This window comes from Balearica regulorum, chromosome 4, assembly GCF_011004875.1.
Source record: "Balearica regulorum gibbericeps isolate bBalReg1 chromosome 4, bBalReg1.pri, whole genome shotgun sequence".
Taxonomy (NCBI): domain Eukaryota; kingdom Metazoa; phylum Chordata; class Aves; order Gruiformes; family Gruidae; genus Balearica; species Balearica regulorum.
Window position 1 is genome coordinate 12,365,737 of NC_046187.1, and position 72,089 is coordinate 12,437,825.

Consider the following 72,089-nt stretch of genomic DNA (forward strand, 5'->3'; position numbering starts at 1 on the left):
ACTAAAACCACGTCATGACAGTGACTTAGAAGCACCCTTTGTTTTATGTGGACTTTGTGCACTGCTTATGCCCTCATCCCTCCTGCCTTCCCATAATGCTAAAAATTACAGGGTTTGGCTCTTCATCTCTTGTACCACAGGTTTCACTTTTGGTTTGGGTACTCAGGAGAACACTTTGGATTTTTATTTTGCAGGGACATATGGTACAGATGTTCCATGGATCCTTCTAAACTAAATGTCTATTTACATCAGTTGTCTGTTATGCTAAACGAGTAGACTAAATGACTACTTGTCCTTATTAATCTGTGTTCTTTAGGAAAAACCTTTAGCTTTAAATGCTCCACCCTGTTGGTTTCTACTCTGCACATTCCAATTTCTTTCTTCTCACCAGAACGGGTTGTTTCAGGACAAAAAAACACCAACAAAAGCAAATGCACTTCTCCAAAAACGATTGAAACAAAACTTCATGAAGTTAAACTTACCCACACCAGAAGATATCGCAGTGTCAACTCCCTTAGATCTCTAAGTGATATGCTTGTACTCTTGACTGACAGAAGCTCCGGCTCTGCCCATGTGCTGAGTACACATAGCAAGCTGGCAGAAGGTTTCCAGATCAGTCAGCCAACCGCTGGATTTTGAAAAAAAATCAGTGCAAACCAGAGATGTTGTACCTTGAACTCTTGTAGGTAGTAAAAGAGCAATTTCTCCATAGAAGGTCTGAGCTATTTCTGTATCTGCTTTATTGGTTTATTTAGTCAACCAGTTATTTCCATTGTATTAAAAGCATCAAACATCTAGAGCAGAACAATGACCTTCTTTGCAACACAGAACTTCTGTGTTTCCTTTTTTGCCACTCCCATTTTGCTGTCTTGTTCATGACTGTGTCTTCTGCCACATGAAAAAACACCGTAACGGAAAGCTTACTGGCTAATTTCAGTCAGCTTCTTTGTAAAGTATTTATATTCTATATCATGTTCCTTCCCCTGATTCCGTCCAGCAAGCCACAGATGACCAATTACTCATTTTCTCAACTGTTAATTCTAGATCAGGCCTTAAATCTCTTTGAGAACTCACCAAACCCTTGAAATTTCAAAGTTTGACAGCCTGAGCTTCCCAAGTCAAATGGTTATGAGCACACTTCTGTGTCTCCATGGATTTTACAACACCACTGCTGTGCATTCTTAATCTGAAATCACTTTCTGCCTGAGGCTGGAATGCAAACCTAGCTTCCAAACAGATGCAGAACCTAGTAGTCATCTAACATTAAATGCCATTGAAGTTATTACGTTTGTATGTCTCTGGAAATTAGCTGATAGATAAGAAAAAAAAAGTAGTATACTTGGTCTATTTGGTTTAGTCAGAAAAATGGCCAGAAAACAGGGATAAAAGCCAGCAGAATCTCTCAGCTGCTAATTGCTTAGGCTGCTAACAGACTACAGTCTTGTATGATAATAATCACCCAATACACTCCCAAACTGTCCAAACAAAAAAGATAATCTGTCATGGATCAAGGAGAATATTTTATGCATTTCAGAGCTGTAAGGATGACACATAATTGAAGTAAGGCTCTAATGAATTTGAATTAAACTAAATGGGAGGACATTTGTGGATGTAGGAAGAGAATTTTAGTGCAACTGTGACAATGTTTGATGTGCAGAAGTTCCTGCAAATATGCCTGGCTATCTCTTCAAACCCCACATTAATTATTTGCCGGTGTGAGCAAACACTTTGGGAGATTCAAGACTGAGCCAAAACACATAGCAGTGGCTGGAAGAGACAACACTGAAGCTGTTACAGTTATTCTTTACTCCACATTTGAGGACTGGTGTGTTTGCTGTCATTCACGATCTTTCTTTTACCAGTAGCAAGAATCATTTTTAAAAGAGATCATAAATTGCATTTCCATTACCCACTTCTACAGACAGACTTGAGTTCCTCCTGATTGTATGTAGTCACTCCACACAGGTAAGCAGTATCTGCTACATACAACCATAGAAAAGTAAGTCTGAAAAGGAACTCAAAGCCCCTGTCACTCATCTCTAACATGCCTCTTAGTAGATTGAATTAATCCTGATATGTCAGAAATTATATTTGTTAAGCCTATCCAAAAGATAGCCAATAAAAAAAAGAAAAGATTGTTTTGGTTTATGTGGGGGTTTTTTGTTGAGTTTTGGTTGGTTGGTAGTTGGTATTTAACCAGATCCTTTCAGCTGATCAGATCCCTAACTGATACTCAGGGCTGGCAGAGGTTCTAGCGACTCACCTAAAGACAACTGCAATTACCTTCCTTTCCCTAGCCCAAGTGAAGCTACTTCAACACTGCAGCAGGGTATTCTTGCTCCCCTTCTCCAAACTTTTAGAACATAATCTAGCCAAGTTGAACAAAGTATTAATCCACACTCAAAGTGGACAACCATGCTCCAGTACTGAAGGGATAATGAGATTCCGCCACAAGTGATAACATTCTATCCAGAGCCAGGTGGGCTGATTGTCTTGGCACAGCAACATAGCATCGCATGTTTTGCCTCTAACCTATTACAAACCTGACTTAAGGAAAACAAACAAAACCCAAACCCACAAGTATTGCCTGTTCTGAGGTCATGTTGGCTTCTGTCTAGATCTAGACAAGTGCTTTTGTCCTTGTTCAACTGCATCCCTTATCACTTGAATTTGTCAAGTTCAATCTAATTCCTTCCTCAATAGTATTTGCCGCCCTTCTCATCTTCCCATCACCTGCCACCACGTTAGGAAAGTAATACTTTCCAACAAATGCCAGCATAGCTATTTCAGCTCATTGTAGAATGTTTGTTACAGCTAGTATCTTTAACTAGAATAATGACAGTTCATAGGCAGTGCGATATAGCGAAGATTTCAATCCTGGCATAAAACTGCCACTGGGATGTCAATGGATGCCTCTGTGACACTGAAGAGACCACCAAATTCTGTATCACATTAGATTTATGAAGTACTAGATCACAGTCAGGCTATTGGTCAGATAAAAGCAAAAGAGGCATTATTTAAACCACTTCAGTTCCTTGGACTTTGGTCTGTGGCTGACTGTACATTAGGGTATTATCAAAGAGGAAGCTGTTATTGGAAGAATATATCTCAATTTTCCAAAACTTATCTTTAGGAAGAGAGGGGAGAGCAAGGAACAGTTTCCACATGATCCATTTCTTTGGCTTGGCAGAGGAGTTGACAGCTGAATTCAAGCTCTCCTCTCTTCAATGCTCAATGCCTTCACACAAACCTCACTCTCATGAGCTTACCCTGTGACATTCTGGCTACATAATAAAATTATGTTATATATATGTAAGGGATCACAAAGCAGGGGTAGGAAGCTGCTACTTGGAGTACTGCACACAGGTACAATGCCCTTTAAAAGTAGTACTTGTTGTGGGAAACCTTTGAAAGTCACTGTCTCACACTTGTGACAGCAACAAGAGTCCATCACACTCCCAGGTCTAGACTTTCACACTCTAGCCCCAGTGGAAATCTTCACTACTAGTCTTGTTTCACTTTCTTCAGCTCTTTACTTTCAAAGTTATAAAATCCAATTGCAATAACCTATTGAGCCACTTGTCTACTTGAGGGCCAGTCCTTCATCTGTCTTGTGATGTGCTCTTCCACTTCTCTATAACCTTGCTAAAGTCTGAAACTGAGAATCCATGCGATGACTGGACTCCAAGGATTTATCAGCACTTCCTTCCTACAAATTGCTTCCCTTTTGGCAGTATAAGTAAAAATATGAAAAGTACAAAGCCAAATCAGAATAGGGAGCTTAGCTCAGAGTATAGGAGGACAGTAACTGGTATTTTATACTGTATGGGCTCCCTAGTGATTCACTCACATGGAGTATACCTTGGGATTCAGCAGTATGCGAGAGCATTCACTATTTATCTTAATGACAGTAGAAAATCTCAGCTTCCCAGCACCTCATCAAGGTGCTGTGGAGTGAGCTGCCTAGATTTCAAGAGTATTCTAACAAGTATTCAAATATTTATGCAGTCTTTTACTTTAAGTTTTCCAAACTACTTAGCAAAACAATATTGTATATAAGAATTTAAGTATTATTATTATTAAAAATAGAATGCATTTTATTGGTTTGATTTTTGCCAGAAAAGCAATTGTGATACATTACCATTCCTGGCACTCTTACAGGAATTGCAAATGGAAAATATGCCAGAGTTATTTGCTTTCTGCATTAGGCAGAGACACATTCTCAGTGCCAAATGACTTCTGACGTTTAATTTGAAACCCAAGATACCTTAAAGTTAACTATCCAGGAGTAATAATGATAGAGCACCACAGCAATTCCATTTCTAGCAATGGTTTTAAGTAAATTAAAATACATCTTATGGTCAATACCTCATACTTAGAAACTGTCTTTTCTTCAAACTATTCAGTCTGTTCAAGGACCGACTTTGGGTTGAGTCCTCTGTGCATTCTGTTTTGGACTGGGGTTTTGTTTTGTTTAATGGAGAGCTAGCTAAAATATTAAGAGATTTAGATACACACTCCAGTTACCTTAGCATTTTTCTTTAGCAGCGGACAAAGTCTTCCAAACAAAACTTTTCAAAGTATGTTTCAAGCCATAACAATTTGTGAACTCGTGCAGATCTGACTTGTTTCAGGGAAAACTCTAATAAAAAAATATCACACTCAAGTTATATTTCATGCCTTAGCCCATCATACTGGGGGTACATAGTGCAAAATTTTTGCTGCTTTCCTTGAAAGTTACATGTCAAACAGCTGAAGTTATTTAATTCCTTTAAATTCAGATATCCCATATACATTTGTATTTTATCCTAGCCTGAACCCTACAATATTTGTGGTTAACTTAAATGAAACAATTGGCAAAAAATCAACAAGATTTGAAGCAGGACCACAGACTGATTCATACTGTATTTGCCAGTCAAGATTGTGAGACCCCTAACTAAGGTGGTGAAGCACTAGAGAGCTACTTTCAAAGCAAGGTACTGCTTGAGGTATTAAGAGTGGCAGAAAACAGTGCCAATTATGTGAAGGCAGTGGTAATATTTGTACAGAGATATGACATTATGTATGCACACCCACTGCAGCAGCTCTTAAAGAATTAATTTTATATCAGTGTTAAAACTTCCTTAATGACACATTAGGCAATAAATTAGTGTCTCAAAAAAATGTCATCATTTGAGCTACATTAGTACTGAGATCAGTTGTGTACACAAGAAAGTTTGTCTAGGAGAGGTCAAACTAAGAAGCTGACCACTTAGAATAAGAGACATGTAAATTAACTATAAAACATTTACGTGCAAGGCTCTTCATCAGTAAAGGCAATATGTACTATTTTAAAAGAAATTAATAACTATCCCCTTTTAAAAGGAATTTTAACAACAATCCTCTTTGAATATTTCTTCCATCAGTGTTTACTGATGCCACAAAACAGATTAGATTAATTTCATGTTTTAGCAGCATAAGCACAATAAATTACAGGATGATATCTGTTTGCTATATCTCACAAATTAGCAGTTCTCATCGACACTTATAATGCACGGTTATTTCACATGAAATTTGTTCCTCAAGCAAATTACCCAGCTTAGAATTTCACCGGGGCTGTGCAAGAACATCGATCCAACAACTTGCATAGGTTTGCAAATAGAAACTTGGGTTATCTCTTCTGTGAGCAATAATCCATTTCTGACCCAGTCTGTGTTGCTTTCTCAGTCAGTTGTTTTAATTAGCCATTGCTTTTTCAGAGTTTTAGTCTGTTTTCTGGTTTGCTCTTTATAAATCCGAGATGGCATATAGTGTAACTAAACAAACCACAGAAGCATAGGCAGAAGGATGCAAGTATATGTGTTTATGTTAATCTCTTTAGAGACCAGGATTATTTGGATTAAAAGGAGCAGCCGTTCAAATACAGTCTTTTCCTCACCGAGAGACAACTAATAACCTGACTAGAAATCCTAGAGCATTAAAAAGAAAGCCAAAACAACTCTCTACTAACAAAGAAAGTGTTTCAACTGCATAAAATCCTTTCCCATGTGGAAAACAAATAATTTTATCAGTTTAGAGCAAGATTTAAAGTGTGAATAACAAATTAACACATGGCAAATTAGGTCAAATTTTAAATATACTTCATCTATCCAATAAAAATTCTCCCTGCAAATGAAATTGAGTAAGACAAATGAAAGATGATGAAAAAAGTGTCCGCTAGAATGAGATATGTCAAAACTGCAGTAAAATAATTTAAAAGCTATCTGTAAAAATGATGTATCTATGTCCAAGTACTCACAATTTAAAGTCATAGGTATTAAACAAAAGTGCTTTGCTTCTTATTGAGTAGCCAGCTAAGTTTAAAAGTCTTAAGTCCAAGAGAAACTAAAGCAATATAAACAGCTCCTAAATGGGCACGTTACAATTATATTCCCACTTCAAGGCCTGCTAATAGAGAGAGCTGACTTTACAAAAAATTTCGTCCTCCAAGTCAAAGTAATTCAGCTAATGTATTTATTTAATTTAAAAGTGGGTATGGTACCCTAGTGACTCGCTGCAGCTTTTGACTCTCCCATTTTTTCCCACTCCCTCTTGGGTGCAAGTCCCCAGCCAGAGGAGCACATTGATCCAGGGCTCCCACCTTTTGCTCAGCCTAACCATAAACATAGCCTGGGTGGAGAACCTACAGTCCACTATGAATTAGCAGTGAATGTAGAAAAAGGCAGAAAGTCAATAGTCCCCCATCAAATACCCTGAAGATTTTTTCACAGATATCTAAGTATAAAATCAAAACATCTAAGCAAAGGGTGTTTGGTTTCTTGACAAGTCCATATTTATCACAGAAGGATTTTTTCAACTGAACAAATAGCTAAAGCTCTATTTGCATTTCAAAACCAGATCTGATGAGCATTTATTATTACTACTAGTATTGGTACTATTTCTGTCCTTAGTACAGTTACCAGAGTAAAAGCAGGTTCTGGGTTTATTCCATGGCTTAGCCACCTACATACTTCCTAACTACAACTTTCAGCACCTAATTCCAAAATTTGGATCCAAAAGTGAAGTGTCGGATGAAATTAGAAAGTAGGAATCAAGCTAAGATTTTGCTGGTTCTGACGGCTTCTTTGTCATAACCCCTGAATTAACAAAAAGAAAATGGAAAATCATAGAATATCCTGAGTTGGAAGGGCCCCATGAGGAATAAAATAAAACCAATAATCTTCCTTTTCACATGCCATGTTCCTAAGAGATACTTAAGCACTTTTATTGCTACACACTTCCAAGGCTGAGTAAATGCAAGTTGCATACAAAACTGGCCAAAATACTGTTTCATTCAAACACACTTCAGCTTTTTGTATTTTAGAACTCTAAATTCCAAGTCTGGAGGTTTCTAGAGATTTATATTGTTTTCTTTAGGATTCAAGTATATAAAGTTACATATATATATACACATATATTCATGTATTTACCTAGTTAAAGCAGAAGATAACTATTCAGTAGTTTCCTTTCATACTAAACAATTTAATTTCTAACTGTATTGTCAAAATTATGATCAAGCTAGATTTAATTGTACCAAAAAGCATTCAAACTAAAGAATGGGAACAGGTTTAGGCACAAATTTGAAGCAGAAAAAAACCTAAGTCTAATAATAGGGTTCACTTGAAACGGAATTTCATGTTATGCACAGAACGAACTCTAGCAAAGCAGTCTTGTATCTGACAATTCAACATTTCATACTACGATTTCCCAATTTCTCCGTTCTGAAAAAATCCCATTCTCATAATACCAATTGCAATTTCAAAATTAAAGTAAACACTAGGACGGCAACTGTGACACTTGTTTTCAGGATCAGATTATGCATTTCCATAGTTTAAGTTTCCAGTTATTCTTAGATGCTCTCTTACATATGAAATACCACACTTCTCTATTAAACTGATGAAAGGCTGAGAAGCATGAGTTTGCTTCCTGCCCGATGCATTTTATAACTGGTTCAGAACTATTCAGGCATAGAAAGATCTTTAACTAGGGTTTGGAGGGGAAAAACAGCTAGATGAGCTGAAGAAATGACTTCTTGTTGGGGGCAGGGGGTGAGACGAGCTGCCTCTGTGCACATTTTGAAGACAGCAGAGAGCATGCATGTAGATAAGGGCAATTCCACTGACAAAATAAAAGTACTATTTGTTGTGGATACAAATCATATTAGTGAGAAATACCAATAGCACTATCAGAAGCCATCAGAATTAGAAATGTAGATGTTGAAGTATGCTAACAAATATTAATATATTCAAGCATTAAATATATGTATATACACACACAAGCCAGGGTTCCATTCAAATTAATCGCTATAACACCCAGAGCACCTATCCAGCTAGGGTAATATCCTGTCACTGACACAAGAAAACAAGAAAAAATTACACAAGACACCCAACCAATCATGCAGAACTGTCCCTTGGGTAAGTGTCTACAAAATAAACCTCTCCAACACCGTGGAAAACATCAGCACACCCTAAGACTATGGCATTTATTGTTGTTTAGATGAAAAAGAATAGTAACAGTAAAACAGAGAAAAACTTAGAAATATTATTTTCTTCCCTCTAAGTCCATTTAGAAGAACAACAAATTACAAATGCATTGAAGTATAATTGTTAGCAGATATAAATATGTTTTTCTAGGAACAGTTTTCCCTTTCTAAAGGACAGTTTTCCCTTTCTAAGGACCTAACTGTACTCTTCTACAAGCGTCTGAAATCCTAACAAGGAACTAACCTGAAGTATTTATATCAACTATAGCTGATATACAGTTCAAACAGTTCACACTCTTCTCGTAGATGTGCAGTGAAAGGACAAGGGGCAAGAGCTGCAAGATGCAAAATGGGAAATTCCCTTTGGGCACAAGGAAAAAAAATCTTCACTGGAGCGGTCCAAACACTCGAACAGGTTGCTCAGGGGAGGTGGGGAGATCCCAACCTTTGACATTTTTAAATCTTAACTGGGCTAGGCTCTGAGCAACCTGACCCAATTCAAAGTTGCCCTGTTTTGAGCAGAACATTGGACTACAAAGTTCCTTCCAACAGCAACCTTTCTCCAATTCTAACATAACTTTGGTATTCATGTAAAACACAAATAGCAGCACATAGCACATTCCATCAGTTACCAAGCAGCTCTGAGAAAAGAGGGAATGACTTTTCAAAGGTAAAAAAAACCCAACAAAAATCCCAAAATCTCCTTCTCCAGCTGATCTGACTTATTTTACCCTGGAGAACTTAACTTTCTAGTATGAGAGGCCCATCTTTTGCTTGACTACTTATAGGAACTGCTGCAGCAGAACATCATCTTTCAACCTTTTCCCTTCCCATGACCCACATATTCCTTACAAGGAGCAGCTTCAGACTCCGGTTTGCTGGGGAGGGAAGGGAGAATTGCTGGAGAAGACACAGACATGTAGCAGAGGTACACAACTCCACAGCAGGTCAGCCATGAGGCTACTGTCAAAGTGTTTGGTTGTCACATGTGTTTGCAATCACAACAGTAATATGGTACCCCAGTACTACTGCAGCATTAACCCATCACAACATCTGAACATCACATGGCGTGATTCAGATTTCTCTATAATTACTTCTCTCCATTGTTTGCTACCTCACAGACCTTTCAGTCATCTGAAAATTTCACCAGTAAGGATTTTACATCAATGTCTGGATCAATGATAAAAATATAAAGTAGCCCCAGCCCCCAGGAGACCATTGCAAAAATGGCCTCTCTCATTGATCCCTCCCCATTAGCAACTTCATTTTGATACCTGTCAGTGAGCCAGTTTCTAATCCATCTGCTGTGTAGCCTGTTAATGCTACGTAATGCAGTGTTTTTAAATTGAAATGTTATGTGGTACTAAATTAAATGCCTCTGAGAAATCAAAGTATCTAATATTGACACAGCTGTCTTTATCAACCAGACCTCGAACTCTACTGAAAACAAAACAAAAGCAGATTTGTCTGAGTAGGGGTGCCATACTGACAAGCTTAATTATATTTTTAGTTTCTAATTCTTACTTAAGAGTCACAGAGTAGCCGTTTCATTATTCTACCTTGGGTTAGCATCTGGCTAATGGTGTGCAGTTCCACTGACTCATTCTTTTCAACCAGCAAAACTATCTTGCCTGTCCCTTACATCTTTTGTCAGCTTTCCAAGGAGCACAGATAAATACCAGGGCAAGACTGGGTTCCTCAATTCCTTACTGTCCCACATGATATATTGCTAATGTTCATAACATGCTTTCCCAAGCATGCTCTTCTCCTCCTGGAAGTTATGGGACACGGTCACAGCTATGTAAAAAGTCACATTTAATAGGGAAGGGGAGGTTACCCATAGGACTAAAAAAAAGCAATCAGTTGCCAATTCACACAAACTGGGTAGAGCTAATTCTTCTAGCCAGGAACTACTTTCAAAGCCATGGACTGATTTCTTCTCATGACTTGTCATCTGGGCTGCAGTAACAGCTCAAGTATGGAAAACTCTTCCCTGTAATCTGTGAAAGGATCCTTTCACACTCCTGACATACATGCTTTGGCTCTGCTGCCAAAACTAGTGCCAGACTTGATGTGTGGGTCTCTGAGAAGCATTGGGGTTGGGGTTTGGGTTTTTCCCCTGCATTTTGTTCCAAGAGAACTAAGGTGTTCATTCCATTTTTTCTAAAAGAAGAATGTCAAAATTTTAAAGTCCTGTACAAAGTGAAAATTACTATTCTCCTTACACTTCCTAGAATCATTTCCAGCTTCTTTCTCACTTAGTTCCCTGCTAATGTTTTAAAGACATTAAAGGTCTGCTCCCAGCTTGTAAGTTATTTTGAAATTCAAATCTTGTGACTTTTGCAGTAGAATTGTTCCACAGCTGTCAGGAAATACAGGGAGGTAGAGTTATTTTTCCCAAGTCACACAATGGCTTAGTATCTTACCAAGAATAAATATTTATTTACAGGTCAGATCATGAACTATTTATTCTCTTTCATACAGTAACAAACATGTAAATAGTCATGTTTAATAGAAAGGATGTTTAACCTGAAGAACTACATAAAAATGGAATAAGAGCTTCCAAATCTGACGAAAAATAGCATTGTTCATATAACGCAGCTTCATAGAGACCAGTGCAGTATTCATGCTTAAAGCTGCTATTAGACTAAAAATATCCTGATGTTTTCTTTGAATCCTTTATGCATTTAAGATGCAGAAAAAGAGAAACTCAAGACAACGACAACAGAATTTAGACATTTATGTAAAAGGAAGAATTAGCTTTCAGTGTTCACTTTGTCTCAGGTATACTTCAGGGAAACGTGTGACATAAATATGCATGTATTTGTGCAAATAGGCATAAACCCCATGCACCATTTTACACTGCAGCTTTCATTTTAAAAGGTGGAGAAGCAAGACAAACATCTCCTCACCATTCCCTTTTTCCGCAACACCACATATGGGATTTGCTTTTAAAAGTTTTTTGACTCTCAAGGAACTGCAATGTCCTAATTCAACTGTGCCATTGGGAGCCATCAAAAAACTAATTTTGTCAGCCAGCTTGGTAGCTTTACACACCCTGCCTCTTAGTGGCAAGAAGTTCAGGTCTCCACTGACTGTCTGTGACAGCTCTCAGCACTGCAGCTCCAGACACCTGTTTCCAAGTCCACCATGTCAAGAAACAAGGTCTGAGGTGAGAGCTCCCTCCTAATATAAAAAAGGATACTCTGTAGTTCGAAATGAAACTGCTTTATATAGAGCTGGAACCACACAGAGCAAGACAGAACAGCATACAGTCAGGTGGACACTTCCATTGTACAAACCGTGGTCAATTAGTCAAAGGAAAGTTGCAACAGAGGAAGAGCCAGGCAGCACACGTCCCTGTATCACAACACTGCTCCAGCATAGCTTTACAGTTGCTTTTCCCCGTCAGGAAGTTAGGCACCAAACTAGGTTCTGAAATCAGCCTTGCTCACCTCACCTCTCCTTTACTGCACATGGGAACACAGACACTGAGGACATCTGTTCAGGACACCTAGGTGTGCTAAGCACTAAGTCTGACAGTGGAAGGCTTTGGTCTAAACTTCACCCTGCTTAAGTGGGTCAAAGAGTGAGACAACTCAGGCAAGTGTTAGAAAACTGGATTACAGATACTTTCTTGTACATGAAATACATTTATACATACAAGTTTCAGGTTTTGAGAATCTGGTTCTATGTCACTGTTCAGGCTTACAAATTACTGTATACTGCTGAATAGGAATTTTTAAAAAAATCTTGCCAAATATTGTAATATTTCAACTGTTCTATTTTGTCCCCAAAAAAGTGATGGCCTTTAAATTTTTCTCCTCTTCCATCGATAAAGATCCAGCACAGAAATGCATATACCTCTAACAGTCACCTCTAAACACGGGATACTAAAAGCTACACATCCAGCATCCCAATTTTGAGTCAAGGACCAGACTTTTGTCTGCTCTAAATGCCTACACATTATCTCAATTCTCCTTCTTTGTGTGTGTGTTTTGATCCAAAATTCAATCTTTGAACTGAGTAACCTCTCCTCCTGAAAGTTTAATTGAGCTTTAACTGGCACCTGTTGGGAGAATAGCAGGTTCTGATTGCAGCTTTATTTAAAAGCTCTGCTGAGCACAGCCCACAGAAGTCAATATCTTACAGCAACTGCTGAGCAACTTGTAGTATCAATATGTGATAAAATTAAACATGACAGACACTAAACTAATTTTCTGCACTTTTCAACAAAACCACTGTTATTCTCTGCCGTGGGTATAACAACATCCTGAAGTTCAAAGCATACATAGACTTGCCAGACATTCCCCATGCCCCTTTCTCACCACTCTGTGCAAGATCAGATCATGAAATGTACAGGACCATATGAAATGAGCAAATAAAGATACTTTTCTTTTGACACTTGAATTGAATCTCCCCAGTTTCTTCTGTTTATTCAATTAAAAGCTGTATTATTAAAAAATTTTTAAAAAAATCTTTCTTACCTCTAGATTGAGTTGGTTTTATATATAGGTCATTTCTGAAAACTTTAAAAATTTATATACCTGCAGTTGAAATATTAGCTCTTGAATGTTTGAAAGCTAGTCTAAAAATCTACTAGCCTTGGAATGAATACTATCAGAATTTTAAAATAGTTTTCCATTATGTTCAGATCACACTTCATATAAGAAAAGGAAATAACATTTCTAGAAAGTTTTATGACTTGTTTTGTCTGATGTGTGCACAAAGTTCAAGAAAAGCCAGTTAGGCAGTTTCTGAAAATTACTGCTGTGTCCAACACATCAGAACAATTCTGAGGCAAGAATTCAATGTGTGTCGTGGTTTAACCCAGCAGGCGGCTAAAACAATCACACAGCCATTTCACTCACACCCTCCCACTCTCTCCAGTGGAATGGGGGGGAGAGAATTGAAAAAAAAAAAAGGTAAAACTCATGAAATAAAGACAGCTTAATATGACAGAAAATGAATGGAATAATAACAATGATAAAAGAAGATACCAGACAATAGATGCAGAGCACAATTGCTCACCACCCGGAGCCAATGCTCAGCTAGTTCCTGAGCTGCGCCACCTCCCAGCCCACCCCCCCAGTTATATGCTGAGCATGATGTCATACGGTATGGAATATCCCTTTAGCCAGTTGGGGTCAGCTGTCCCAGCTGCGTCCCCTCCCAACACCTTGGGCACCCCCTGCCTTCTCATTGGCCATATGAGAAGCTGAGAAGTCCTTCACTGCTTCGCAACAACTAAAAGATCAGTGTATTATTAACATTATTCTTATCCTAAATCCAAAACACAGCACTATTCCAGCTGCTATGAAGAAAATTAACTCTATCCCAGCCAAAGCCAGAACAATGTGTTAGTTATACGTAACTTTTATGAACATTTTCACTAAAATTCAACTTTACTGGTAGGAACATACAGGTAAGAAAAAACCTAACTCTTCCAACGTGCTTTTACCCCTGAAAATGCTAGGGTTTTGGCACAGAGCTACAGCTGCATTTTGAGGCTAAAGCTACTCAGTGTTTCCTGAAGGTATCATTTAATAGAGCACCCCTCTGCAGTATCTGTTATCTCCTGAAACAAACAGGAACTAGAAACACAGTTCACTAGGGATATGAAGAGCCACCGGAAATGAAGCAGTACATTTTGACTGTGAATTTAGGTTATACAAGTCAGTTCATCTCTTGTATCATGACACTTACTTTTTTGGAGTTATGCTGTGAATAAGTTTAATTTTTCAGTCTCTGCTGTACATGTACTAAACTTTCTTTTTACTTTCAAACAAATACTTTGTATACACTGGCTTGCAATCACATCTTAAAACTTGTTATTCATAAGAGAAAGGACAGCATTCCAAATGTCACCGTTGTATATGCTCTAGTTCATTTCCTTACCAAGTTATAAAGCTCTGGTTTCCGAATATCTCATTACACATCAGCGTACAGTTTTTAACAAGCCTCTCCAACCATTAAGTCCAGTTCCCTGCCGCAACCATGTACTTCAAAAAGCACAAAATCCACCAGCTCTGCAACTGATCTAATTTATTAACTTGATCATATCCCTCCCAGATTCCACCAATGGATCCACATGTATCTGAGTCAGAGCTTCACATAGAGAAATTTTTCGCATAGAAAAATTTCCATCCAGACACAGATGGAATAGAATACTATCTACTGATGACTTGGGATCCAGCTCTCAGGCTGCTTCATCCATCCGTAGGGCTGCACAAAGTTTCCCCACACTCTCCAAGGCAGGACACTGTGAGAGAACACAGGGCATTCTGATTTCAAGCAGTTGCATTTGCAGTCAGGCACTACTAAAAAATAGTATGCTAATAGCAGGTCATCCTTTACCAACTCATTCCCCACTACACATCCATTTACTTGTAATTTCAGCAAAGATACATCTTATTTAGGAGTATAACTGTATTTCAGGTATTTCATACCTGAAAAAGTTCTACAAAAAACCCATCACTAGTCCAAATAAAATTCACATCAGCTTCATGCTGGAATTAAGACATTCCCTCAAAACATGTTAAGTTAGTAGAGAATTCTGCATTTCCAGAGCCCAACATTGTTGCAAGATACTGTACTTCAAGATCAATTTGAACAGGAAAAATGTACAGTCTTAAAACCTTTCTGTAATGGTAGAGTGGTCCCACTGCCCCCTTCTCCCCTGGCCTTAAATACACACGTGATTTTTTTTTTTTCTGATTTTAGCTGATTAAGAGCTTTTTACTTTTGTCTAAGTCTCATCTGGAAAAGTGATGCAAGTTCTATTATGATTTATGAAGCTTTTAAAAGATTTCAACCTTAAGTGAAAAGAACTGATTTGATATCACTGGACTAATCCTAAAGTAATCTAATCATTCAGAAATTATGACACAGGAATTTTGTTAAACTCCCCAGACTTCCTTCGGTAACTTAGTTAACTATCATAATTTTAGATAGCATTCTTTCTAAACTCCAGCTCTCTTCCAAAAGCTCTAGAATTCAGTTTTTCAGACACCGGGATTTCCCTCCTTCTTCAAATCGAAGTTTCTTCATACATTATTTTAATCATTGAAAAGCAAATATTATACTTAGTGTGCATCTCTGCTTCATTTTTGCTACCATTCACAAAGACAACATTTGCAAATCGTACTTAGTCGATATTAAATGTTAAGAAACTTGTTCTGAGCCCTCTTCTACTGCCCATAGAATCTGTTCTTATTCACACATATACATGTCTACATAACTTTTAAAACTTTTTCTCCAAAGAATCCTTAACTAACTCCGCATTCTAAACATATAGCTTGTCAAATACAATAGATAAGAGCAGTGGTACAGCTTTTCTCCAAATGTCAGAACTACTATAAGGAGATCAAGTGTTCATGCATGATGGTCAGAAAGTTTATTTTTAAATTCTGTAAAAAAGACAAAAAATATTTGATATGACTGTTTTGTTTCTTTCTCTGAAGAGAGCTGATTTCTTCTGAAGTCATTGCACATCAGTCCTACCGATGATTATTAGATTTAATACTTCTACACAGAGCCACAGAAAGTTGCATTTATTTGGACAGTGGATGTTTCTTTGGATCAGGGAGACCATGCACCTCAAAAGCAGATCTGGCAGTAGAGACAAGAGGTAAAACTAATATTCAGGTCCACAGAGTTGGCAAAATTGATGCCATTAGATCCAATTAAAAAATATTTAGATCAGTTGCTGGATGACCAGCAAGTCATTACTATAGTAACTGAAATAAGTATTTAGAGAACTGAAGAAATAAATGCAGTGTGAATGCAAAATGTTTCTAGGTAAAATTATTACTTACTTCTTCCCTGCAATTCTCTGTTATCTTTCCTGTTGCATTACATACCATTCACTCCTCTTTTAGAGCATATCAACTGCTTTTTTTTTTTAATTGTGTCTAATTTATTGCTAGCATGACAGAGTAGCATTGCTCCTTCTCACGACACCAACACAAGACAAGGTTAACTCAAGACCTAGGCTTACATACCTCTCCAGTCACATTCAAGCTTTTGTGGGAAGAAATCTGGTTATGAAGACTGAATAAAGAGCTGCTGATCACTCCAGCAGAATAACTGGATGACTGAGAAAAGACATAGTGAGACAAATCTGTCATACATTTGATACACACGTGTATACACACACCACTTCCCCACCAAGAAACAGCAAGAATACAGCACAACACTGTAATTTTTATAGAAGTATTTTACAGAGAAGAAATCACTGATACAGCATTTGTTAACTCCAATTAGATCGCAATAGGTAAGACATGTCAGTGCAGAGGCATGTGTATTGGAATATTATGAGATCTGGACACAACCACAGTATAATTGCCAAAACTATGCGCCACAGTAAAATTCTCCCTGGATGGTTAAGCATTTACAGGAATGTTGCAGATTCCTTCTTACTCTGGTTAATCCCAATCTTATAACTTGGTTTGTGCTAGCTATCTACTGACTTTTACTAATTTATCTAAATATAATAGGTACAAACTCAAAGATTTCCTCAAGTTTCCCCCAACCCCAACACAAAACTTTAATTGTCCAAAGCAAACTATTTTATTACAGAACAAAAGAATTATGCTCCTAATAATGTTTTTAACTTTTTTTCACTAACCACAATTTTTGCCTGTGAAGATCTATTCGCTTTTCATTCAGACTGATACTTTGGGTTAAACTTTGGCAATCAGCAAGCTCTGGAAAACTATACATGCTGAAGAGTTTTAGAGACCTTGTGGCACAGTAGCATTTATCAACATTTCTCAGCTGAATATTTATTCTCCTTTCATAGATCAATAAGGGTGGATAAAGCCACTGCAGACCTGGTAGTAATTTATCAGATAAGGAACTGGGTGCTATTGCACCTTACATGCCACTGGAGTCTCTTATCGTACTTGCTATGGATGCACATTTCAACTCTGCAGTTTTATTTCCATTATGCCACACTGTCATGGTTTTACCCCAGCCAGCAGCTCAGCACCACGCAGCCGCTCGTTCACTCCCCCCCATCGGGATGGGGAAGAGAATTGGAAAAGTTAAAGTGAGAAAACTCATGGGTTGAGATAAAGACAGTTTAATAGGTAAAGCAAAAGCCGCGCACACAAGCAAAGCAAAGCAAGGAATTCATTCCCCACTTCCCATGGGCAGGCAGGTGTTCAGCCATCCCCAGGAAAGCAGGGCTCCGTCACGCGTAACGGTTACTTGGGAAGACAAATGCCATTGCTCCGAATGCCGCCGCCCCCGCCCCTCTCTTCCCCCAAGCTCCTTATAAACTGAGCATGACATCATATGGTATGGAATATCCCTTTGGTCATTTTGGGTCACCTGTCCTGTCTGTGTCTCCTCCCAACTCCTTGTGCACCCCCAGCCATCCCGCTGGCAGGGCAGTGCAAGAAGCAGAAAAGGCCTTGGCCCCGTGTAAACACTGCTCAACAATAGGTCCATAGAACAAAAACATCTCTATTATCAATGCTGTCTCCAGCACAAATCCAAAACATATCCCCACACTAGCTACTATGAAGAAAAATCAATCCTCTCAGCTGAAACCAGGACACACACTGTATGTGTTAAAGGCATGTGGAACTCAAATATATATTGCACAATCACAGGCTTTCCTACAAAGGCCATAACCTTACGGATGCTGAAATTAATAGGCATTTTCATATTTACTTCAGTCAGCTTTGTATTCAGAAGATGGTGAAGCATTTCCTATACCTTTAGTCAGTGTTTCCCAGCAGACAATCCTCTTCTCCTGGGGAATTTCCCACTGAGAAATTAGAAGGAAAAAATAAAAGGACTCTCAGAGTAAAGTAATATCTACTTTTCAGGATTGTTTATATTTTTGTCCCTAACTGTGTAATGTTTTCATTATTTCTGTAAAAAGCTTCTGATCTACAAATCCTATAGACACCATCTGAAACAGTTTTGAGCTTTTTGCATCTGTATTGAAGACAGACAAGGCAAAATGAACATTTCTGAAGACCTTAATGAAATCTACCTTCCTCCTATCAGTTTTGTGCAAGTTGCTAAGAGAAGGAAGAAGCTGGGTCTTTCTGGTTTTGGTTTCAAAACAACTGCCTTATCTTTTACCTATCAAATTTCCTAACTTGCATCTGATCTCTGCAACATTTGTAGAAATGCAGATACATCCATACATTCTTTTTACTGACCCAAACTACAACTTAGTGGACCTTAATTAAGAGTAAGCCAAGACATTTTCTGATAAGGCTAAAGCATTCTTTTTGCTCACCCCATAACTCTCAGGAATGGTTGTCTGCCCTCACAGAAACAAATCAGAAGCCATACAAATATACATGTAATATATGAGTCAATGTAGAAGTATCATATGTGTATAGTAAATTACCTTCACAAAAATTCCATAAGGAACTGAGTACAGTATTTTTTATTTTTTTTCAAACATGAAATGCTTTTTATTATCTTGCATCAAGGAAAAGAAAAGCACTCCTAGGAAGGAGGGTTTTGGGGTTTTTTGCTACAGACAAGAGAAAACAGGAAGGTGTTTTATGACTAATGACTTCCATTTCATTTTGAAATACATTCACATTTTTATATAGCAAGTGCAAGTAATCCTTTCTAAAAAAGATGCACCCAAACAACAAAACTTCTATGGGTTAGTAAAACAATATACAGTCTTTTTTTAAGGACTAAGACTAAAAGGTACAGAAATTCCGAATCCTAAGTTACTGTAACTGCCACCTCCTAGTCACTGCTATCTGGATCTCTGCAGCTACATGCCTCTGTAGCAATGGTAATTCTAAACCTTTTCCCAAAGCACATCTGAAGGATTTTCCCCAAAGGCAAGGTGCTCCAAAACTTACACATCTGTACCAAAGAATCACAACTTTCACAGCTGCTCATTAATTACCAGTTTTCTGAGAGCAGAATTACTAAATACCAAGTTGAAATGATCCTATAAAGTTACACTGGACCAAGCTCAAAATATTGTTGTCACATAAAAGAGCAAGTAATAACATTCCGAAAATTACTATAGCCTTTGTCCTACAACCAATGCCACTTGTATTTCCCCACAGAGCCTCTATGCAAGTGTACATGAACTCAGCTTGAAGCTACCATTAAACTTTGGTATGGCAAGATGCTTCCTGCTAACCTATCCTACAAGGAAATCTGCAGACTGGCTTTAAACATGCCAGGTCCAACACATTTAAACATACTTGTTTTACTGAAGGTTATTTTTCCCTCCTATAAATATTATATAAGATAGGTTACAAAAAGCTGTGAAAATTAAGCCACATATGGTTGTTAGAGATACAGTGTTTAAATTGCTGTGTAGATTGGATATTCTCTAGTGATAGCTGAAGTTTTTTTGCCCGCTGAAGTCCTTAAAAATAGAATCTAGTCCTTTAAACTAGTAATGATTTTCAAATGCCCAAATTGCTTTTTTGATTAATGACTAATTCGAATACTCAGGGGTAAACTCCCCAAGCTCTTTGTGTTAAAAAACCTGTATTCTCCATACAGTTTTTCTTTAATGAAGTAGTTTAGAAATTTACCCCCTAGCATTCAGGGATATTCAGAACTTGGCTCAGAACAGACATGGAAGCCCTAATTATTTTGCTACCAATAACATTCCCTAGGAAAAGTAGAGGAGTTTTTTTGATTGTTTGTTTCAGGAAAAAAAACCACCACACCAAGTACTGAATTACCAAGGTTTACTTAATCATGGACTCCAAATAAGTACATACTGAACAGATTTATTGATTCTCGAGATATTTATTCAGCACTCTGCTTTTCAGCAGAAAAAGATCAGAAAACATTACAGGATTGGTTAATAATGTTAGTACAGGAGCACTCCTGGGGAATCTTCTTGTCTTTTCAGTATCCACATTGTTGTTATAATACAAGCAAATGTTAAAGAGTATTGGTCAAGCAAAACTTTCAGCATCAAACACATTTGCCCTAAATGTTCATCATGGATGTGCCCTACTGGGCATGTGGACTGCTGTTTTGGCCCCATACACTGTTTAATCCATGTATTTTTCTGTTTCAGATCATGGTATTAGCTCTGAGTTTCCAAGAGTGCTCCTGTGAAGCTGATCCTCCTCCCACTGTCCTCGCAGAGCTGAGAGGCTGTTACTCAGTTGCCTTTGCTGCCAGCTTTATAGATTCACCACTGGCAAAAATCCCACGTCTTTGTCTCAGAGTTCAAATATCATCTACCTACTTCACAGTTTACTTGAGGTGTTCCAAAAATACTGGACAAAGCACTGTCAAACCACAAAGCACCCAGCATCACATCATGTGCCCTTAAACTTTTAACTGGAAATTTAACTGAAAGCTTCTGACCATTTATTCTGGCTTATCTGGAAATGAAGCCCTGTAACAGCAAATCATCATCCTGCTCAGGGTTATGTTATAGTTGAAACAAAGGCTTTTCAAACTCTAAACAGACACACACTTTACCAGTGCAAAACAACGGCTTTCTATAGGTGTTACAGATTATTTTGAAAGCAACCAGCGTCAAACACAATGCCATTCAAGCCACCTCTGACTTCCTTTGGGAATCTCTGAAATTCCTGCTGAGGTTCCCCCAGCTGATCAGCTGCAGTGGTAAAATGACTACAGAGATGATTGAATTCTCCCTTCATGAAGTTTCTGGTCCTTATTTAATGAGACAGCCTTCTGTACCCCTGCCATCAATCACAGCAGCTGATTGCAATCCCTCAGTAGGTCACCTCCTCTCACTTAACAGTCTGCTTACAGGACACAGGTTCTGGACTCGGATGGCTCTGTGCAAGGATGCCTAAGTTTTAATAACTCTTACTGCTGAGGCATATTGCACATCACCAGGCTACGTTACTAATAAAGTTGGTTATAACTGGAAAGACTGACCTGTGAATGTCTTAAAACATATATCCACTAAAAAACTGAGCAGAAAAAGCTCTTCATCAAAAAGCCCACAAAACAAAAGTACAAAAACCAAGGAAAAGGAGAGGAACATGTGTTGGTTTTGCGTGGCAAGGTTTTGGTAGCAGGGGGGCTACAGGGGTGGCTTCTGTGAGAAGCTGCTAGAAGCTTCCCCTGTGTCTGATAGAGCCAATGCCAGCCGGCTCCAAGATGGACCCGCCGCTGGCCAAGGCCAAGCCAATCAGCGCCTCTGTGATAACATATTTAAGAAAGAGAAAAAACAGTTAGAGAGCACTTTTGCAGCCAGAGAGAGGAGTGAGAAGATGTAAGAACATCTGCAGACACCAAGGTCAGTGAAGAAGGAGGGGGAGGAGGTGCTCCAGGCGCCGGAGCAAGATTCCCCTGCAGCCCGTGGTGAAGACCATGGTGAAGCAGGCTGTCCCCCTGCAGCCCATGGAGGGAGGATGAGGGGGTGTAGCGATTCCACCTGCAGCCCGTGGAGGACCCCACACCGGAGCAGGTGGAGACACCTGAAGGAGGCTGTGGCCCCGTGGGAAGCCCGCGCTGGAGCAAGCTCCTGGCAGGACCTGTGGATCCGTGGAGAGAGGAGCCCACGCCAGAGCAGGTTTGCTGACAGGACTTGTGACCCCGTGGGGGACCCACGCTGGAGCAGTCTGCTCCTGAAGGTCTGCACCCCGTGGGAGAGACTCACGTTGGAGAAGGCCGTGAAGGACTGTCTCCCATGAGAGGGACCCCACGCTGGAGCAGGGGAATGATGAGAAGAGTCCTCCCCCTGAGGATGAAGAAGCAGCAGAAACACCGCGTGATGAACTGACCTTAACCCCCACTCCCCGTCCCCCTGTGCCACTGAGGGGGGGCGGAGGTTGAAGCCGGGAGTGAAGTTGAGCCTGGGAAGATGGGAGGGGTGGGGGGAGGTGTTTTAAGATTTTGGTTTTATTTCTCATTCCTCTGCTCTGTTTTGCTTAGTAATAAATAAGATGAATTCCCTCTCTAAGTTCAGTCTGTTTTGCTCGTGATGATAATTAGAGAATGATCTCTCCCTGTCCTTATCTCGACCCGTAAGTTTTCTTTTATTGTACCTTTTCTCCCCTGTCTAATGAAAGAGGGGAGTGATAGAGCAGCTCTGGTGGGCACCTGGCCCTCAGCCAGGGTCAACCCACCACAAACAACTCTAGCATGAATTTAGTAACACTCCCAGTAGCAGGAGACAGTGACAGCAAATGAGTACAGCTATTTTTCTCAGCAGCATTATTGGCAAATTACAACTATCAGAAACAAGGAGAGAACACACATAAGGCATATTCTGGTTCTCAACCTGCGTTTCCACACCTGCTACTCCTTACTGCTATTTCTAGGCTTTGACCAGAGACACAGTCTAAAGCGCGTTTCAAAAAAAGTGCAATACTGCCACGAGCTTTGAAGTGCTTGAATATAGTGAACATCAATGACCTTGTAACAGTAATAGTGGCTGCACTTGAAGACAAGCATAGATTTTTTCTATTGTAATTGAAAGTACAAGGCCCTATTGTTACACCGATTTCTGCCAAATAAAAATCTAAATTTTTTAAGATAATACTTCACTAGCAAAAATAGGTTGCTCAGAAAAGAATAGGTTTGACTGAGCCCTCTCAACACATCAAGTTTACCATAAATATCCTGATTAGGTTGGTAGTAACAGACTGTTTTTTTTTTTTTTTGAAGTCTACACCTAGATAGGTTTTTAAGTCCACACTGATTCTATGCTATCTGCTTGCTAATTTTGCTATGCTTTAACAAAAAAAGTTATTCTATTGCCAACGTGGCCTATTTTATCTTTCCATATATTTTCCATTCTGGTGTAACAGTGCAGCATTCATTTTCCCTTCCGCTATTTCCCATATGCTTCGTATATCACTGGCTCATTCAGAGCTCAACATTGCACCTTCTCCATCTTGCCAAGAACTATTTTCAGAAATTTCTTAAACCCTCAACCAAAACAATTTCACAGCTTCAGTTGCATGGAAGGATACCTTATTTATGCTTGTGTGCTTCCATCAGCTTTAACAGCTGGTCACCTAAATCATTTTGGTGTTTTGAAAAATTTACAGTTACCACAAAATTACAAGTCAGATTTGCTTAATTGTCTCTTCTACTAAACTCAGAGGAATGAGGACTGGTCCACAGATTCTAGGCAAAGGATTCTGAAGGATGGTCTAATTTTGCCTCCTACTATCACACACAAAATTCACCAGCCACTGAACATGGAAAGTCTAATTAAATAACAATGTGACTTACTTATGATTTTGACTTGTTGGTTGCATGTTGCTTTAATTATGTAGCTATTGGAAAATAAGTCTCCTCTATGTTTGCACACAAGCACCAACAGTTGATAGTTAAGTTTTATCTCCAGGATGGCAGATTTACTACAGAAGTGTAACAGGCTCAAACACCACTTCGTAGCTCTCTAATATCAATAGGAATTTTATGCTAAGCAGATAAGATGCATTGCTGCCTCTATGAAATGGATTATAGGGATTGGTTGCAATGCACTAACTACATAACATTTTAGATACCAGATGCTAATCCCAGAGGTCCCAAATCATAAACTCCTTAGTACATTAAGGAACAATCAATTTCATGTTCTCAAGGTCTGTGAACTGAGCTATAAACTTTTAAGCCAGTGAACTGTAAATACCATACCTATGAAAATGAACACAATGCACCATTTATAACATTGCAGTCAAACTACTTGGCTTGTTTTTAATCCCCTTGAACAGAAGAGGAGGGAGGCAAGGTTGAGAGAGGAAAAAATAGCAGAAGTGATTGTTCACTTTGTGAAGAGTTCTTTTAAAAAAACAAAGGAAGTTTGAGAAGTACCTTTTCTGAGCATTTTATGTCATCTTCTTAGATCTTGGGGTTTTCAGAAGTTCTACAAGTATTTCTCATTACTAATATTGTCGTGATCTATGCCTAGTGACAGAGCTGCCACAAAGGCAACCCGGTAAAAAACAGTAAAAAACAGAGGAGGACATCCCTGATAGCTCATTCTAAACCTCCTTGATGAGAGTAGTTGGCAGGACAAGGAAACCTTGATGGGTGCAGGACAAATGTGACAACAAATTTGCCTCCCAGCAAAACAGGAGTCATCAACAACTACTCCTATAACTGATGTCCTATACCCACTTATGTGTCTACATCAAAAAGGCATAAAAAACCCCAAACCTGCTACCTACCCAAAAGGAGCCTTTCTGCCTGACTCCAGCCTCTGTGATGAAGATCATCTTCAAGAGTATCATCAATCAGCTCTACTCCTGGGAGTAGTTTGATAGTTTACTGGTAACACCTTACATAATATATTGATAGGTACACAAGTAAAGGTTCATAAGTATATACGTGCTTCCATAGGAATTCTGTAATATCTTGGAATATACATACATTTGCTTTACTGTAGTTATACTTGCTTTCCTAGTGGTAAATTTGTAGTGACTTGTAGTGTGCATATATATCTGTATACACACACGTATATAAAATGTTTTTACTAACAGTAGTTTTGTAGTAACTTGTAATAAAGACATTACCAAAAACCCAGATCTGTGTATTGCAGAATCCTGAGCACACTGTGGTCACAATCTTTACACACCTGTGGGTTGGGTAAGCCTCATAGGTAATGACTGCCACACCTAGACTGTGGAAAATGTGCAGCTTCTGTCACGCACCCCAGAGCTATGACAAGATGATCCAGACCAAGTCAGAGTTCACGGCAGATCGTTTCCTACCACTGGAGCCAGGAGACAGAAGTATCACATGGTCTTATCGTATAGCTGTAACGCCTAGCCAGGAATCAGAAACCCACAGTAGCCGATACCAGAAAATATTACCAGCCTATAATATGCTTGCTTAATCAAAAAGAATTGGTTCTGGTCAGAAAACTAAAGTGAAGCCCAGCCAGCAGAAGAGATGTGCCTCCCATAAACCCTGTCAAACTGTTTATCACATACAATGAGTCTGATGATTCTGGTATGTCACCCACATTCTTGGCCAATGTCCTTATTTTATGGAACTACCACTTGTAAGCATTAAAGTTCAATAATTTTGAGTCTCTTTGGTCTTAGATTATACCCAGCTCTTAGAACTTTGCTGACAATCACATACAAACTGCAGTCATTAAAAAAAGCTAAAAGAATTAAGACCCCAACTGAAGCCAGCTCAGAGCCCTCTGTTCTACCACCACCTTCCCTGCTCAGTCCGACACACTAAGTTCAAATGACCTTCAGCAGGCTTTTGCATGAACAAGGAGGGAAGATTTGGCCTTTAGTTTATATTCTTCCATTTTCTTTTAATTAACCTTTAGGTAGTTCAGAGTCATCCCTTCATTTTTGCAGTCAAGTGTAGCAATCAGGAGAGCCACTTGCAGTATCAGGAAAGCATCACCATTACTTTTCCAGAGAAATAGAGTAGGTCTTAGATCTCTAATTCGGTACTATCCTGCTGATTTACAGATCAGTCCAGCAGTTAACCTGATCTACCAATGTTCACTCTTCCTTTGTTGTGCCACCATTCACATGTAGGTATGCCATAACAGATAACCAGTGCACCATACCTAACAGTTCTTGTGATTTAGTATTCTTACAGTATTCTGTAACTATTTTTCAAGTCTCTTCAGACACACGTTTGGTAGGGAAAAAAAGTGAGAAAATTATGAAGGAAAAAAACCAAGGAAATATCTTTTTTTTCTCTCCAGTAAGTTTTACACAAGAAGTTTCACTGAAAAAGTTGTTCACATCATGTTCTTCTACCAGGAGGAACTTTGCTCCATCAAAGCAGTTACTGATATTAGAGCTGGGAAGTTATCACTTCGGGAGGAGCTACAGAACGGAGCCGGCCGGGCCCGCCGGGAGCGCAGACCCCGCGCCCAGGGGTTCCCTCAGGCGGGGAGAAACCCGCCGGCTGCCGGCAGCTCTCGCGAGAGGCGCTGGCGGGGGCCTGGGCGTTGCCGGAGCAACCGCGGCCGCCCGCGCCGCAGCTGAGCCGCCTGGGGAGCGCGAGCTGCCAGCCTGAGGGCGGGAAGGGTGTGGTTCCCCTGCCAGCTCGGACCGTCACGTCGGTCGGTGGTCGTCACCCTCCTCCCAGACGGAGCTCAGCGGTGGTGTCCACCCGGCGGAGCGCCGTGTCCTCTGCCCTCACCAGAAGGGATGTGGCAGCCCAGAGAGGGCTCCCAGGAAAACGGGCAGCTGCCCAGGCCCGGGCTGCAGGGCATGGCAGGGCCTCTAGCTGTACCTGATGGCACCAGCCAGAACAGCTCTGAGGGGTGACCAAGCAGATGATCTGCTCGGGCTGGCGGCAGAGCTTTGGGAGGAGCATCGGGGAGGCTGAGAAAGAGAACTGTGCTCTGCCCTCCCCGAGACACAAACATCTGCCAGAAGGAAAAACAAAACCACAATCTGGTAGATCTTTAAAGATGCTTTCCATAGAGCCCAAGAGCTCTCAAGCCCCATGTGTAAAAAAATCAAGGAAGGAAGGCAAGAGACCAGCATTGATGAGTCAAAACCTGCTGGTCAAACTGGAGGGCAAGAAGGAAATGCACAGGCAGTGGGAGCAGGGACAGGTATCCTGGGAAGAGTATAGGGGTACTGCCCAGTTGTGTAGGGATGGGGTGAGAAAGGCCAAGGCACAGCTGGTGCTGAACTTGGCAAGGGACACAAGGAGTAGTAAGACAGGCTTCTACAGGTCTGTCACCAGAAAAGGAAGGTTAGAGTATACCCCGCCAATGAACACAACTGGCAAACTGGTAACAGATAAGGAGAAGGCTGAGGTACTCAACAACTATTTTGCCTCAGTCTTTACTGGCAACCTCTGTTCCCATACCTCTCAAGTGAATGGACCTCAGGGCAGGGACGGGAGGAGCAAAGTCCTTCCCTCTATAAGAGAGGATTGGGTTTGATGAACTTTTATGATGAGGGTGGTGAAACATTGAACAGGTTGCCCAGAGAGGTGGTAGATGCCCCATTCCTGGAAACATTCAAGGTCAGGCTGGAAGGGGCTTTGAGCAACCTGATCTAGTTGAAAGGGTCCCTGCTTATTGCAGGGGGGTGGACTAGATGACCTTTAAAGGTCCCTTCCAACCCAAATCATTTCTAAGATTCTCACATGACCAGAAACAACTTTTCAGTTTGCATAATTCAATTTATTACTTTTCTAACTTCATGTCAAACATTTCATATAATACTAGCTCAGTTGAAAACTTCAAGTCAGCAGGCAGTGACTTCAACAGAAGAGCCCATCTGCTTCAGATTAGGTATGAAATAAAAAGCTTGCAAAATCAAAGCCAAAATAGCTGCATAGGTAAGGTCCTCAAGTATGGAATAATTACCTTGTCTGCCTGGCATGGGGCACATTTACCAGCTTACTTTTTATAAAGTTAGGATCTAATTTATTTAGAATTAAGCATATGTTTGAGTACATCTGTTTATAAAATGACCTATTTTTTGAAAGAATGTAGGTCTCCAGTAACATATACCAGACATTTAGAGTAGAGGGAGAAATCCTACTTCAACAGACTTCCTACAGCCAAACTGACTCCAAGGGGCACAAAATTTCATCTGAATTCTTGGATATCAAATTGCTTTCCCAGGCTTGGAGTAATTGACTCTGCTACTTCTGCTTTTCTTTGCTCATCTGAAAGACATTTCCTTTTATACTCATTCACTAATAGCATCTTGGAAATGCTTCTTACATGCACTTTTCTGCCATGTATGTTTTTTTTATTTTTCAGTGCTTTTGCTCCACATCCTGTGCTTCCATCACTTTGGATTCATTGTTTATCTGATAAAGTTCCCAGAGTGACCTTAGAGTACCTAAATGCAGCTTCCTCACCTCCCAGTACCTTGCCCCCTTCCTCCAGCATCTAGACTCTTCACAATTCTACCTACCTATCTCTATCTCATACCTCAAGACAGGAAAACATTTTACAGAATGGGAACTGAAATAGCACGTCATAGTAGCTTGAAGGTAGGACTTGTCTCACCTAATTGAAGTCATCTAAACAATCATCATTTAGTGCAAGATCTGTATATTAAATGGAAACAGAAGTTTGCAAAAGACTATTCATTCCACCTAGTGCTTAAGTGAGATCTCTCAGAGATGTCTACCTTTCTCCACCAGCTATTGTGAGACCTCAAACTAATGATTTGGATTAGGGACCAAACCTTTAAATAGATATTTGCCTTGATGTCAGTGAGTATCTAAATCTTGAAGGACCAGGCTACAGGGAAGGTTTCTCTAGAGAGCTGCGGGAGGACACAAGCTTACTGTGCTTGTCATATTCAGCATCTGCTTGTGCCCCTACTCCTCTGCACCAAAGTAACACACACACACAATCAATGTACCTGGCAGGTACAGAACCAGCACCCAGTTCTGGTGTTCTTAATCCCAAGTTAACCCTTTAACTACATTCCCATCTCTCTTCCTTTTAATTTATTTTACATATTGCCTGTTCACATTTAAAGCCCAGGAACAGGAAAAGTAAACACCAGCATGTTTTCCCCTTGGCTCTCCCCTGGCCATTTGCACAAGTTTTGTCCCTTAAAATAGAAAAATCCTAGGACAGCTGAAAATCTAAGAAATCTTACACAGTCTTCTGAGTTTCTGCTGACAGAATCTCTTTAATTGCTTAAAAAAGTCTGGAGTTATTTAAACCAATGCATTTGCAACACTGCATAACATCCAAGTATGGATGGCATGCAGAAGACTTCCTCTCAGGAGATAGGGGAGAAAGTGATAATCCCCCTTTTTATGGTGCTGGCATACATGATGCTTAAGGAAAGCCATGTTGTCTCCTACAGGCTTTTCCATTTCATTCCAATTTCATTTACACTCATTCTAGAGATTGAAATGACTCCAAAGACCAGAGCTGAAAATTAGTAGTGTCCCATCTGAAGCCTGGAGTTAAGTGCAAGAAAATGTACAAATAAAAAAGCTACATTAACCCTCTAACATGACAGAAATAGCATAGTCCCCATCATATTTCCCACTAAAGATGAAAGACTAAATATGCACCAACATATTGGATTTCTCCCCCCCATTCCAAGATTTCCCACTGGGAATCATTAAACATTACTTCCTCAGTATGAGGCTGAAGAACCATTACTGCGTGCAAATCCATAGACCTGTGATATTCAACATACCTACTAAGCTCAGAAGAAAAGTTGTAATGTAAAGATATTATTAGAAGGAGAGTTAAGCAGCCTTACTGGAAAAATACACTGGTGACATCAGCCTGAATCAAGTTTTTTCCTGGTACTAGCAGGGTTTGGTCTGAGACAAGCCCCCAGACTCTTAGTTTCCTTGCCTTACAATCTGTCCTCACATCTGACTTCATTCTTCAGTAGTCCTAGAAGTTTTCTTTTGCTCTCTGCCACAGGCTACCACCTCTCTGCAGGCCAGGCTGACCTTCCATTGCAGACATCCATCACTTCTCCCCAGCACACACACATACCCGGAGAGCACTCCTGTCTCCACCTATCCAGGGAGCAGCCATCTTGCTGTTTCTACACATGATTTCTTTTTTTTTTTTTTTTCCCCTTTCCTAGGGCTTCAGATCCCCAGTGAAACAGCAGCAAGTCTTTTAGCTTTAAAGGATACCTTTAAAACAGACATTCACATATCTTTCTATGGCAAAGCCTGGCTGAACAGCAGAAAGAAATACTTCAAGAAGGAAAGAGAATGAAAAATTAGCATGTTCTGTTTTAATACTATGTAAACTACATTTATAACATTTTCCCACTTAAAAAATAGGCTTAAAAATACACCCCTGCTATAGTTAAACAAATGCTAGCTTAGAGAACAGATATAAAGCATCAGCATTTGGAATGAGAAGAAATCAGTAGAGGTTTTATTGCTAAAAGGTCAACAACACTTACAAAGAGATTCAGTCTTTAAAGCCCTGCAGAATTCCATTTAAAAAATAAAACACCACGGTAAAAGAAAACCTCTGAAAACAGGAATCTGCGAGTAGTTTCTCACTTTGTGACCCCACGTTGGAAATGCTGTTACATAGCGTATGCTCACTGCCACCTACAGACAAAGAGAAGTGCACACAGGCCCAGTGCGGGGAGAAGCTTTCCCTGAACCCAGGATGTCGTGATTTCCAAACATTAGCCACTCAGCAGTCTAAGAAGTGTGCTAGCTCAGCTCTTGAGCTAAAAGGCTGATAAGGCTTTCAGAAACACTACACACATTCAAGATTGCCTGTGACAAAAGTAGCAAGGAAAACATAAGAGACAATAGTGTTGCACTTGATGTGTCTATTGACAACAGACAATAGGACAGAAGAAAAACAGATCCTGTTAAAATACACTCTAGATTGGAAAAAAGCCATTATTGTGTGCACACATACCGTAATCAAGTTGGTGAAAATTGACTAGTAAAAGCTTTTAAAACATCATTGTGGAAAACAGAGACAAGGATTTTAAATGGAGGGAGCTGAAGAGAACAGGATCAACTGTGATAACCATAGCACATGATAGCACCAACACTCTTGCTACAAGCATGGTCTTTCCTTTCCTTTCCTGGGCAATATTAAATACAACTGCATGCAATGTAGCCAGCACACATGTAGAATATTCCCCTTGTCTTCCCATCAAAGCAACACATTTGATAGCATGATCAAGTTCCATGCAACTTACAGAAAAGTAAGAAATTAGTTTGATGAATGAAGGAAGTCCTAATTAATACGTATAGAAGAATACAATTTAGAATTCTGCCTCCAGATGAAAATAAAGACTTTGAAAGGCAAAGAGAAAGTAAAATTTCAAAACCATTCCAGCACTATAATTTTCCCCAGTTAGAAATAAAATTGGGCTGAAGTTTCAGACAAACTTTTCTAACATTTTTAATGAGCATTTCAAACACTCTTTGCAGAATGTGCCCTTTTGTTTACGGGTATGCTGAAGTACTTCAAGGTTTTTTTCTTTCTCCAACAAGTGACAAGCAGTGTTTAAATTTTCATTTCATTAGGGTAAAATGTGTCAATTTAATGAGATTTTTGCACAGATCAGAGAAATAAAGGCAACAACATTGAATAGAAAGTGTAGAGCCTTTAAAATAGCACAGTTATTGTCAAGATCTTACAGCAAGAACATTTTCAAGAAGAGCTGTTATCAGGAATATTGTATATTGAAATACATATACACATACACGCACACTTTAAGGCTAGGAGAGCATTTACCTTAATTCTATCGGAAGCAAAGGCCACACTTGCATCATTTTATTACAATAGGACTATTACAAATGAGTTGAACATCATCTGTTTCCTTGGAAAAATCAGATTGATTGGACACGTCTAGGACAACGGTTCTTTTTGTTCATAGTCAGCTTCACACTACTGAAAACAACGGGTTACCGCATCATCTGCGGGACTGGTATGCCACAGATACGCAGTAAATCTTGCCAGAACTCCTTGAAAGCACTGGACCTCTTCAACATAGGATAAAAGTGCTGTCCTTGTGTAGTAATGTCATGAGAAAAACAATGTCCAGATCTGAGACTGCCATAGTTACCCTTCTTAAACCATTTCCAGGAACAAACTTCCAGACAATATAGTCTAACAAGGCTGCATGTTGACCAACTCTGCCTAATTAAAATACTGGTAGCTATATTACTCACCTATACTTTATTAACCTATTTGGATAAGTATTATAATTTTGATAACATCCTCAAAATAATCATTTAAGATAATTCACTTCTTATGCTTATGGTCCTGAATGTAAAAAGGAGCTACCCCAAAAAAATCAGTGCCACAAGCATAGAATGAACACATATAATTGAATTTGCAAGGTCAATTTGCACCATCCACAATGCAACAGTAACCATTAAACTCATTTCCCTTATGTAGCAATTCCTATGGGCATGGATCTGGAAGAATCAGCATCCAAGTCATCTGATTCCTGAACTGTATTCTGAGATGTTCACAGACAAGTAAAAGTTCCCATCAAGCTTGAAACCATAGGAAGTTGGAATCCCCGTTACAGCAGAGCCCCTGCTCTCTGTCAGTTTGCGAAGCCCATCCTTCTAAGAGCTGGCTATGTAAATGCTCATGTTGATCAGGACTACCTTAGATTTCAGCATGCTTCCTGTGAGCACCGACAGGCTGTGATTAAAATGCTGGCTCATCTAGGCAAAGAAACCCTCTGGTATATCCCCCAGATAAAGCAGCTTAACTAAACCAACCCAAATCTAGGAGGACCACTCCTCATCAGGTGTAATCCATCTTGTTGACCAGATCCTGCTCACATGCAGGAGAGAAATGCAAGGTAAACCTCAAACCAGGAAATGCATGATTAAGACAGTTTTTCTGCAGGAAAAGGTCTTCAACAGGTGTGATAGGACCAAGGGAGGAGAGCACACCCTGAGGCTAACTGACCATACACTGGATTTGGATTGAAAGGAAACATTGTGGTTGAGACAGATGCTGTTTGTTAGATTTTGGGAGTTAGCACAAGCTTGACTGGGAGGTACATACAGGTTTTCCCCCCTTCTTTCACAGACTCTAGTGTGTGTTAATATGCCTGTAATGTTAAAAACAGAGGTGTAAGCTCTGACTCATTCTTAATTTCTATCTACAAGAAGAAATGCACTGAGTACTATGGGAGTAGAGCTGGGGACACATGGCCAAAAACAGGTGGGAGGTACAATGGGCAAGATGCAGTGGGGACAGACCCAAGATCAGTGAACACTTCAGCAAGCTCGCAAAATGCACCTGCAGCCAAAGAAAACTCCAGAAAGCAAGGAGCAACTTTACACATGTGGCCATAGCTTGCACAGCACCCAGTTTAACAGACTAGAAAAACTCCCACAGTGAGAAGATAACATTGTCCTGGGTAGAGGGGGCTGTATTTTACAGAAGAAGGTTGGAAGCACATCAGTCTTTTCTCATATGCTTCTAGTTTCTCTTTACCATGTAATAAAACTGTCAAGGTTTTTTTGGCTATAGAGAATTCTCTGCCTCTCCTGTCAACCACTATAACCTATAAATATTTCAAAGTATACCCTATTTATCTCTGTTCCTCTTTAAACTGTACAGGAGTATGGAGAAGCACTTAAAATCACATACTATTTTGTACATTTAGTGAGCTGCAGAGCATTATAAGCATATGCATACACATCAACTCCATCAGCCTCATTAAATCTTAAAAACATTTCTTTCTGTTGAAGAAAATTAAAAATATGGAGTTCACTGATGAAAGACTTAAAATTGAAGCATGATAATTAACTTGGAGGCAGCTTCTTGCCAAACCAACTGCATTGCTCCTGGAATCTAAACCAGTGTCTCCCAGTTACTGAACACAGCACTGTGCCGTGAAGTCTGAGCGGCTCAGCCCCGCATCTCCAACACTACACTGACAGCCCGGAAAATGCGCACACCCACAGCTCAACTAGAAATTAAAACTTCCGCTTCCCAGAAAGACTGGGCTAGTAATCATCTTACCATTATCAAATGCCTTGCCCCGTACACAAGAACAGAGGCAAGCATTTGAGTTACAATGTATAAGATGCCATGTTAACACAAGGGCCATGCTGGAAAAGGTGTTTGGTTTCTTCATCCCTGCTTCTGTTTTTCTGGACAAGTTGTGAGCCTTTTTTTTTTTTAAAAAAAAGAGGCCGCCACATTGGCATTCTGGGAAAGCACTATACACTACCAAGCAACCTTACTACTTCATTGTTGTCATTTTTGGCATCGAATTTGTCGCTTTTTCTGCAGTCTTTCACAGAGGAACTGTCAAATCAAACTTTTTGTCACACAAAGTGTTTCTTTTAGTCTTTCCTTGTCCAAAGGAGTCAAAGAAAAGATCATGTAGTATATTATTTTTTGAGACTTTAGGTTGGCCTTTTTTTAGTCTTTTGAAAGTCGAATAAGGACTATGTGCTGAGATAAAGCCCATCACCCAGCAAGTATGCTGTGCACTGATATTTGAAAGACAACTCTGGCACATCTCCACTGATTACCAAGTGTTTTTGTAGTAGATAAAAAATGTTAAGTACTTCACATTTATATAAAGTTGAATCCAGAATTCACAAATAAGAGGGGTTTTGTTTGTTCTTGTTGTATAACCATTTCCTCAAGAATTCCCATGGCTCTTAGTTCATATTCTTTCCCTAGATTTCTAGCTATAAATCATTAAATAGGCAATACTCTCCTAAAAACCCATTTCTCTGAGGTGCAAAATACATAATACCAAACTTCCAATTGCTAATCCAAATTCACATTGCTTAGCTGGAAACTGAGATTAACAAACACCAGCTGTGAAATTACTTTATTTCTAAACTATCAATATGTAATAGATTAAGTTATCATAGTATGCTTTTCTTGTAGCCTAAAAACAATAATTTGATATGAACTGTGTAATGAAAACCAGTTCATAACTACAAGTTCACATAAGGGTAGAAGGAACTCTGGCAAAAGAAGGAAAAATTTGCTAATTTGTCAGTAAGAACGGTCCCAATGACTCAGGGTAAAAAAAGCTAGAGACAAAGTAGCAACACATTTCTGAAGGACTTGGAGTATAAACCATGCCTATTCATAACAATGTATTTTACTTGTAATGGTTTATGAGATTATTTCACACTAAATGAATTGCAGTCAAAATAGTGAAGTCTTACAAGAAATCTCATTACAGCACTTCCAATCAAATATTTGAGAAGAGTGAGGTTGTCTTTCATGAGAAAGACTTGTTATTCTCAAAAAAAACTTAAAGTGTCTGGAGGAAAAACATCACCTTCCCAGATTTAAAGTATCAGATTAGTATTGCCAGTATGTACTTTACTGAGAAAACCAAAATATCTGTTTCCAGGTGTGCAGGAGATTCAGAGCCCTTCTGTATGACTCTGAGACCTTCTACACTGCCTTTTTCTTCTGTTGACACATAGTAGGACAGGTTTTTATTCTACATTTGTGGATTCGTTTACCAAAGAGGTGAACTAGTCTTTAAAACACACCTTGCTCTACAAAAGACAAGCTAGTGTTCTAGCACAGACACTGAGAGTTTGTTCCACGCTTGGTTTGGGGGACACAGTGTCCCAAATTGTTTTATACAACATGGTCACAAATTTTTAGCTGAGATGCTCTGGATCAGCCTTGAAAACCTCCAAACCACAGCAGTCCTCACAGATACTATACCCTGCTTCCAATGGAAAACAGCAGTTTGGATTAGACAGAGACACACAGGTCCTGCTCACCTGCAGTGTCTCCAAGGAGTACTGCTCCGTACCTCACTGGTGTGTTTTCCCCAGCTGTCTGCCTCCCATGCAGGAAGATTACATTACTTCCTCCAGGCTAACCTGCCCGTGGGATGAAATGAGTGTTTAAAAATCCATGCCATTTTGACCTTTAGGGAACAGCAGACCTTTTCAACCTAGGATTTTAGGAGACATTAAAGACAGCAGGCAGCTTTTTATTCCATTTTTCAAAATATCAATATTTTAGAAACTTTAGTTTTCTTACAGCAGAATAAAGAAATGTTATGGTGTCACTACTTAGCTGTTTTTAGTTGTACAGTTGCATGCTCCCTATTTCTTGTTCTCTAGACTTTTTTCCTGTCCCCTTGACTTTACTCCTTCTTCCTTATCTGATTGCAGCAATTCATGCCAATAGCAGAAGAAAGCATCTTGTGCCAGAGAGCTTGTTATGATGCCAAGGAATTTAAGTTAGAAATTTGGATTCCTATAACCATGAAAAATTGACACCAGAGCAGACCAGCTGTGATAGGAATAAACATTGAACTTTGGACCCTTGGTGGTAAGGGGGAGAATATAGGAGACAGAAGGGACACGCTGAGAGACATGCAGATGGAAAGATGAGGGAGTGAACTATAACCCCTTCCTTTTTCCAGTTACTTGCTAGAAGCCATTTTTATCCTTACAACTTAAGACCTTTTTATGAGGAGGGAACCCAGCAGTTTACTTTTCAAGTTATCTGATTTTACAGTTATTAAAAAATGTTCAGTTGTCATGTATGAACTGCATGCTCTACCCTTTTAGGGCCATTCTAGATTCTACTCCCGGCCTTAGTCACCACAGCTATTCAGAAACAGAGCCATGAAGTAGAGACCTGCACACAAAGTTTAAAAGTTGAAAGATCGAGCTTATGGCCTTTGTCATTAGGAAGCTGGAAGTCCCAACAAGCACAAGTAGACTTCTTCAGGCCCTGGGGCATGGAGCAGGGAAAGAATGAAGCAGTGTGCTGCAGCCTTTTGATGCACCTGACAAGTTTTCTAGGTCTCGGATATTGGCTTTGCTCCTGGATTCAGAAAGGAAGAGTAGTGAAATGCCAGAATGGTTTTAATGGTATTTCATAATCAAAATGCTGAAGACCTGGGGTTGTTCTGCAATCATTTCCTTCTTGATCTTGTGCCTCCTCATAACATACATCAAGACGACCATTCTTTATGCAAATTCACAAAAGAATCATTCTGATAGAGGCTTGAAGAGAGACTCCCAACAGACACAGAGTACAGTAACAGCAGACTGTCACTAGACTCCTTCCATTAAGCCACTGCATTTAAGGTTGCCTGTTGTTTTCAACATGTTCATGGGTGGCATTCCAGACATAGGTCATGGTACTAAGATGTGATTCCTACAAGGAAAGTTACAGAACATGAAGGCACAGATGCATAAATTGATGTTGGTAATATCACTCCCAAAGATTATGGCTTCCAGATGGAATGAAGATGAGATAGCATTTCCCTGTTAGCTGATATAGCACATTTGTTATCATGCATTAGTATTTATCACATTAATTCACACTTCAGGAGACCAGGCAGAAGCATCATACAAGCTGACATGAGTACCTTCAATTCCCACATATAATCAAGTCTTTAGGAACAGAAAGGCAGTTCCAGCAGTGTCTAGCAAATTCCTGGCTTAAAGGCTGTTGCTATCCTTCTGTGTGACAAATGTTTATTATATTAGACATTGTTTAAATGTGGGATTCAGTTTTAAACAGTCAGAAACTACTAGATAAATGCTGCTGACAGGATAACAGACTAATGTAAGTCATTTGTTGTAACTCTTCTCATGGCTTCAAGAGTTTGCTGCTTTATTCAATGTAGAGAAAAGACTGAAAACACGTAAGTTTTCTAAGACACCCACAGTTTGCTTAGATTTTTTTTTGCCAAATACCAGGAAGACAAAAGCCATACTGTAGCAAGGAGGTGATCTAAAATAGTATACATTACATAGACTGGTGATAAAGTCACTGTGCAGATTTCATTGATGTCTCAGCCTATGGTATTTCACCTACCTGTCCAAATATATTGTGTTCATACTAACAAATGGTCGTGTGACCTCTACCTCAGAGTAATGAGCACACAGAGGAAGGTTTTGCCTTACTGAGTACAATGACAAGAATAAAATTCTGTTGGCAACACTCTTAGGTAGTTAGGAATCACCTGCCACGTGCACAAGCCCTCTTGCTTTTTACTGTTCCTTGGGTACTGTGTCCTGCCAATTCCAGTGCTGCATGAAAGAAAACAAGCAAGGCTCAGAGGGTCAGGTACACTAAGAGAATAAATCAGATTATAAAAATAAGCTCCTATAATGTAACAGTCAGTCTTACCCATAAGTTTTGTGAGACTGGCTCAAGAAACACTCTAGCACTAGAATGTATATGGAAAAAATAGTATGAGCCATGGTCTAGCTAGACAGCTGTATGCTTTCCCTCTGTCTGGATTTTCCTGTTGTCAGGTTGATTAATGGAATGTCTTCACATTTATCTGCTTTTGGATATCTTAAATCTCAACAAGTCCATTTCATGTTCTTGCCACCAACATTTCCAGTAGATTTCTTCTAGCATGTCAGAATGACAGATAAGTTCCTGCAGCCAACCTTGTAGAGAGCTCATTATTGTTTCAGACTTGTGTACTCACCCTGGAGGTCCTCTGTACAAAGGCCTCCAGAGTTTTAGGTCACTTTAAAAATCTATGTTGAGTAAAGGTGTCATTTCTCTACTAAAGAAAGCTTTGGAGCAGAGGTCAAGTTCACTTTCTGAATTTTATACTGGTTTATATCATCAGTCCACATATTAAGTAATAAGAAATAACTGCATAAACTAAGTAACTCAGTGCAGCACACACTTGATCTATTTATTTACATGGTTTTCTGCCCTATGTTGAGGTACAGTAAAGTTATTCATGAGATAGTTTTATGATTTTTCTTCCAAAAGTTTCAGGCTCTCACTGGCAAGCACAGCAACATCATCAGTACACATTTTTAATCCATTTGTAATGAGTTGCTGGTTTGAAGCTAGCAGACAGTAATCGTTTTCAGTGTTCAAAGAGATAATTTTGAAAAATGCACAACTGAAATCCCTTATGCTAATTCCATATGAACTGATTCTTGCCCTCACTATGGATTTTTACCTGTAACAGTGAACTCAATCAGGGTCCAGAGTAGCTGTATCAGTAATGGTGCTTTATTACTATTGCCATTGTTTTTGCATTGAATGTGTGAATTTATGAGTGAGCAATGAGGTGGCAGATTGATTAACCACATGGGAGAGATCGTATCCTGACTCTGCTCCACACTGTGCAATCGTTTTCTTTTCCACACAGCTGAAGGACCGATTGCCCATACTGTCTTGCAAGGTGTTTCTAACATCACAGCATAATTATTTGACATGATTGGAATCAGATCTTTAATTGTCACCTTTCCCCTGCACCCCTAACAACCCCTTTCCAATATGCTTTAAGCTAAATTTTGGTATGGAGCCACAACTCTGTACTGGAGAGCTATTTAGTGTATTGCCCTGAGGTGGCTTAAAGGAAATTGTACTCATGGAAGCACAAACGACTCTTCACACTCTGGGGAATGCAGGCATGGAATTTACTTGGAAATTTGCCTTTCTAAGGAAAAGGAACATGCATTTCTGGTACTTCTGCTGCTCCTACATATTAAAAAAGTTTAGTTCATATTCCAAAATTTGTGACACTGGCCTGCAAATTTGGGAGCAGGAAGAAAAAAGAATATTCCGAGTTCTAGGGTATGGAAATAGACCTTAAGTAGAAAGTTTCCTGTATTCTTTGCTATTGTGACTTTTTCTGAATGCGAAAGCTTGCTTCTTCACTCTAAGAGCACAACCTGGTTCTCCCAGTCTGTTTGACTAGAGCCTGCTATGGACAAAAAATTTTAAACCATATAGATCTTCCAAGTAATCAGGTCAAGGCAGAAACCCAAGATGGGCTCAAAAAGGTAGTCAGTAACAAAGTTGGTATTAATTGCAAACAAGACACTAAGTTAAGGTAGCTTAATGAGTTGTATGGTCAGCTCCACACATGTCTAGGAATTACTACTGCATTTAAAATCTGTCTACTGCCTAAGATCCATGCAATTTAAGGCACCTGTCAATCACACACAGCCAATGTCATTAATATACCACAACCAATGTCATTAACATACAAGTGTAGACATTGGCTTTTTGTTTGTATAAAATATATAAATGTATTTGCAAAACTAAATATTTCTCATTCTTCATTCCATCTGAGAAGGGTCATCTGCTTTCTAAGCTGTAGCTACTGGCCAGATACCAAAGATATTTGTGAAAGTTCTCCTACCCTCTAGAGCAAGGGAAGGCTCTTCCCTCCATTTAAGTGAGGGCCAGCTACCGGGCTGTTTCCCTGTTAGTGTGATTTTAGTCTACAAGTCTGAACTTTCGTACTTAGTGAAGGGCACTTCTCTCCAGCTGAGATCAGAGAGGTTCCTCAGAAGATTATCTGGTTCAAATCACATCCTTGTCCTTGCCTGGTTTTCTGAATTGGTTTGTGATCTCCTGACCAATGCCTTCCGGCTCATGCAATTATAATTCCTGATAAAATATTAAGGAGCTCAGAGCATGCTTCTATGTTAGTATATTAATATCTTCTGTCTACTTACTAAATGCTTTAGTTCAATTTACCTCCCAAAGCTATCTAATTGTATGCTTTAACATGATTAAGATAATCACTTTATCATTTAGATCTACCTTTCACTGGTATAGACAAGCAGTTACAAGTCTAGTGATAATAGTGCCATTTACTAGTCAAGTCTTCATTTTTTAAAAACACAGTAAAATGGAACATACCCTTTAAAATTAAAATGAAGAAAAAAGTTAACAACTAATAAATTTAGATTAGAAACATGAAAGCCAGAAGCAGAAAGTGAAATACTATTACATTTCAGGTATGGATTTTGACCTATATCAAATGTGAAACTGCCTTTACAGTTCTCTTTAGGTTGAAATCACAGTTGGATGGGCCTAGCTTTTCTTCAATGATCAGTATTAATTTCAGTCTTTCATTGGTGTAAATAAATTCTTAGGTATCAGTTCACCATTTTACAGTATTAACTCATGAACATTGCTTACAGTTTCAAGGGACAAACATCTGAACTCAATTCAAATTTTGAATTTAATCTAAATTTTATATATCTGGTTGTACACATTTCTTCCTCAAACTTTCTAGAAAGTGAAAAACTTACATTATTTATAGCAGTTCAAAACTCAGATGAAAACGCCTTGCCATGATGGAGAAGGAACATATTTAATAGCCTTCATTCTGAAAAGTGGTTACCACTTTGCACAGTGACTTTTTTCTCATCGAGTTGACAGGACACAGAACACAAACAAAAGCATCTGCAGCATTCTTTCAATACTCTGGGGAAGGCATGAAAAGCAATATGTTAGGCTAAGAGTGTAAGCAATGGGGATTCTTTCTTTGCAACTCAGTCAAAAGATGCAGCATGTAGGCATCTTTAATTTTTAAAAATGAATTTATTTAGAATTCTTAAAGAAACCAGCTGTTGCTATCATATCTCTGCTTCAAAATCCTCTGAGTTTAGCCGTTGGAAGCTGACATATTTATGCCATTAATTCAGATGTCTCTGAACATTTCCCATAGAATAATTGTGCTGCATAATGCATGACTGTTCATTCTCCAGTAATGTAAGTTGAAAAAGAATGAGTTGGGGAGGGCAACAGGCAATTTCTCTGAATTTTCTTTTGCATTGGGGTGCAAGTGTTACACTTGGAAAGTCTGATTAAAGTTTAAGAGTGTCAGTTCTGCTTTCATAGGACTTAAGTTAACATGTTTCTGCCTGGGTCTCTAAATGATCACTGTTCCCTTTTGATTTATATTAGCCATAGCATCCCATCTTCTTTATAGTCTGGGTCTGATTACTTCCAAACTTTAGATCTGTCTTGAAAAAGGACACACAGCAAACCAGTATCCAAACCATGGACCAGTCATCTCCCTATCATTTACTTCCTCAGGGAATTCAGTTTCCAAAGTGATAGGTAAATCAGAAAACACAGCTTGCTAAATGCATTGGGGTTCGGTACTCTTAAAGCAGAAGAAAGTTTTATGGGGAAAAAACCACCTCCTGAATACTAATCTTATCTCAGCCTTTTTCTTGTTGTCTCCCAACTTCCCTTCTGGATCTGTTAAAGAAATGGCTCCCCTAGGATGTTGTAAGACCCTGCATAGTAGGATCCCCAAGAGAGGTTGTGATTTGCAAAAGCTACGATTTTCTCAGTTAAAGCCAAGGCCAAGAGACTTCCAGCTCCCCCCAACCCCAGTTATGACTATAAGCACTCAAACTAATCATGCTCCAGCAGAACTTGTCGAGCACTGCTCTTCATCCCTCATCTATCAAAATAGCTTCTCTTCAGTGTCCCATCTGCAGGTTTTCTTTTGATTTAATCCAATGTCCTAGCTGTTTTACCCTGACTGACCCCGGAAATCAGATAGTGTCAGCAACATCATAAGGCCTCGCATCAACACTGGCATTCCCCACAGCTCAGCACAGACTGACAGTAATGGGAACATCAAACTCATCTCTTCAGAGTCATCTCCCAGGTGCTGTCAGTTCAAGAACAACCTGTTTTTGCAGTGGACTTTGAATACCACCGAGGCTAGAAGTAAATTAACTGAAGAAAACTTTTACTAGAATAAATTTTGGGTGACTACATTGAAATGAAGATACTAACAGGAGCACAGAAATTGAAAGTTATAAGAGATAAGAGTGAAAGATATCAAGATGAAGGAGTTAAAGATTGGCCTGTTCTATTTGAGAAGATGGTAAAATGCATTAAAACCATCCTTTCTGTCAGAGAACTGTATACTTTTATAACAGCAAAATCCATACTACTTTTCAAAAAACCTTTACAAGCCACTTTACAGACTCAGAAACATGCAGCTTCTCATCCCATACAGGTAGTTGCCACTTCTCTTTATCTTTAATCACAGCATAAGGCTATAAGAAAAGAGTGGCCTAGACTGATTTGCCCCATGGATCAAATTTGGCCAGGCTGATATGAGCTCTCTGATCCATCCATTAGTTTTAAAATAATGTAGTCACAGGCTACAGATCTCTATCACTAAGAGCAGAAAAAAGAATCAATGAGAAGAGCCATGAAAAATTTTAATAGGCACTGTATAAATTGAGGTGAACACAACTAGTGAGAGAAATAGAAGTTAAAGATCTAGTGAAAGCAAATGAAAAAATAGCGTACAAACAGCTTTAAAGCCTCCAACACCACACACAAGACAAATCTGTACTGGCTCTTCTTTGTATGCAGGTTTGTTGATTGTTTTCTTTAAACAGAGATGGCAAGGAAATTCTGAAGAATTAGAGACCTATCAGCTCTTAGTCTGCACTCTTTCAAAGTGCTGAATATTGTATGGGACCAATTATTTTGTAACTATAATAAAGAGTCCCCTTTGATGACAATGGTAACAAGTATGAATTTAAGCACTATAGATAACTACTCTGCTCTTGATAATTAAATGTGAAAATGAACAGGCATCAGAACAGCTATAAGAAACAATCATGAACTGAAGTCAAACTGAGGTAACAGCAGGAGTAAAGTGACCATGTTGTATAAAAGGAAAATACCTAGAGTGCTCAAGAATGAAATAACATATATTGCATCAAATATATGATGCAGTAGCATTAATACAAAGACTCTCCAGTGAAAGCAGGGCATTGTTAACCATGAGCAAATCACATGCTTATCACATGCACAAAGGGAAGATCATTAAAGGGAGAAACGATTACATGGGAACACAACACTTAAATCTCAGGAGAGTCTACAGAGGAGAGAAATAAAAGGTAGCTTATATAAGAGTCCAGCATATATTCAAAGGAAATGGAAAATACCTTTAAAAATAGTTTTGAAATACATTCCCATGGGCAGAGGGTCTGCAGCTATACCATTTCATACAGAGTAACCTGTTGTAAGAAAAAAATTGAAATATTTCCCATTATTTTAGTACTTCAGTATCTCATTATTAGCATTACCTACAGGGGTTATATAGTATTGCTGATAGTCTTCACAACACATCTGTGGATCACAACAGTTTTGGTGACATTCATATTTTCCCTCTGCTTTGAACACTTTTTTTTTTTTAAGACTTTTCCATTCATTGAGGAACCATAAAGGAAATTGTTCCTTAGGAATTACTCTCATTTTTGTGCTAGTACAATTTTTTTCTGTGAAAGAAACAGTCACATATGAGCAAAGTAGTGTTTAGTTTTATATATCAGTAGATCAAAATTGCTTTAAGTATTGAATACTGAACTCTGCCGGAATGATATCAAAATGGAAAGGCAATTTTCATGGTTTATTCCACATGATATTCAATACTCCAATCCCAGGTCTAGAATGCTCCAGATAGGCTTTTAATTTCTTTTTTTTTTTAAATCAGCATTGGAATTATTCTTGGAGCTTCTCTGTTAAAACTGATCCACAATCCATCATGTTTATTACCAAATTGACTATATTTACTAGAAAAATGGATTAGGTATTCTCCAGAGTGAATTTGTTTTCATTTTAAGATGTTGGTAACCAGGATTAACCTATCATTTCTTCCTCTCAGTTTACTACTTGTATTCATTGCTATGAGTCATGTATCATAAGTTTATTGCAAATCTAGAGACAAACATCAGGGAAAAAAGTCTTAAGTGGATGTCAGTGAGTTTATTGTTGTTTTAAATAACACTATAAAGAAAAAGGCACAGATCTAATTTCAGGTCACACATCAGCCTGCCCACCTGATGTAGTTACCCAGTGGTTGATGAGAGCCAAATATTTGATCTCTAAATTCTCCTCCAAAGGTTTACACACAAAGAAGCAAAGGCAGCCTCCCTTAACACACACCACCAGCAGCCAGGTCAGTGAGACTCCAGTTTCCGGGATATTTCCTCTCTTCCCACACAACCAGAGAGTGAGAATTACATCATGAACTTCAGATACCCCTCGAGGCAGGTTTGGGTTCTGCCTTTAACTTCAGAGGGGCCACTCTAACCTGTGTCTCAAGTCTGGCTGCCAGTGTATCAGCCACAAATCTTTCAGCAGTTTTAATATAAATTTCAATAAGGAAACACGTTTGCTGTATGCTGCCTGTCCCTCGACCCTAAAGCTATAAAGAGTTTTGACCCCTTTGGCTCAGAGTACTGCAGCTCAAGCTCAGGACATGCTGCCAGATAAAACCAGGCACAAGACTAAACTCAGACCCAGGCTAAGTGCTCCACGTGCCATCCCAGTAAAGCAAAGTTTCAACCATGGGTTGAAGTAGACATTCCTACTCTGCCTGGAAGCAGAGACAGGTCTGTACTCCACCTTTACAAAAAACCCTCCACACCAAGTACATCCTATCTCTGGAAGCAATTTTGACTAAAAACAGGAAAGGAGATGAAGAAATAGGTCATTAGGAAAATAATTAAAAAATAAAGCTACCCTGGTAGAACACTTAACAAATACATCTGAATTAATGCTATGTGCAGATACAGCATATCTTCAAAGGTCTCAATTACAAATCAAATTTGCACTTTCAAACAGTAATATTCATTCTTCAGGACATTTTTGAAATAGCCAAGTTCTAATTTGAGATGGAATCCCACAAGCAATGGGAGCAGCACATGTGAGCAGAGCGACAGCTAACTGACTGGCTACAGACCTGCCTCACCACAGCAATTTTAGACCAATGGTCTCCACAAGGTAAAAAAAATTAAAGATACATCTTCTCACAGAATAAGAAAGGATGAAAGAGACACACCACAGTAAATTTTCTCACCAACACCACAGAATTGCCCCTTTCTACAGGCATTCACTCAGAGCACAAACACATGCAGATGATGGACATGACCTATGCAATTCTCTCCATTCTGGCTTTATCCTAGCAAAGGAAGACAGGCATCGGTTCCCTTATGCAAGGCAGCTATAAGAGAATTGGATTGTCCTTTAAAAATAAAGGATAAAACTGCCTTTTTCCCCCCCCACTGGGGTGGAATAGGTGATTCTTTGACTCTGAGCTTCAAAAAGCCTTTTTGACCAGTGGGCCTTTTTGAGCCTGAATTTAAATGCTTTTTGAGGAAACAAAAGTGATTTTAGTAGACCTCTCACACTGCAGACTCTGCAGTCAAACCATGATAACCTTCAGAGGAATTCACTGAAAGATGCAGATACTGCAATGGGGGTGACAAAATGGGTAGGAACACTTTTTCCACAGTACTATTGTCTGGGTTTTGGTTTTTTGTTTTTTTTTTTTCAAATCAATAGCCATGGCTATTAGCCTTTCCTATTTATACATTCTTCATTTCTAAGTATTTTCTGTGAGCAAAATTTATCAGAAATTAGGTTCCAGTTTTCATAGGGTTGAACAAATCATGCCAAGTTCAAATGCTATGATAAAACCACTGTTTTTGCAATATTAGAAAAAACAGCATTGTTAAACTTCTGATTCTACTGTGTCATTATGAAATACAAACACTGCAAATTCCATACAATTTCCAAAGTAATGACTATGGCACCTGATCTGCTATTAACAAAGTTTCCCAATCACCACATAGATCTAAGATACAAGTGGCATTAGATGTAAAAATCCATAACTAGTGATAAACACCACTGTCCTGTACATCTCAGTTCTCTTTCTGATATTCAGAGAAGTGTCAAGTACACCAAATGTAGTTCCTGGCTCTTTGTATGCACAGTAAAGATTCAGATAACAGATCTAGTTTAAATCAGCAATATATGGGCACTCATCTGCAGCCTCTCTATAAATCAAGCAATAAGATTCAGCCAGTTAGTGTTATAAATCTAAGATAGAAACTCCAAATAGCAGATAAGCAGTTCACACTCACACAGTACAAGTGGGAGGCATAAAAGATCTAATGCCAATATGTAATTTTAAAAAAAATTTAAAATAATGATTTGCAAATTATTTTGCTCAAGTACAAGAGAAATTGGGTTTTGGGAAGAAGGATGGTCCACATTTAAAGGATTTCAGTATTGTCTTAGTCAGCACTGCAAAATCTTTCATAGTCCATAATCTAGCTCTGAAATGGAGCTGGTGTCCAAGATCCCATATGCAGAAAAAGGAAGAATCGGGGCCCATCCTGCATTTCAGCTGAGATTTACAGACTTAATATACCCCCCAGCATAAGCCTCATGTGACTGTAGCAGCTGAGAAAACATTTATACCAACCACCCACATCTCAGAGTCAAAGCAAAGTGAAAGGCAGCAAGAATATCTTCAAAATCACCTGGTGCAATTTCCAAGAGTTCATTTATTGGAGCCCCCAGTTTTCTCATAAGGGTAGGTGAGGTCTTCCTGGATTACTACTTGGAAGTTTACCTTCAAATAGCACAAGAGCTTTCTAGATTTCTAAAGGTTTGGGTTTTTTTAAGCTGGTCCCACTTATATAAAGCTACTTATTGTGATTGACAATGTTTCACATGCAGAATAATAAAAGTATTCTACCATAACATGAAAATAATACAGTTATGAGTTCAAGGCACCTTGCCTCCAGAGAATGACAAGGAATTGAAACTATGGCAAAATTAACTGGTAGACTGCTTAAAGTTAGAAAAGAAATAACCTTCTTCAGTAATTTTTAAAGCATAGATGATGTAAGGGAAGTATTTTAGGCTCCAACAGTATGTCATGAAAAATGTGTGTAGTATTTCCCTGTTATACAGGGCTTCAAACTAAATGCATCGCTGCTCCACAATTGAGACAACACAAACACTGAAAAGCACCAGTCCAGAAGATATGCAGCATGAGAACCTAGAAAGTAATTTCCAATTTTCCCCCCTTAGGATGCAGAAAATAAAACAAAGCAGAAACAGAAAATTCCAAAAATGTATTTGGATAAGACATTTTTGTTGATGTGCTTTACACCATTCGCATCTAAAGAAGCCAACTTTGATGTTGTCGTGCTGCCATATTCACCTTCAAAGTCATCAGTTTTAAATAGTGGGCTTTGATATTCTTACATGCTAATTAGCAAGCGATAAACTAGACAAGTGATCCAAGTCACAGAACCTTAACCGTTTTTACTCCTAACTCAAGGAACATAGGATTGAGTCTTGCCAACACCAACTGTTTGGTAAAGATTAAAGTAGCAGTGACATGGCACATGCTTGCACCTTAGTTTAACATCAGCCATAAGTCTGTTCCCTTCCAAGATTTGCAGAAGAGGTGTCAGGAATACGTTTGTTGCAGTGTCTAACTCATTTGGCTTATGAACTTGAAGCAACTTTTCTGCCTTAGCAGCATGAACATAGGATAAGTTAACAATAATAAACCATGAGCAGGCATAGCTGTGCGTAAACCAGAAAGAACAGCTTATCTACCAGTATTGTAGCTACAGCCTCCTAAATCAGTGAAAGCACTGCAAAAAATAAGACACAGTTGGGATTCGGGGGTTTTTTTTGGTGGTTTCTGTTTGTGGGTGGTTTGTTGTTTTTTTAATGAAAGCTTAGCATCTTAAACAAGTGAGGAAATTGAAGAATAAAAACAATTTTGATGCTTGCTTTGACATAACACATCACAAGGCTGAAGTCAGGCGTTCCAAATGAGAAGACAATTGGGTTAGAATCAGAACAACAGCTAGTCAAAAAGTAACTTGATTACAAATTAAGATTACATAGTAGGTGCAGTCTCAACCTCTCTGCTACATTCCTCTTGAGAAGCGTGTTAAGAGCTTGTTTGCATAGGTGCACTTTGCCTTTCATTGCTTCTCATTTCATTATACACTGTGAGCCTGCATTGCCAAAAATGGCTTTATAGTTGAGGGGAGGTTTTTTTAAATCCTCTAATTTAAAAGAAACATAGAGAGCTCAGCTAGCTCTAGCACTAGCTCATGATTTATTTTACAAGCAGTTTCACACAGCTCTTTACTAAACAGACATTCTTTGTGCTTTATTACAAGTTTGCTCCATTGAGTCATGCTCTCTGTGGGATGTTGTGTCTATATTTTATTTTACTCTAGCCATTAATTACCTTGTGGGCCTGTATCATGTCTCTCTCAGTCTCATTTATTATAACGGCGCCTGCTAGTGTTGCTCAAGTTAAGAGGCTGTCAGTATTTCCATTAGAAAACCCATCTCAGGGGTTTATAAGTCAGCTGTAAAACTTTACTCCTGGCTGATGGTTGGCATACATGGCCACAGCCAGAAGGGTTCTTTCTTTTCTTAACATTAAATTGAGCTAGAAAAAACTTTCAATGTTTTAAAGTCATAGAATCAGACATGAGTTTTGACACCTTGTTTTTGAAACTCAAGCAGCTTAATTTCTTTAAACCAAGTTTTGCAGACTGTTTGCTGATAATGCAAGCCTGTGCTTGTGGTTTTTTTTAAAGGATTCAAGCCATCCCTCCACCTTCTTTTCTATCATTGAACTTCCATCCTCAACACCTGGACTAACAGGTCCAGGATCTACTCCTCTGTAGCTGCTTCTATCAGAAACAGCTTTCAGTTATTCTTTAACATGGTCGCCCTTCAACAGCAAAGATAATTGCTCTTTTCTGCCTATATCGCTACAACCACCATGTTCACTTGTATTTATTAACTTTGTGTCTCCATTTTGATCAGAGCTGGGAGGCAGCAACCCATGAGACTTCCATACACCAATGTCTGATTCCTTCTCCGTTTAGAATTAAAATGGACACCCCAAAAGCTTCTTCGTAAGGGCTTTGAGGCAAGCCAATTTGACAGCCAGGGCCCTGCAAGTCCAAGCAGTCAAGGAGCTATCGCAAGCCTCAGAGCCAGCACTCGCTGGTAGCAGTGGTAAGGGTCTCTGCTAAGTCAGGAATGTAGCTCCGTAGCATGCGGATGTCTAGAAAAACCTGTCAGGACTCCACCATGGCTTTACAGAAGTCAGACCTACAGAACAGACTGTAACAACTCAGTAGGTCCCTGGATGAAAAACATTCCAACATAAAATTTAAAGCTGGTTCTTGCTGGTTTATTCCAATAAATCAACAGAGAATTTTAACATCAACTTTCAGTGACAGGCACTATCAAAAAAATACCTTACAAGCTAAGTTGTATGAGTAGACCTTTGTACCAAAAGCACAAGGCTCAAACTGGCGATGTGTTTGAGCTCAGTGATCTCATCTTGGGAAACCATCTTTACAGCGTAAGAATTGTACATATTCATAACTATATAGCATAGTAGTACAAAACAATTGGAAGACTTAGTGTGGTCAGTCATCTTGACTAAATAATGTGTGAAGATTTAGCCTAGGACACTTCTTCCCAAATAGTTTGCTGGACTTATACCACAACTCGTTTTCACATGCTACACAAAGAAGCTCATGGAAAGTGAGCCTGAGATATTTAGTATTGGCATGCTGATTGTAAGGCAGTAACTATAACCTATTATTACATCTGATAAAATAGAAAGAATTCACATTTATCAAACACTGCTTACTTTTGAGGGTGATTTGTACTTCTACTGAAAAACATTTGAGAAAGTCCCAATTTCACCGAAATTGATAATTCCACTTAGAGTTTTAAAGAGATCACAATATTTTTGCATCTGCTTCAGAGCTTAGACAAAACACTAAGGAAATCATCTTTATGCTGTTGTCCTTTTTTAGTCTTCTAAACCAGCAGCAAGGAGATGCACCATATCCTTAGGAATACCATGACTGGACAAGGCTGTTAAAATCTCCGTACATGGTTCAAATGTCCCCACACTGCCCTTCCCCTCAAAAGACAGTGGAGGGGATAAAACTACCTACTAAAGCAATTATAGAAAGGAAATAAGTTACAGAAGGCTATACAAAGTCTTGATTAATCTGCATTTTATACACAGATTGATTAACTGCATAATGGTGGAGAATAAGCCAGCTATCAACCAGAGAATTGAGAATTAAATTACTGCATTTATGAGCTACAGGAAGGATAAAAGTGAACACTGCTTTAGCAGTGAGACTGATAAAGACCTGAGCACCGCTAAATCAGCTGAAAAGAAAATTCTAGTTAAATAGAATTAATACCCCTACAAATCAGCAGCCCTTGCCATTAAGCTTCAGTTGCCTTACACTCCTTAGGATGCATCCTGGTTAAACTCCTGGAATAGATGCTAGGTTGCTTATTTCTATGCTCTCAGTTAAGTGGCAGAATTTCTGGAAATTCATTATCCTCATCCTTGTATTTTAACTGGTCAGAATATTCTACCATATTTTTGTCATCTAAAGAGAATACAGTTACCAATCACTCCTTACTTCTATTTTATGCTATTAGTCAGGAAGAATATCTATGTTACATGGAATGGAAGATGAGGTACAGAGACAAATCTATAAAAAAAATCATCTACTTTATCCAGCTGAAAGATCACATTAGACCCAGGGGAAAGGAAAATATTGCTAGGAAAAAAGTGTCCTTCAAATGCAAAGCTAGAATTTTGTCTCAAGATATACAATCACATTAGATTAGGAAGTTAATCTTAAAGGGTTAGAGCTAGCCTAACTGAATCAAGCCTTTGTGACCCCCTCCTCTGTAAGCATCCTTTCCAGACACTCCTAAGAACAGTATAACTATCCACAGCCTCTCATTCAGAGAGGATTACTCTTCTCTCCAGTTAAAGTGTAGTGAGTTAAGACATTTTATATCACAATAAATCTGGCAGGCTTTGTAGCTGCAGAATCAGAACTGTCACAAAACTGGCCATAGGTTTGAAAGATCTAGAAGTTCTTGGTCTTCTGTTGTTCTAGGATTTGGATTTTCTTTTTTTTTTTTTAACTGCTGTTCTTTTGGGTGCCTTAGAACATGCATATTTAAGTAACTGAACAGATCCTACCTTCCTAGGTAAGAAGCTGTATTGAGTCAAGTACCAGGCTAGCAGGCAGCTAGTTGTGGCACTTGCTGCAAGCCTAAATACATCATCATACACAGAAAGTGAACACTCCTTAAGGATTTTTGATAAGACATCATACAAAAGTAGATAAAAACAGGGGGTTTTGTTTTTCTTTTCTGCTCTCCAAAACACAAATTTGTAAGAACATCATGCCTGTAACTAAAGTACAGGTAATAAATACTCCTCACTTTGCTTCCTTGACTTTAGCTGCTCTGGACATCTCTTGGACTTAAACCCTGAGAATGGGACTGAATGTGTGAACCTCAGCTCAATATCGAATACTAAACATTCACCTCATGAAATCTCCTCACTCATGTAGGCCTAATATTTTGACATCAAATTAATTTTGCTTCCCAGAATTTTGAAGGGACCAACTTTGTATACAGCTGGAGTTGATGCTTTCCTTTACAAGCACCTTGTTAGTATTTTTCTGTTCCAGGACTACCCATACAACATTTTTGTTTCATGAACAATTTAAGTATTTCCAAATGTGATCTTGTCCCAATGAAAATGAGATCTTTTGAATTTTCTAGAAATAATCATATATGAAGGGAGAATATATTCAGAGTAGACTGCTCCAAATCACACAGGAAGAGGAGTGCAAACTGGCACATCCATTTCCTCAGTGACTCTTCCCAGAGCTGAGAAACGCAAAGAAGGTTTTGAGTGAAAGCAAGAGACATTCCGGTTTTGATGAGCTGGCAACTGGCAAACTCCCAGGACACACGGGCAAAAGATCCCCAAGTTGTTGTAACAAGTGTTTGACACAATACCTCAATAGCCTAATAGTGGAGTTCATGTCTTAAGAGTGAATCCTCTGACTTCATAGGTGTTGGACCCTGGAAATTCACATCAAAATTTAGTTCCATTTTTTGTAACGATTTCAGGTTTTTGGCTTTGCTAACTTTACAAAATAATCCTGTTTATGTAGATTTGCAATCCATTCTCTCTGCATCTCTTTGACTTCGAAGACAAAAATAAATCTTTATGTGAGAACAATATAGGGCAAGAGTGCAGCCTTTGATCCCGGTTTCTTTGGTTGATTTTACATTTCTACTCCCAGCTCTTTCTTACTGGGATGAATAGCATTTACTTATTTTTCTCTGCAAAGTTTACACTGGCGTTAAAGATTCACTTCAAACAAGAAGTGGTAGCTCTTATTTAAGAACCGTCTTCATATACAGTCCACAGCAAGCTTACTGCCCATAAATCAAACATATTTCTCCATAACTCCTCTCAAGCTATTCTGCTCTCCTTTCTAATCCAAAGAAGAACTGTCAGTCATGTTTATGGGTCAATTTTCACTTTATTACTTTGGTTGACTAACAGGCTTCCTTGCTAGATCTGACCTATACTTGCTTTTCTAAAATAATTAGAAGTGATGCTTCAAAGTATTTACTGCTGTGGGTTTATTAAAATTAAGTTTTGCTCAGGAAAAGCAGCCACACACCTAGCTGAAGACAAGAAAACCTTCAGGGAGGAAAGGAGAATTCTGCAGCTACAGACAGCTATGGTCACTGACCTGCAATTCGTGTCCATTATTAAACAATAAAAACAGAGTATGCAAAAGTCACATATTAATATTGCTGTCCCTGCTCCCCCTCACCCTCCGTGAAATTCAGGAGGCAAATTGAGAAGTGATGTAAAGGTCTGATATGCCAGTATTCAGGATTACTTGCCCTGGCCACTATTAGCATAACACACAAGTCACAAACCTTTGCCAGAAAAATACTGTGTTGTCAACATGCTTTTGTTTTGTACACCTGGGACCACTCTCCAGGTAGCTACAGAAAAGGTGGTAGCATGCTATTCTTCCTAGCAGCAAAACCTGTGAGGAAGTCTATGAAACTCAAAGTCTTCTAAATACACTCTCTGTGTAACAGAAAAATAAGATAACAAAAGTGGAGAAGGCATCTTGAAGGTTTGAAAAAATAGTCTTAAGTGGAAGATGTTATGATGCACTTTGAGAAGCCTGAGACAGCAAGAGCTCAAACATGGGATCACTTATCAGAAGTACAATTTATTAAAGAGCATATTAAACATGACAGACTCCTGCTTGTTTAGTTTAACCATTTAAAAAAGTGACATATTTTAGAAGGATGACAAGCTCTTGAACCCACAGCAAACTTCAAAAACTTCAGCAAGGAAAGCATATATTTGTTGAAAGAAAAAATATTTGTGTGCCTGAAGCTTGCTTTTTAAAAAAAGCTGTGATAGAGAATTTCTAAAACACTAGAAGTTGGCTCTAGAGATAGATTTATCCAGGATGCATTAGATAGAGTTTGAGGTGGTTTTAACCTGGTTAGCAGCAGTTACAGAGCCATCCTTTGTATTGCTTTGTGAAATCAGAGGTGCATCATTTGGAAACACAACTGTCATCGCTGAAGCACTCTTTAGAAGGGATAGTGACAAATACATACCCAAGCCATTATTTGGCTGTTGCTAATAGGTGAATGGGGAGTTTGCAGGGCTGAAAGTCAAATAAGACAGAAAATAAAGTCTGAACTTCTGATATAGAAAAGAGAAATTGATCAATTCGAAAGCAATAGGGGACCCAAAGATACTTAAAGTCCCAAGCTATTTTTCTTCCGATCTAATAGCAGACCCATAGCTTCTAGCTCAAAGGGCTTGACTCAATTTTAGACCTTTCATTTCACATGTATGTGACAAGTGACAGCCATCGGTCACAGCAAGGTGTGACAACAGCCTTTTAACATTACTGGCACTGAGTTATGGTCCACAGGAAAGAGAACTCACCTGGCTCAGTATAATTTCATAGTCCTGCAAAGTTGTGCTCAGTTTAAAGTCTGGGAGTAATCTACCAACCTCTGCAAATGGACCTAAATTTTTCACCTTCCCATTTCAGGCACATGAACTAGATGGGTAATCGTCTTTATTGCCTATTCATGGTCAATAAAAAAAAAAATAAGTTTACTCTTCCCACACCCAGTAAACCAATTACATTTAAATGCATTTAGACATAGCCACTAAGTATTTTTGTAAATAATTAGTAACACATGTATTGCACCACAGACCAAAGTGGTGAAGTCACTTCAGATTGTTAATGCCTCTTCTGATGCAGGTGAAAAAAATAATCTTGTCTTTTAATAGACTTGATACCAAAGGTTAGGCTTAGTGCAGACCTCAGCTAGGCTGCCTGCCCAGGGGAGGAGCTTGGAGCACTGGGAGCACTGGGTCATGGACGGCTCTGGACTGGGCTGCCAGGGTCCAGCAGGTCTCCCAGCTCTGCCACAGTGCTCAGGCTGGCAGCAGCTCACGGCACAGGGCAGGGAGCTGGAAGGGGAGAAGAGAGGCGGCTGTCTATTCAGTGAGGTTGGTTATAGCAAACCTGATCACCCTGAAACACAGATGCACCCAAGTCACACACCACCAGCTCGCTGCTCTTCAGGAGGGAGCACAATAGTGCCAAGCAACCCATTCTTCAAGGTTTGGGGATCTATTCTGCAGAGAACTTTCAATATTTTCTGCTCGCTCTCATTTAATTCCTTTTGCCAGCACTAGAGAGCATGGGAAGTGAAAACATGGTCCTGCAGTGGATAATATCTGCAGGGTTCAATCCCACACAAACTATTTCATGGGAGTACATGGATTGAAGTGTGGAACATTTGACTGCTGAAAAATGAGATTTAACTGACAACATGAACAAATTCTTCTCTTAAGCATTTGCAGAAAGTGAACTGAAGTGGTAGAATAGTTGAATTAACTTCTCTAGAAATTCCCCACAAGCCTTACCCAGGGGTGTACATTACTCAAATTACATACATAAAATAAGAACATGATAAAAAACTTTTTGTTCTGATTTTCATACACTGATCAAATGCACTGGAAGGATGAATTCATTTCTTTGTTGTTTTCAAAACCAGTATATTGTAATAAATATGTAAATGCTGACTCTAATGAATTACAATTCAAGCTGCAGACAAGCTGTTGCTTTTTAGGTATTGTATTGATTGAATTCTCTGTGTCTTTTTTTTTTTTAAGTGCACCATTATCCTCCAGCAAAATGTTTGATTTATGATACAGATACAGTGGAAGTTTTAAGTTTTATCCCCGGATGTCTCATAAAAAAAATAAAGACAAAGCAAGCATCTAACTAGGAATGACACCAAATGTCAACATCCCAGCAGTTTGTACAAGAAACATACTCTCACATGGGCAGTGCTGCAGAGGACCAGTGTAAAACAAAATAGATGGGTCATCCACAGGGGGGAAGAGGCCACTTAAGGATGATTATATAATACTTTTTGTGGAACCTTAGTCATTCACACACAGCTTTTCCAACCAAAATCAACATGTCTTATCCTCATTTTGATTTGACCTTCTTCACCAGCTTATAGCCTTCCTGATAAGCAATCCTACATCAATAATACATGCTTCATTATTACCTACGTTTTTCAACAAGACCAGATTAATGCACAGCACAAATCTATGCTTCAGAGCCCTGTAAGCTACAACGATCCTTCTGTACACGGAGGGGCTTGGAGGTAAAGCAGTATGATTTGGGGGGTCAGAATTTACATTGTTAATTTGGCACTAGCATGACCTTCCAGAATTTCATATCAGAGCTGGCAGACACAGCAATACTCTTATTTTAACCTTACAGTTAATGGCATGGTACTTAAAGTCACTTGATAATTGTTCAATGGCCAAGAAACTTTGCCTGGTTCCTCAAGAAAGGCCTGGCTGGTCACAATGTCCCACCTAGTTACAGGTGGACAGAAGCCTGTTGCACATGGGTAAGCATAGACAAGATGCACATAAACCACTGCAAAGCCCTCTGCACAAAACAACAAGTACTGCATTTCAGCCCAGCTGCTGTACCCACGCCGTCACACCCTGTGCTAGTCATAGCAGAGATGCCACAGCCCATACACACAAGGAAAATGAGCTCTTCTCTTAACTCTGTGTGGCTTTTTCATATTTATAGCTTAGCAGAGAGAAACCTGTGTAGTCACCACCATAACTCTTAAGGGGAGAGCTGCTACACCATCTCTGTAGAGCAGTCTTGTTAATGTTCAGGAAGACATTATTTAAACATTGAAGAGCAAATCTATTAGATTGCCTGATTTTACAGCAGAGAAATATCTAGATGCTCTCTAAAGGGTAAATTTAGACTCTTCTTTAATAAAATCTTTTTATTTGCATGGTAATACACAAAAATTTGATCTTCAATGGATCTGACAGATACTCTTTTCAGATATTGATGTGAGGAAAAAGCAGAGAGATATGGAAAGCTGATCGAAGAAAAAATAATCACAACTTAGCAACCTCCTGTAAAATTGAATAAGTGGAGCTTTGCCAAAACTTTATCTTTTCCTCTTTATTATCAAGAGGAAAAAGCCACCAGTGTTATAGTAATGTCATAAAATTCTGTATTGACATTTCTAGAACAAGTGTCTCAATATTTCCCCAAAGTATTTTTAAGCAATCAATTACTGCAGAAATAAGTCAACATTAAAATGAAATAATTCCTAGTCCAAAATTGCTTTTCCACTGGATTTGGAGAACTGGGAACTCTATGAGTTTATTTTAAAAGAAAAGCAAGTATTGCATCCTTCACAAGGCATTCTAATCATACAATCAAATTTAGCTAACACAGCTTAGTAACTGCCAAAAGGCAAACTGGCAGGAAAAAACACCCCATTAAATGGCTCGGGACAGTTGCCCTGGTGCAGATTTCTGCCTGACAGAGGATGGACGCTGACTGGAAGTCCCAGTCCTTTGCTCAGTAGAGACTGGTGAGGAACCACCACTCTGCCAAGCAGGGGGTGCCCTCCCAGCAGATCTGCAAAGCTCACGCGCCTGTTCGCTCTCCACATAGGCTCTAAACTTGAGCTGTGTCCTTAGCTGGACCTTTCCCAGTGTTCTGACTGTCATGAGCGCAACCACCGCGTGCCGGCCTACATGGCCAGGCAGGAGAGGGAGCTCGGTGCACTGCTGGTCTAGCGGAGGAGAAGCAGCTCATGGCATCCATCACAGCCCCAACCAGCAAGTGGCACTAGAAAAAGTGACATTAGATGCAGGGTGGCATCTCAAAGAGGGAAAAACCCTTACACGCTAAAGCTCTGGGGGAGGAAGCGCTATAAAGCTGCTTTTCTTCCCCTCAGGAAAAGTGATGAGGTTCACCATTGCTATTTCTCCAAAGGCAAAACTCCACAGAACAGAGGCTGACTAAGCCTCCCAAATTCTCTCTGTGGCTACAGGCAAGCTTTTTGGACTGGATTAAGAGTCTGAACACATGGTTGTGATCGGAGGCCGTGCGGAGGGAGCATCTGTGCCTCAGGCAGCCCAGCGTACTCCGGGTGAACAAAGAGCAGAGCAGCTTCTGTCTCCACGCTTCAAACGGTACAAAATATGTCCCCACTAATGCGACTCGTTCTGGTCCTGGGGCTAATGGCAGAGGCTGCTGTTTCTGATCTTTGGAGAAGCTTGTGCCACAGAGGACTTTAAGCCTCGTACTTAAGTTATGCAGAGATTGAGTTTGTACTTAAGTACTGCAGCAATAGATGCAGATGTTAAGTAGCAGCGATTGGTCTGCTGTGACCAGAAAACCTATATTTAATCTGAGTGCAAACATTCAGTTTTATCAGTAATTCAGCTTAGCTATTCACTTCCTGCCCACTTTGAGATAACTTTTTTTAAAAAGAATTATTACAGTTTGTAACAGAAGTGTTGTTCTTTTATCCAGATTTGAACAGAGGTGCCCACCTACCAGAATATAGCAGAAGGAATTAATTGGGTCCACTGAAAAATGGGTCAAGAGCAAATCTCTGCCTGCTTGCATTACTGCAATGTAAAAATGCACTACGATTAGGTTTCCATATACACAGATACCAAAAAGGGGGTCATTACACCTGCTCCTCCAAGAAGCCTTGGTACTATTCTCTAGTTAATTGTCCACTTCTGCTTTGCCAAAAATAAAGCAGTGGTTATAACAAGTATTTATCTTCGGTCCTCAGCTGCTTGACAAAAATTATTCAGTGCTTAAAAATGCAAGTTGAAGCAAATTAGCAGTTGAACAGCTTTTTTTAATTATTATTTTTAACATCGAAATGTCTTTAAGCATCCCCGGCTTGTTCAGAATAGCCAGATGCTGTTTCTTTACACTGCCTCAGACTTGCAGTGAGTAACTTGAGGGGAGGGGGAAGAGCCAAGGAATGAGAACTGCCCACACAGCAGGGAGGCAGGAGCAATTTAATTTCTACTTGCAGACACAAGCTTCTATCTCCTCTGCTAAATACCAACTTTCACTGTAGAGATGCAGTATCTATTCTTAAAGGACTTGTTTTGCGGTGGGCAGATGCAGGCTTTAACTTTAAAGAGAGAGAAAGTAATAAATATTTAAAAACACCCACAGGTAGTTTGTGAATAGCAGTTAACATCTGCTCAAGCTACAGAGGATGCTTCAGAGAGAGAAGGCCATAGGCAGTTTGCCCTTCACCACTTGCACAACTTTTCACTTCAAACGCAAGATGCTTCACTTATCTTCCCGCAGTTACATCTGCCAATGTAATTTCTCTGTTTGGAATAGAGAAGCGGCCCATCGTCAATGCCTCATTAAATATTAAGAGCTGAAGCTTCTGTCATGAGCCATTTGAAATGCAATTCCTCCTACTCTGGCAATAAGATTTAGATCTGCAAATTTGATGTCTTAAGGTGTTAAATATTTCCGTACTAATGATACACAGGAACACACCCAAACTAAACAAGCCCAAGCCTCTGACGTATTCCAAGTGGCATGCCCTTTCAAGTTTACCTTACACCCCATCTCTGTTCCACGTGACTGATAAAGCGAGTTAAATTTTGGGTGAAAATGAGTCATCATTTGCATCAAGTGCTCTTTGGAATCAGATGGTTTATTTCACTTTTTTTTTAGAGGCAGGAGAAATGGTTTACATCTCTAGGGCCTAGAAACTTAAGACTGAAATGTCCGAGATTCAGATCTCATGTTGCGATTCTGGGAATTGATGCCTGACAATTGACAGTCTGCCAAGCATAGGTAAGCACCTAGTACAATTTCTCAGTTGGATTTGGTCACTTAAATATTTTGGGAATCTGAATTAGAGATGAGGCTTTAACCTGCCCTTGCTCAAGAGCGCAAGAAAGGCAAGAAATATTGCAAACTGTGCCGCTGTAGCACAGTTGCAAGTGGTAGCTTACAGTCCTGCCATACAGCCCACGGGCCTGTTGGTCTGCTGCCCGGGACCCAAACTCCAGACAGCAAAAGCTGGTGGGAAGGTGGAAACTCGTTTGTGGACTTAACACCTCTGTGACCTGAAAACTCACCTGTAAGGAGACGTGTACAATTTTGGTTTGGTATAAGCCATTGCTGATGGGTTTTACATACACAGAGAACTTCCTCAGGGCTATTTAGAGAGCAGAGGAATTTTTAATGCATGATTTGACCCCAGTAACACCCATAGAATAGAAATATTTCTTTCCGGAGACTGCAGTGTGTATATATATCTTAATACAAAGCTTGATAAAAATCAGTCAGCTGACTAGGTTGGCTACGTACAACCTTGCTTCCAGGTATTGCAAAGCACAAAGAACAATGCTTAAATCGGAGTCCATGATGCCAGGCACTCACATGAAGAAAATGAAAGCAGCAATTCTGATAAAAGAAGTTCCGATATGGCACACGCATAAAAGATCCGCCAATATGGTATATGCACTTCCTGGCCAGGAGAGACCACGGGCATGCTGCAGGTTCCCTGTGTCCTCCCTCGGGACCGATCTCCACCTGCTCCTACAGCTACACCTTCTCCTTTATAGGACCCCAAGACACACTCGAACCCCCAACTCCTCTTCCACCCACTTGGCACAAACATGAAGCATACCCATCCCAAACCAAATCAGGAAAACACTTACAGGAGGAGAGCGATGGACACTCTTTCCCTGCCACAAAGCAGCCTGGCCTCAGCCTGCAGAACAAGGCCATTAAAACAAGAAAGCCAAAAGCCTCCGACCTGGAGCCCCCTCCACCTAACCAAGTCAGTCATTGCACAGAGCCCACCCACCCCATCTGTGGGCAGCATGCCGGGGAAGGAATTGATGCAAGCTGTTATTGCACGGACCAAAAAAGGAATCTTACCTGTTCCTTCACTAGTAGTGTCTCGCTATACCCAAAAGGTTTTCCTATGCTCACAAGGCACCAGACATGTCAGGATTAAACACAAGCAATCTAAGAGACTTTGCTGTTTAGGTGATGCAAAATATGGCCGAGATAATGAGCCAGTGAAGAGCATGCCTTACCTCTCACGTTTTTATTGCATCATAGATTGATCTTTTTGCAGGGTAATAATAAAACATTTACACAGCCCTTAAAGTATAACATGAAACTACCATTATTCTGGTTGCGATTCATACATATTGAAAGCCTCTTTCAAAACATTGCTATTTTGCCTGTGGACTGCAAGAATCTGTTTTTCCAGTGAAGCAAATTAAGACAAGACTGAGGGCTACTCTGGAATTAGTTCTCCCACAAAATACAGCAATGCACATACCTAGTGGGTATACTCCTCTGCTTGGAATAAAACACTTGCTGAATTATAGCATATATACTACTGAAAAAGCAGAAAGATGAAGATTCAGTGATTGACCAACTGCTTTATTCTTCCAAGTCATCACAAGAACAAGGGAAACTATTCAATGGATAAGTTTGTCAGCATCCATCTCAGCTTATCAGATCATCTGATTTTGGATGGAGTCTCCTACCTAAACTCTCTTGACATCGAGATGTATCCCATAGCACAAAGATGACTATGGATGCCAGAAGACAGTGTGCTCTGAGCATGCAGGCATCAGATGGATAATGTAGTTCTGAGTGTTGTAGAAAAGAAGTGAACACAATATTTTCTGAAACTTCTTTTCCTTCTAGCATATTGGAGATTACAGGAGAAAAATAAGACAGTTAAAATTTTGTCACCTGCATTTTAACATTTTGCCATGAAATAATGTGACATTTTTCTGAAACTTCAAACTGTGTGCAATAAGCTTGCTAGAATTATGTGGGAAAATACCTCTAAGGCTTTTTTCCAGATTATTGTATTTCCTTTATTACAACAAAAATATTTATCTTAATTTTCAGAGCACTGATTGTGAGAAATGAAAGCAGGAGGGAGGCAGCAAAAAAGAAAAAGCAACTGTGAGTTCACTGTTGTCACCAAATGCAGAAAACTTCACATGTTTTTAATCTAATGACAGCTTGCAGGGTAATTGTTGCTTCCACACTGACTCCTCACCAAAAATGACAGTAAGTGATGTTGACGCAAGATAACAAGCCATAGCACAAAGCATCAAACAGGAAGAAAACCCTGGAAAAGGTGTAATAATGCTAGTTCATTATCTTGATTCTAAGACACTGAGTTATTTGCAGCTAGATGTCCATCCTTCCACCAAGCCGCTCTGACTTTTCTACTTCATTTTTGTTCCCTTCCCTTCGATCTTTCACATCCCCTGAACAACACGAAATGCAGACCACAGGGCTCCATCAGGAGCCGAATACATTGTGAGCTTTAGACCCACCGACACTTGCTCAGACAGTTGCCGTAGACAGAGGGGCGTGCAGCATCGGAGCTCTGCCAGGGATCCCACACACGGGTGTTGGGTCAGGACACCCTCCTGCCCGTGGGGCCGTCCGTGCTCGCAGCGCACACCTCCACCTTGGGGCCACAGGAGCAGGGACAAGGACTCCTTTGCAGAACCCAAGCTCTTGCAGGGGCTGTGGGTGCTTTTGTTGTTGTTCTGCTATTGATAGTAATGACAACAGCATAGCGATGTTTGCTCTTTAAACTACGAGTGTGGAAGTGAGATGCAAGAGCCCAAGTTCAGGTCTTCAAAGGCATCTAACCATATAACTCCCAATGACACCTCTCTGAGGTGGGACACCTCATTTTGAGGAACTGGACCAATAAGGCTTTCATCTGAAGTCCCTAAGTGACTTTTCAGCTATGCTGACACCTTAAGGCTTTTACCAAAAAAAGAGGTATTATTAAAAAACCAAACCACACAACAAAATAAATTTGAAAATTTCATAAGAACCAAGTATTTTCTTAATCTATTTTTCTCCAGATACCAGAGGAAAAAAACCCCAAACACTAGGATTCTGAAATACTGCACTTCTAATAGCATTGTTATCTGAAAGTACTTGAAAAACTATTTAGTATATGCGTCTTCATGAAGAACACTGTTGGTTTTGCAGAACACAGCGATATAAAATTAAGAGGAGAATTTTGGTTGTAAAATGTCTTTCCCCAAACATAAGCAGTCCAGTCTTCAGAGTCTAGAGCTACCTAATCCTCTAAAGCTGAAAAATAGTCAGTAATGACTTCGACAAATAACATTTGTTTTGCTCTGGGGGGGGTGCAGTTTTAGGTGAAAGGCAAAACAAGTTCCCTATGGCTGAAGGAGACTTGTTCAGTACTGTAAATCAGGGACTTCCCAACGACCTAGCCATATTTGTTCCTCTATCCTCTACGCTGCCTTTGAAGTCTCCCACCCAAGCCCAGACCTAGGCAAGCCATGACTAGAACAGCTTGTGAAATCTGTCAGATCACAGAACGAGGTGGGAAGGAAGGCTGCAGATTTTCCTGACATAAAAAAAACCTGAGGGCATTAAAGGACATTTCTAGGGTTCCCAACAACTCCCACAAGGACAAAGAGAACCTGCATGGTGACTACAGCTCCCTATCTCCTGACAGGTAAGTCTAATATAAAATTCAAACCTGATCAAAGAAAGAACTACCCCACACCCCAAAGACAAACGCAGCTCTAATTACATACTTGCAGTAAAAATTAGCTGCATTCATATGCCAGGCAAAGAACTGAAAAAATCAGGTTACGACAAAGATGCCAGGTTTCCTCACCACTACACTATGAGTTAGTATACCAAAATGTAATTACATGATTTAGACAAACACCGAGTCCAATTTGTACTTCTTTCTCAGCAGATTAGAGAAATTGAACTCAAAGCAGCTTGTTAAGCAGTAACTAACATTTTAAAAAGGCATTTAACAATCTGTTCCTTATACAGCTCCTTTCCAGCCAAATTGCACCTATAAAGTTATAACAGAACTGCTCTGGAATCAAACATGAGTTGCATATTTTTATTACATGTGAGGTAGTGTATTACAATTCAGTTAGCACATACATATTTTTCTTTCACTGCACTTTACGAGCACACCAGCAAAGCCTTTTTATACATTTACAGTATGGAATTACATTTGATACATCCAGTGTCAGGGAATTGATGTGCACAGAGTGAGCTTTTCTCATCTTTGCACTGCCCTGTTCACCTAACCTTCCTACAGGTTGCTGAATGTCCATTTGTTAAAGTTTGCATTAAGTTTTGACAGCAATTTTTTTTTTTTTTTACCATGACAAGTTGGTGGTTTCCAAAGCACTACCACTCACCCAGTTCCACATACCAAGGGCAGACTGGGTTTTACAGCATCATCCGCCAGCTGAGAGCACGAGGTGCCAGTGACCAGACACCCAGAGGCACCACAGCGAGCCCTTCCACTCCAGCATTACTGTTGGCCTGGGAGGAGCAGCGGTGACTAGAGAAGCAGGGCTTGAACAGCTCTGCTGTGCGGTCCCATGGCCAAGCACTTTCATTAGGGCTCCTGTGAAATTTCTACCTTCAGACTAACACCTTGCTCAGAGTAGTTTGTTCTCTTTTACAGTGGAATCTCCTTAGAAAGAAAGGCCCCGGTGCTTCCCCCAAGAAGTAGTTCCTACAGCCAGCCCCCCATCCACACATAAGACACCAAGGCGACCTGTGCCTGAGAGCTTCCTTTACCCACGGGCAGCACTAAGCTGCACATTTGCAACACTTTGTGTTCAGTTATTAACGCCAACTATTGCTGGCCCTTTTTCTTTCATAAAGGGTCACTGGTACCAACGTAGTGTAGACAGTCTTTTTGTCTTATGATGTGCTTTGTCTGTAGAAGGGCAGAACAGACTGTTATTCAAGGATTGATACTTGCCCTCCTGTGAGTTTTCAAAAAAGTTTTGGGTAAACTTCCCACTGAATCCTGCATTCCAGGGGGAAACAAATTTTATTTGTGTTTATGCGGACATGTAGTTGTGCTTACCCATGTAAGGCAGGTGGTGGGAGGAGAACCATGGAACAGATCAGGCTATTAAAAGCAAAGTGATCTTTGCATTATTGAAGCTTGTTGTCAGGCATGTATCATTCAGCATAAATTATGCATTGCCATTCCTGAAGCATCTGGTCACTGTTCTCATGTGCTCCCATGTTAACTTGCAAGATAATCCTGGATGATCTGAAGACATCAACATGCTCTCCTCCATGACCTCGTCCATCCTTGTCACTCAGTATGTGACAGCACAACTGTTTTCAAAAGTTAGGTAGAAAGAAGACATGGCTGTGTGGGCAGAAGCACAGGTACTGTCTTCCTGGACAAGTATAATTTATGCTGAATTACTTGTTTTTGTAACAAACAGTCTTTCAGAGTGGGCACCAGCAATGTCTTTTTCCCAAGATCAGAAGGCTCAAAGTGTTATGAAAATATACAAGTAAGAATGAAACACTAGTCCTTTTCCCTGAAACTAAAGGTGGACTGTAAAGCAAAGCAAGCTTTGCTACTCTGGAGCTGCATTTGTAAGAGGCTTAGGGAATTACAGACTGTTCAGGATCACAAACTGACCAGATGAAGAGAACTAACACAGCTACGTCATTATTCAGCCCCCCTCCAGCACAGGCACACTGAGCCTGAAGCCAGGTGCTCCAGGCAGGGACATAGCTACCTGTTCCACACAGAAATGGATATGCAACTTTGTAAGGGAATTCAGTCTAGGTCAAGTTTAGTTTTTCCTGGGGGCTTTGGAGGCAAAAAGAACTTAATGTACTTGAGAAAATGAATGGGATACAAGGAAAAGTCTGGGTTACTTTTGCTAAACTGCTTTTTTCTCTGAGGGGTAATTCATACTTTTTCAATCCTTTGACTTGCCAGTTTAGATACAGTTGGGCTAATATTAATTCATCATAATTAGCAACACTCATCCTATTGGAATGTGTGTCAAATAACGAGTAACAGGAGGAGTCAGTGTATTATTCATCCTGCTATTAACAAGAGAGATTGAAATGTTACAGCAGAAGTCTGAGAGCCAGAATTCCACTGTTCCACCCTCAGTTCTGTGACAACTCCTTACGGAAAAATCACACGGGTCACAATTCCCACTCCCCTCCTTTAAACTGTTAGAGGACGCAACACTACAACAAGATGTTTCTTTGGGCCACTCTGCTTGAGTTTCACATCTATAAACTGGTAAGCATGGTAAATACCATTCCATCTCTTTAGACACTTGGTTAGGGTAGTCCCCAGTGATGTGCATACAGTAAGTGTATGCAAGTAGGCAGTATTACAAGATTGCAATTTGTACCTTTTCTAATAAAATTACTAATCTAGCTTTCTGTAGTTCAGGATAGGCAATGTCTTCTGAGCTACCCTACTGTGCACAGTAGAAAGTCAGAATTTGGAGAGTGCACCCTAGGACCTTGCTTTACATGATCATCTGTACTGGCACTGTTGCCAATGAGGGTGAAACAGAAACACAAAAGGAAAGATGCAACGAGCTTGTTAAAATCTGGCTGGACTGTGAAAAGGTAGAGACAGACAGAAAGCCTATCAATCTGACATTTACAAATGCCACTGGGCAATATTTTTCCAAAGTTATTATATTACTTTGGAAACAGTTTAAGAGTCATGTGTATACTATAATTAATGTTAGTTAATGTTTGTCATCAGTGTTTTAAGGTTTATGACTAAAACTACATATTTGATTTCTTAGCTGAATTTAAAAGCTAAGCTATACAAGATAAAAGGTGTGCAAAGATGATGATTTGAAAAGAGCCAATGAAAAACTAAAAGGAGACAAATACCTCAAAGAAAAAAACCCCAGTTCCTTCTCTCCCTGGAAAAAAAGGAAGGGTTTGTCAGGAAGCCAGTTTTTGCACCCAAGAAACAAACAGAAGTCCTTCCCCAGGACTGGACACATAGGAAACATCTCCAACAAAACTTCTCAGCTGGGACTCCCATTTCAGGTTCCCTTGCCCTTATACCTCAGGGAAAAATTAAGGTTTGGCAAGAGATCAGAAAACAGAGGACACTGTTCCCTGGTCTAGCAGTGTGTGTCCCTGCTGATGACATCAGGATGATTCATTTCTTGCTCACTGAATAGCAGGGGTGGAGTTTTCAGTACTCCATTATTTGGCAGCACTGCTTTAAACTGTCCTGCCTGCATAAAGCCTCCCCAGTTTCACCACCTACAGCTCTGAGAATAGGTATTAGGCACAAAAATAGTCTGAGATGATCACACATTTCTCTTGATTCAGAAAGCAAGGATGTTGCTATGTCATATGCCAGCAGCCTCTCGTTCTGCTGTTTGCCCTACAGTAATGGCCATGGTACCCATGTGAAAAAGCCCTCAAACAAGAGCAGAGAGGAGTAGAACTTCAAGGAATGCAGCCACGTGCCTCAGTAGTGTCATCACGCCCCGTTCCTAGGCAGTGTCCTCATTCATCTGGACATGGAGCACATCCACAAAGATGTGCCCACGCGTCTTAACATTTAAATATGTACTTAAACACTACAAAGGACATTCACTTGAAGTTTAGTGCTTTTAAGATGAAATGGCATTATCATTCTATAGTTAATCAGAATCATAATTCACAGCTATAACTTCATACTAGCATCTTCCAAACACTGCCAGTTTTGATCCTCCAAAAGATCACTATCTTGATCCTCCAAGAGGTTAAAATGAGACAGAGGTCATATACAGATTAATTAACACTGTTGTCTGAAAGCCTATATTAAGCCCAAGATAAGGGCAGTTCAACAGAATGCAACTACTTAAGTGAGTACCAGTTTTGTTTTAAATCAATACCCAATTAAGTATTTCCTGCAGTCTTAGCCATTAATTGCTTCACAGTAGAACAAATAATGTTTTAACTGCCTGGAGGCTGGTAACAAAAACCCTTTTCCTTATTTTGTAATCGGTTCCTTTCCTGGCACCCTCACACTTCTTCCTTGCTTCTGTCCAAACACATTCAAAGAATGAAAGGATGATACGATAATGGACATACAAAAGTAGAAAATGCATCTTTTGACCACAAAAAAATGTGTTGAGATAAGTAGAAAAAGAATATCTGAGAAAGTGATTACTTTGATTGAACCCACATCTCCAGTGGGTTTTCTTCCTTATCTACAAAAGCATTAAAATCTTTTTTTTCCAACTTTAGGAAGAAAGATATTCAGTTTTCATAACCATAAGATTTTTAAAAATATTTAAGTTTATATATATAAAGTTTGTAATTAAACTAGGATGATATCACCAATATTAACCTCAAAGTATTAAAAAGAGGGAGTAGTGAACATCTATCATCAGCCAGAAAATAAATATTTTGCATCCAAAGTTTCAAAAGCCCAAATCCGGAAAGAAGTTGTTTGTTGGCATGTTATTCCTGCAACTCACAGAAGAGCAGAAGTCAATACACAATGCTGGACTTTATTCACATCACGTGAAAAGCATTAAGACATCTGTTCTGCCTAAAATGAAAGGACTAATTTAGGAAATTCATGTGTTCTCTGTGCCATAGCACCGCCTGTACAAGCCTCTGCTGTTATTTCATTGCTGCAGAAAACTCACAGGGATGCTTTGATTTCCTCTTTCCCTCCTCTCTCCCAGCGTGCTGCTGGGGCTCCCCAACAGCTCCATCGCACTCCATTTGTTGAGACCAGCTTGCTCGCAGGTTGTAAAACCTGAGCAGACCTCTTTGCAAGGAGATCAGCTTCTGTACTTAATCCCTCACCCACCCCCCCCCCCCCCCAAATTCTGCCCTCCTGGCCTTCTCCGGCCTATATCTGGAAGAGCCTTTCCACAGCTCTTCCCTTGACTGCACTACAGCAATAAACGAGGGGCAAACTACCTTTAAAACCCTCCCGCCCCCCACGCTGCTGCTATTTCTTCTCTAGTCCATAAAATGTAGCAGGAGACAGAACCGATAGCACGATTCTACATTACAAAAGGTGCCTAACCCTGATAGTACAGGGTACAGTACCCTGCTTGAATCCTTTTAATAAAAAGCAGTGATAAACAGAAAAACTAATTCATGCAGCAAATTCATGACCTTAATCTGATGCTCAAGACCAGGTAAACTGTGACTGACAGTCTCAGTGAAAATTGGGAACTCTGAAAACACAGTTTATCCTATTTTATCAATTAAAAATCAACCACAATTTATCACACCACATTGCAAGTGCAAGCTTGTGAACATGTGAAATTCTTATTTCTTCAAGCATTCCTAATTAGGACTTTGTAAAGTTTCCCTGCAGCTGACACTCTGAAAAAATAAGAGTTCTACATATCTTTAAAATATTCTTCCATCAGTAATCACCAAGTAATTTCCACACAAGCATCTAATGAGAGTTCACTGAGACTGATCTCAGCAGGATGAGCTAATGTGACTTTTTCCAGACTAATTTCATTCGCTTAAACCAATTTTTACATGGTTACCCAGCCCTGCCCTGCATCCCGCCCCAGCCCCAATCACATCCAAGATGAGAGAGGAAAATTACAAATCAAAAAAAATACTTGTTGGGAAAACATAGTGTTTTCAGTAACAGAAGAAAATAAAATTCAAATTTAAATTGGAACCTCAAGTTTTGTCACACTTTCCAAGACCATAAGCTAGCATTCTCTTTTAACCAACTGATCTGTAAAAATTCACATAACTCTTCCTAACTCTTACCTTCAGGCAGCTTTAGAAACACTTATATAGAATAGAAGTTTTATAGAATTATTTAAGCCATTTCAGAGAATGAAAAAAATGTTTTTAAGTTATCATTATAAGCACATCATGTACCATGCCATTTAAAGTAAAAGTGACAGGCTGATATATAAGAAAAATAATCCTTAACACAAAGTACATACAAGTTGCTTTAAATGTAGTTAGAGGTAGGTATTTTGTAAAGATACTTTACTGGTTTTTTAGGGCTATTTTTCAATTATTATGCATAAAAGAAATATACACATTTTAAAGTTATTTTCACATACAGGGTGTAAAATAAAAGTAATTATAGCAAACCTGGGAAGAGGCTTCTGTCTAAAGCAATTGCAAAGGAGAAAGAATAATACCTGGTACGCTTAAAGAGAAAACAATGGTTTTAACAGAACTTCATAGCTGCTAAGGGAACGCATGCTCATGTAAAATGTAACTGGACAGACCCTGAGAGCAGAGCGCTCTGGAACCAGCCAGTAGGTACAGCCTGGGCACCAGCACAGCTCCAGCTCCTCTGGGGAAAGTGATCTCTTCACACCAGACACCTCTTTCCTCTAGAAGATTACAGGTCAAAACACTTACACAAATAGTTCAGGCTCAAGTATGTTAGAAGTTTGGGGTTGGTAATATAGATATAATGCCAAATAATTGCCCTCAAAGATTCTCAAAACCTATTAAAAAGGATTCTCAATAAGCTGTTAGTATCAAAACCACATTTACAGCTATCTTCTATGCTATTCATTTTGATGATTGTTGAAAAACCACCACAGTAATTTATTTTGTAACTACCCAGCTATCCTACTGAAGGATTAAGTTGGAGTCGCTGTGTTCCAATGAGCCTGAAGGAACGCTGCTCACACAGGAAAGCAACACTAGTTGTACCGAAGGAAAACTTAAATGCCAGGAGGTTGTTTGGTTTGGGTTTTTTTTTTTTTTTACAGTAATCAAAATCTAAAAGCCCTGAAATTAGAGAAAAATGTTTTTGTTATTTCAGTCTAAACAGGCATCTTAATTTTCATTGTCAAAACACATCTTTTAAAGCTTTCTGTGGCAATTCACGTTGATTTCAGCACTTTCCACATTTTTGTGGTGCGGCAGTGCCTCACAGGAGCCATGGTCGGGAAGCCCTGCTCTTTGATGGTAACCAGGCTCTCTGCTTGCACCACATCTCCCACAAAACATTTTCAACTTCACAGCCCCCCACGAAGTGACAGTTTTGCTCCAAGGCCGTAGTTGCCATAAAGGGTACAGCTTAGATGAGACCTCTTATTATGTCCCAGTGTTAATATGCGCCCCAGCTGGACATCACCAGGTAGATTTTAACTTGGTTTTGCAGACTTACCTTCCTAAAAAAAATAAATCAAAGTGAAAATTGCCAGGCAAATTTATTCTTACTGCAAACACATTTTTTTGGCTGAAAAGATATTTGTCTTGGTGTCACCTGTACTGTATTTATGCGCTTCTCCCTCAGGATAAATATACCTGCAGCTTGGACATCATAGCCATGTTGTAAAGAAGATTTATACAAGTGAAAAATTTCATCATAAAATAATTTTACTTGTGTTTAAGACTATAAGAAAAAATGTTCTGATTAAACTGTATGCATCACACACGTAGGCCCAAGCATTGCCCAGAAGACAATCTAGATAACTATAAATAATATACAAGCTAAGGCAAAAAGATTTCTTGATAATCACTGTCCTGGTCCCATTAACTTTCTCTGGCCCTGCGCAGGAAGACAAATTAAAATTCCTCAGTATAAAGCTTGTTGGATATCTGCTGGTGTCATATCAGCTCCTTCTAGCCTTTCAGATCTCCTGTGATAACTTTAGAGATGAGCTTCCTCCACCCTTTGCCCCCCCCTTCCAGCAAGTTGACCACAGGAAATTAAATATTTGTGCTATTTCAGTCCTTCTCACCTACTGTTTGTAAAGCACATCCATCCCACCTTCCAGCATGCTCCACTCAGTGATTGTCCTCCGTAGTTTGTCCATCAGTGTTGGTTAGCAACACACTGGATATTTAGATAAGGGGCTCATATTTGCAGTAGGATACATATATTATCATCGCCACGCATAACGCAATGGCTTTTACTGCCAGGATGGCAAGGTGATTTTTCCCAAAAGATTCTCCAGCCCAACACAACTGCGCAGCCCACACAACTCTGGTCTGCAGCAAGAGTGTGACAGTGAGACACTACTTCGGTTCTCTTCATGGGTGTAATTGAGGGACAATGCCCTCTGATACACTCCCTCTGAACAAGGGCCCGGTTTAATAGCATTTTACAGCTAGTTTTCATGGTTAAAGGAGTACCAGGATGAAGAAGAATCAGATCCCAGGGGCAGGTGTCTAACAGAAAATCTCTAAGTCCATAAGATATTTTTGCAATGCATTTTACCACGTTAGAACAAAGGGACAATAAGAAAAGTTAGGGCAGATTTGCTGTCAACACCAAGATAACAACAACAGGGTATAAAGTCTTTCTATTAAGAAGTTAGAGTTGAGAGCTTAAAAATCAGCAACATTTATACTAACAATAAGGATTTCCATCTAAATAACCATTGGACCAATCACCAGCTTCAAAAGAACCAGTTATCACTCCAGCTTCAAAAGCCACAGTGTGTTCCTACACCATGCATTTATACAACATGCTACTCATCAAGACAAATCCATTGGAGAGAAACACCCCCAGCAG